Source organism: Sceloporus occidentalis, unplaced genomic scaffold (assembly GCF_023333645.1).
Source record: "Sceloporus occidentalis isolate IW3139 unplaced genomic scaffold, rSceOcc1.0.p SCAF_44, whole genome shotgun sequence".
NCBI lineage: Eukaryota > Metazoa > Chordata > Lepidosauria > Squamata > Phrynosomatidae > Sceloporus > Sceloporus occidentalis.
The window spans coordinates 3147133-3219221 of record NW_028317024.1 but is presented as its reverse complement, the minus strand read 5'-3'; the positions used below and the strand labels follow the sequence as shown (position 1 = coordinate 3219221).

Sequence of the window (72089 nt, the reverse complement as noted above, 5' to 3'; positions counted from 1 at the left end):
CCGATAACACTACTATAATGAACATGATAGAAGTTAAGAAACAAATACAAGATGCGCTAATAACCAAGGCAAACTTTAATTTAATTAAAATGAAGCAAAAGTTCTATTATACAGGCAATAAGGCAGATAAAATGCTCTCCCAACAACTAAAAAAACGTAATTTAAAAACTAGAATTATGAAGATCAAAGAAGGGAATAAATACTTTTACAGTCCAGTAGAGATCGCACGGACATTCGCTTCGTTTTATTCTTCTTTATATAACCTTCCTGATCAAAATCAGAATATGAATATTATTAAGAAATACTTAGAAGATTCTAGACTACCAAAGCTATCTGAGAATCAGGTTGAATTATTAGACACATTATTTAAGGAGATAGAAGTATTTAATGCAATAAAGACATTGAAGACAAATAAAACTCCTGGACCGGACGGGTTCACATCTTTATTTTATAAAAAATTTGTAAAACTACTGGTGCCTCATTTAACTAACACTTTTAATGAAATAAAACTAAATAAATGCTTTCCAAACGATATGTTGGAAGCATCTATCTTACCGATATTAAAACCGGGCAAAGACTCTACTATAACGGCCAACTATAGACCAATATCACTTATTAATACGGATACAAAGATTTACTCGGCTATACTTGCTGAACGTCTGAAAATAGTGATTCCCCATCTGATTCATAGAGATCAGACTGGATTCGTTAAGGGTAGGCAATCTAATGACAATACACGGAAGATTATCAACCTGGTAGAATATGTTACATCTTATAAAATTCCTGCTGTGTTCTTAGCCTTAGATGCAGAAAAGGCGTTTGACAGGGTTAACTGGCAATTTATGTTAGAGGCTCTGCGCGCCTTTGGATTTGGTGAAGGATTTATTAAGTCGGTCATGTCCTTATATACTAAACCAACGGCTAGAGTTATAGGACAGGGCTTTATCTCTCAGCGGTTTGATATCTATAATGGCACCAGGCAAGGCTGTCCTCTAGCGCCCTTGTTATACATCCTTACTATTGAACCCTTAGCGGCAAGGATAAGGATTAATTGTGATATCAAGGGCATTAAAATTGGTGACCTAGAACTCAAACTTAATCTTTATGCTGATGATATTTTGATCTCTTTATATGATCCAATAAATTCTTTAAGAGAACTGATGCAAGAAATTTTTATATATAGTAAATTATCTAATTATAAACTAAATATAAATAAAACTCATGCCACTTTGTCAGATATCTCTGGATTGCTTAGTACTTATCTGAAAGAAGAATATGACTTTGTTTGGGGAATGGAAAGGATAGAATATCTAGGAATTATAATTCCGATAAATCTCTCTAGCATTATTGAAATCAATTATAGTAAACTTCGGGACGATTTAATTAAAAATATTGCTAGTTGGAAGGGACTATACGTATCATGGTTAGGGAGAATGAATATAGTGAGAGCATATATAATCCCAAAATGGCTATATTTATTAAGGATGATTCCGATTCGACTTCCGAAATTATGGATACGAGAATTTCAAAAAAACGTAAAAAGTTTTATTTGGGCAGGGAAAAAACCCAGAATAGCTAAAAAAATTCTATATGCAAGTAAAAGAAATGGGGGCTTTAATGTTCCTAGCTTAGAGAGATACGCTTATGCGAGTATGCTGACCCATTTATTAAAACTACAATATAAAAGCTGTCATAATGAATCATGGTTTCTTATTGAACAGGAACTAATAGGCATTGGTAATTTAGAATGCCTTATCTGGAGATGTAATGACAGATCTTATATTAAGAATAAAAATCTTCCTATTACAATTAAAAGTACTATGGAATTCTGGATTATATTGAAAGGTAAACTAAAGTTAAAGCATAAAATAATACCTACTGCACCTTTAGAAACTTTAATGTATAATATTCCTCAGCTGTCTCTTAAGAATTGGAACAATTATAAAACTAAAAGAATTAGTGATATCTTAAATTTAAGTGATATGAAATCGTTCCAAACACTTGATGGGGAATTTAAATTTGGTACTACAGAAGCGTATAATGTAATCAGAATTAGACATTATATTCAATCAAATCTATTTTTGGGAAAATTACCGATCATAAGCACCCAGATTACTGAATTATTTTCAGGTAAAATAATTAATAAATGCTTAAAGAAGTGCTATATATTAATGGAAGACGTTGAATCCCCAAAGTGTCTTAATATCATGCATATATGGCATCAGGATCTTGCCTTTCATTGTGAAGAGTCTCAATGGATAAACAGCCTAATGGAAATTAGTAAAATTTCTCACTGTCAGAACATGATTGAGATACATTATAAAGTTATGTTCCGCTGGTATATGATTCCGACCAAATTGGCCAAATTTCATGAGAAATACTCACCAATATGCTGGAGATGTAACAAGGAACTAGGTTCCTTTAGACACATCTGGTGGGACTGTTGTGCAATTACTTCTCTTTGGAGGGAATTATTTGAATTAATTTCCTCTATTATGAATATAGATATTAATATGACTCCTGAGAGAGCCTTATTACACATCGGTCTGTCTCATTTAACTTCCACCCAAAGAGCTCTCGCAGTACAATGTTTTTTGGCAATGAAAATAAGCATTGCGAGGAACTGGCTTCAAAAAACCCAAATTCCTATTGAAAACATTATAAATCAAATAAAACATCAATGCCTTATGGAACAGGGATTTTTCTTAGCACAACAGAGAATATATAAATTTAATAAGATATGGAAACCATGGTTGGCTAAATTCCCCATTAATTAATTTAACTTAACGGTAAATTCTTTTTTACATCAAATGTTATAATATTCTTTATATTTCAGGTCATTACTATAAGTAGAATAATTATAGTGAAATGTAATAACAAAAATATATTTGAGCTCCAGTATGAATGTTGATATGAATCGAGGGTAGTGTGTTGAGAATGTAAGTATGAATGGAGGGTATTTGGAATTTAGTAATTTCCAGACCCTGTTTCTATGTTTCTTCTCTTTATTTTTTCATTTTATTTTTATTTTTATTTTTCAAAAAAAACAATAAAAGAAAAGGGAAAAGAAAAAAAAAAAAAAAAAAAAAAAAAAAAAATTTTGTTGGCTGCCTATTCAGTTCAGCCGAAAATTTGAGGGCATTTTTAATTTGGGAAATAAATTTGTTGCTCTGAGCCCCCATTTACTCTTACTCTCTCACACCCTCATTCTCATTTACTGTATTTCTCATGCTCGCTAAAGGTTTCCCTACCTCTGATAACCACTTCCACTTCTGCCGACCACTTCTGCTTCCGAAACGTATTCTTCTGTCTTCTCCCTTCTCTTCCCTCTTCTATCTTCAATTTGCTTTCTTCTATCTTTGTCTGCATCTCAGCAGGAATATCCATCAAAATGGTGGTGCTTGCGGTGATGTGCTCTCCCCTGATTGGATGATTGAAAGAGGATGTCACTGCAAGCAGTTTTTAGTGTAGTTTTGCATTGGTGTCCATATTCCCTACTTTTCCCAGAGTGAATAACAAGTTAGAGGAGTTTGGGGAAAAAAATATTAATTATTAAGTGTGTATTAGGTATCCCTATTATTTAATCAAAAATATTATAACAAAATATGGTGGGAGTTCACCATAAAGTGCTAAGGTACTGGTGATGACATAATTTTGTTTAAGAGAGAATTAGTAAGAGCTTCCCTTCAGGGAATCTTTGAGTGACAGGTTATTTGCAACGTTTGATTTCATGTTAGGTTAGCTTAGATTTTTATTTTGTTAAGATGAAACATGTCATGTTTTCTGGCTGCAGTGTGTTTTCTATCCTAAATTATAAATGTTATAATATATGAATTACCAGGACCTTGTAAGACCCTATTTTCAGATGTGACTTGACTTCAAGAAGTAAACCTTGGTACTGTTGATGAAAACATTACAAGGAAGAAAAAAAGAATAGTTTGTTTTCTCTCAGGGCTATAGAGGAGGCTTAAGTCAGCAGAATAAGCTCAGAATATCTGTCCTTTGGGAGCCTTTCAGAAGGTACTGGCTTTCTAAGCTGCCAGGATAAATTTGTGTAACTTTTTCATGCTCCTGACACATCTATTGACTAAATATTATGGGCAGAAGCTGTTCGGAACCCTGACTTGTGGAACTGATGACTAAAATTGCAAATACTTTACTTTTTTAACCTCAGCACAACAAAATGATTTTAGTACTGCAAAGCACATTTCTGTCTAGCTCTTCAAACTTTGTGTTTTTTCTGTGATGTTAGAGAACCTGTCACTTTCCAAATCCTACATTTTACAGTTCTTTATGTAAGTAAGAGACTTGGACCAAAATGGACCAAAAATTATTATGACAAATTTATTATTTCGTTTTTGGTCCATTCGCTTTTGACAAGGAATTTCGTTGTGGTTGTTGTGAGGTGGGTGGAGGTCATCCCCCTTCCTGCGGCAGCTGGTTAGGCAGGTGTGGGCCCAGTGGCTTCGACAGAGGGGGGCAGAGGGAGCCATGGAATAGGTTTCAGCAACCACTCGGCACCCCTCACTCTCCTCCACGAGGCCTCTGCTTTGGTAGTGGCGTGCAACAGAGGCAGAGGTCTTGCGCTCCCACCGCAGGACTTCTGTAAGGTAAGTGAACTACAAAGGGGGGAGAGGGGGTAGATAATGAGAAAAGGGGAGGAGGGGGTATTTAAATAAAGAGTGTGAATAAAAGAATGATTGTGTGAATGAGTGAGAGTATGAATTAATGTGTGTATGAATTGTGTGAATGAGTGACAGTATGAATTAACGTGTGGATGAATTGTCTGAATGAGTAAGTGTGTCAGGACTCGGGTGATCAGGTCGGGTAGGAGCCCATGCGCAGGGGATACTTGGGGTTCAGTATGTAACCCACAGTGCATGATTATGCAAACAAAGACACCACAAGCAGAATTCCAGGTAATGTAGTGTATTTTATGTATAACAGGACCAGCAAATAAGGGTAATAATACAGTCAAAGCAAGAAACCGGACGTATGGCAAAATAAATACCGGTAATAAGTCTTTTGACAGGGATCCCGCTTGGAAGGGCATGGAAAGGCACACAGCCCACTTGGAAGGACACAATAGCAGGGAGTCCACTTGGAAGGACACAATAGCAGGGAGTCCACTTGGAAGGACACAATAGCAGGGAGTCCACTTGGAAGGACACAAAAGCAGGGAGTCCACTTGGAAGGACACAAAAGCAGGGAGTCCACTTGGAAGGACACAAAAGCAGGGAGTCCACTTGGAAGGACACAAAAGCAGGGAGTCCACTTGGAAGGACACAATAGCAGGGAACCAGGAACAGTACAGGTGCAGAGCCACAGCAGGAAGGTCCATAGACTTCAATACAAAGGCCCTGACTGAAGGGCAGGGCAGGTTCATAAAGGCAGGGTACTCCAGGTAACAAGACCCAGCTGGATGTAGACTAGGGCTCAACCCAGGTAACAAGGCACACCTGAGTTCTGAGTGCTCCAGAGGGCGGAGGGTGGCCACTAGTGGTCGCAGATGTAAACGCCACAGGTATAAAAAAGCCATGGTTCAGGCAGTGAAAAATTGGTTCCTGACAAAGTGTATGAATTAATGTGTGGAAGAATTGTGTGAACGAGTGAGAGAATCAATTTGTGAGAATGTATTAATGAATATGTGTAAATAATTTGTGTGAACACAAATTATTGTGTGAATTAATTATGTGAATGAAAGTGTGAATTAGTTAGTGACTGTAAAAGTGTTTGTATATATCGAAGATGGCACAAGCAGAGTGATTAAGCCTTGGGGACCAAGATGGCACAGGCAGGGTGTTTATGGGACAAAGATGTCGTACGCTGGGCTATTTGTTCACAAATCATTATTTTTGTCTCAAAAATGTATATTTTGACACAATAACAGTTTTGCTCATGTTGTTTCCATTTATGTGACTGTAACATGTTCTTAAACAGTATAACTTGTTTAGGGATGTTTTTGTTATACTAAACTCTAACTTTGCTGTTGTAACTCCTAACAGTCAAAGGTTCAAAGAAGCCACTTTTCTAGTCTTTTAACACATCCGTGGCTATAGGAATAAATTAAAAATGCCTCCACCCGTTACTGAAATAAATACATTTATCACTTTGCCCACATCCAGCTCAGACCTCTGTGTTTACCAATACGGAATATTGTAAGGAACTAAATTTACACATTTAATCCCTAAGTGATGAAGTCAAGATATAGAGGCAGGTAAACTAGTTTAGTAATAAAAGGAAACTGATGATAGTTACTGTGACACTTTAATGTATATCCAGCTGAACACATATAGGTGTATGTGATTTACTTACCTTCAGTGTATATGCATGGAATGTGCGTCAGGCAGCCAGTCAGTGGCAAGAATCAGCACACCACTGAGGAGGGCAGAAGGGCTGCAGCTTTGTTTTGGAAGAATGCATTTCAAAGTACACTGAGAGTACGTTAAAATGCCTTCTTCCTTAAAAAGTGTGTCAGGGTCAGTGCATTTGTCCTATTTTTTAATCAACAGCTTAGTGGTGTTGATCTGTTGACATAGATGCTAAAACTGCATTGTAACGTAGAATTTGAATATTGTTGACACATTTGTAGTATGGTTACTCTTAACAGGATAATTGTTACTTTTAAAGGAAGCTCCTGCCATCATCTCACGTTTAATGCATGTGATAGCTGAATGCCATCTTTAAGTTAACAATTTATTTTCCCCTTGCAATTGCCCAGAGCGATTCATAAGAATCCTTTTTATGCATTTGCACTGTTCACCCCCTAGATGTGTTCGTTGCAGGAGACAGGTTCAATGGAACGCATCCCCAGCACAGTAACGTGTATGCACCGATACTCAATGCCAGGTAGCTGCATGCACTGGCTCATGCAGGATTTCAAGGGATCTAACGAGACCTCCACACACATGCATGCTTAGAAAGTGATTTCAATAAAAGCTCTTTACTGCATGTGATTGGCAGATTTAAGCAGTTGAGACTGATGCAAAAAGCAGATCACAGAGAGGGCAATGCCCCGCAGCATTTTCTAAATGTAAGTGTCAGGATTTTTTCCTTACAAGCGAAGAATGCATATTAAAGTACTTCAAAAAATATTTTGTTACTGCATTCTTTTTTGGTGAGGCCGTATGGAAGGTAATGCGTACAAAGATTACTAGGCATGAGAATAGTTCAACTGAGAACCGAGAATGTCTCAAGTTTTAACTTACATCAGTCGAATGCCATCCACAAGGATAGTCCAGTGCAACGAAAATGTCCTCTGCAGGTAAATAATGCATATTAAAGTACTTAAAAGTGCTTAGTTCAATGCATTCTTCATTGGTGAGGCTATGTGGGACATTAACCTGTTCTTTTAACAGCAGACATAGTAATATTAATGTTGTTACTAGTATCCATCATCTGTGCAACAAGAATGTATAATTGTTAATACTGTGTCATATTTAAAGGTCATTCCAACAAATCAAACATAATACACTGTGTTCCTGCTGCATTTTGTGCATCTTGGGAGTTTGATTCTGAGCATCTTTTCTTTATTTTTGTGATCTTAAAATCAGTCCTAAGTGGGTTATATCTTGGAATTTTAACACACAACATGGACTATATATATATAAAGAGCTCTTCTTGTAGAGAAATCACCTGGGATATTCTATTTGTTTCTATGGCTATTCTAATTCTACCACTTTGCATCAGACGCACCTTTCATTCATAGCAACCACTGTGCATTTTTACCTATATACAATATTCAGAATACAGTAGAACCAAAATCTGATTTTTTTCCCTATCCCTTCCTGACTAGTGACTTCTTTTTCTGGCTAGTACCAATTAACAATATTTTTATTACAGGAATAATAAAACACTTAAGTACTTAAAAACTAAACAGTACTAAAAAAAAATCAGAAATTATGAAATGTTAACATAAAAAAAAAAAAAAAAGTCCCTTTTATGATTAGTTATAGGTTTATTGCATATTAGTTAATTGATCAGTTTTCAGCTGAGTCCTAAAAAATATTGATTTGGTGCATAAAGAGTTTCTGCCATTCTGGATTCTATGTGCTGCATATCAGGTGGACATATAATATGCATTCATACACTCCAATTTATACCTTTCCCACACATTAAATGCAGTGTTGATAATCTACTTATTGTACACACCAGATTAGCCTTCAGTGCTTAGAATTCATAGGTGACAGATGTATGATCAGATGGTTTATACGATGCAATGAATGAGCACCAAAGAAACTTTGAATGTTATAAACCAGCAAACTTTCAGGGCCCCGGTGCGAGAATCCAACCCAATGTACCCCCTTCTCACACCATCTACCCCCTTCTTACACTATCTACCCCCTCTCCCCTTCTCACTATCTACCCTCTCCCTACTCCCCTTCTCACTATCTACCCTACCCCCTTTGTAAGTCACTTACCATGCAGTCCTGTGGTGGGGGCGCGAGGCCCTGCCCCGGTGCGTACGGCTTCACTGCTTAGCGCCGGCATATGAAGTCATGTGCCGGCGCTCAGCGTGAAGCGCCTGCACCTGAGACAGACGCCTCACGCTCCCACCACTGCAGTCGGGGCAGCGATGAGGCAGGCGGCGGCAGAGGAGACAGAAGGGCGCCGAGCATTTGCTGAAAATGACCGCTCGGCACCCCTTGGGCCCCCCTGACTCCAGGGCCCGGTCACAGTCGTGACACTTGCCACCCCGGTAGTTCCGCCACTGATCAAAAATTGTCAGGTCAATTATCAGGAGGTATTCCTGAAGAGGGAACAATGAAGTTTGAAATGCAGCACCGAACCAGGTGTTTTCAATTGAGTAGAGCATCTCAAATCTCTGACTTTGATGTGAATTACAAAGGACAGACCTTCCTGCAAGAAGCACTGAGCTGACCCTACCTTAAGCATAGGGGGATGAGAGCTGCTAAAAGTCATCTCAGCAAGTAAACTATCCATTATGCAGGACAAAATTCTTCTTGCAGGGGAAACTCATGGGGTGGACTCTTCATGATGCACAAATAAATCAGCGATTTAAAATGTAGTATGTACCTCCTGGTTTAGTGAATATGTTAGGTGTACTTTCCAACATAGCTGTTTTCTGCAGAGAGGCCAAAGCTGTTGATAACAAACATTGGGGAATGCTTTGGAAGTACCTAAAGCAACCACAAATCCCATCTAACCATATGTCATGTCAATGTCATCTGCTTAAGCCTAATGCAGTATTGAGTACAGGATATAAGTTTATTTACTTCATTTGCAGTTATGTGTTGTGTTGAATTCTGTGGTTTTTAACCTTTAATCTATGTTTACAGTACAAATCACATTACCACTGCCACCAAGGGAAAGGCATTATTATTACTACCATAAATTAACTTCTTTATTATTTTGTGCTGCGTTAGAACATGCACTTTCTGAAGTATAGCTTGGCCTTCTGGGGGTGGACACTGGTGGATTACATATGTGTTTATTGTATACATTATGTACTATATTCCACAAATATCTCCATAAAACAGTAGTCTACCAGGATCTGCCTCTGGAGACCAATATATACTCTATGTATACTAAATATTAGACTTGCGCATTCGTCTTCGGACGAACATGGAAACGAGCACGAAGAGGCCGTTTTTTTGTTCGTGCCGAAGACGCGCCGAAGAGAATACAGTGCCGGCAAAACGTAGGAGAAGAGGAAGACTCACAACCATCGTCTTCGTTTTTGCCGCACAGCCGCCAAAATTCTCACTTCAGTTCTACTGAATTAATATTTAATAATAATAATTTGATTAATTTAATAATTTTTTTATTTAATTTGTCATCAACTGTGTAGTGCTGTTGAGTTGACAGTGCACTCAGTGCCTCACCTGCACTGGGGTGCCCTTGCCCTGGGCTGGCACTAGTGCCTACTGCCTGTCCTGCTTAAATAAATTAAATAATAGAATTTATAAATAATTTAATAGAATATATTATTAATAATTGAATACATATAAAATTATATATATATTTGTCAGTTATATATACTATAGTTAGTATAGTATTAGTAATAGTACTAGTGTAGAGTGTACTGTAGACATTCAAGACATCTACTAGTGTCTAATCTAAAATCAGTAATATTAATAATTAATAATTGAATACATTATAAAATTATATATTTGTCAGTTATATATACTATAGTTACATTAGTAATAGTATACAAGTGTAAAGTGTACTGTAGACATTCAAGACATCTACTAGTGTCTAATCTAAAATCATTAATATCAATAATTCTATAATTCTTATCTTAATAGTTAATTAAATTAGCTATAAAAAATATAATTAATAATTACTATACTACTAGCTTATAGTTTAGCTAATCTTATTAGTACTGGTGCTGCAGCTCTATAGTTTGTGCTTTGTTTTAGCAACAGCAAGAGACCAAGTCAATTTTTCTTAATTAATAATATTTCATTTTATTTCATTTGTTTTGCTCACCTCAGTCCATCAGTGAAGTGAACTTGTTGGGCTAGTGAGTGCAGCCGCATAAGTGCTGTGTGTTTCAGCAAGCAGTGAAGCTAACTGTTTTGCTGTGACATTTTATTTTATTTCTAATTTCTTTTCAAGAAAAATTGACTGTGACGACAACAACTGTACTAAGCAAAGCTTCAAGCTACTAGCTGTAGTACTAAAATAATTCTAATCTTTAATCTTCTTAATCTTATCTATAATATATTATATAATATAATATAAATTCTAATAAATTCTAATTCATAATCTATAATATAGATAAGTAATTCATAATCTATATTCTATCTATAATCCATAATATAAGTAATTCTAATCTATTAATAATATAATATATATAATTTAACCTCACTTTAGCTTAGTGGGCTTGAGAGCGTCTGCCTAGAGTTAGACTAGAATACTAATATAACTTTAGGTTTAGCATAGTAGTAGGATAGGCTCTTAGGCCCGTGTAAATTCAAAGTCTTTAATTTTTTTAAACACTACACTACACACACAACAATGGATCCTCCTTTTGGGACTAAGGAGGGACAAGCTCCATCTACCACCACCACCACCAGTTCTAAGATGCAGCCTTTGCGTCAGTCTAGTCGGCCAAGTAGGCCAAGCTCTCCCTTATCATTTGGGGAAGCATTGCTTGAAGGATCATCAAGTAAAGTAAAGTAGTAGTGTTGCTAGGCCCACAAGCTCTATGGTTTTTTACGGAAAGCCTAAAGCACCAGAAGCACGTTGAAAGTTAAAGGGTAGCACAACTAGTACTTTTACTAGCCCAGTGAGTAAAAAGAAGTGCCTTTTGCCCCAAGCAGCATCTTCCCCATCCACGAGCAGCATGCAAGGTACCAAGCAGAGCCAAATTAGCAGCAAGACTCAGAGGGGTCCCAAACCAAAGCGATCTCATTCCTTTGTAGGGAAAAATTCAATAAACCCATTAAAATTAAAATTAAATTATTATTTAGACATAATACATCTTTAACCAAAACAGTGCACTGCTAATAATCTTAAAAATAACCGTACATTAACCCTAAGCTATTTTTTAGTTCTTGTCCAACATTTTTCCATTCGCATACCTGCCAACACACCCAACATTTTTGTGGACAGTCCTGCTTTTTTCCAGTCCTGTCCAGTAAAAGTTGGGTTGTTGCAAAGTATGCCATTATAAATAGGTAGCAAATGTTAGGCATGTATTACAAGTGGTCCAAAATCAATTTAAAATAATCCCTATTCTTTTATGAAACATCTATGGATGTGTGACTGTGTATAATAAAAAGGAGGCCAAGTTCCTTGGAGCATTTGTCTAGGTCATTTTGTGTACAGTACACCTCGGTACGTGTGTGCAACTCTATTGGTCGTTTCGGCAGGGGGCTCGCCTGCCATCAACGAATGAGGTGCATTCTGCAGTTCTGCAATTCATTTGTTGATGCCAGACCAGCCCCCTTCCGGCGACCAATAGAGTCGCACACACGTACCTTCACGGCGCGAACGCATCTGCTCCTGCTGCTGCTGCTCCGATGTGTTCTTAACCCCGTATTAACCCCTGCTACGCAGCCGGGAGAAAACGAAGATGAAACGAGCACGAAGAATGGCCACAAATATATGAAGTTTTTTTTTTCTCCGAAGACGAGTACGAAGACGATCACGAAGAGCCCCCTGGTGCCCAAGTCTACTAAATATTCTATCTTATCTAGGCAATAGGGGACCAGTACATTACATATATCCTTAGCTCTTTCCTACTTTATTCCTTCTGTCTCGCACCCTCTAATTTCCCCTTACTTCCCTCTCAATAGTGCATTTTTTTACCTTTCCTGTCCATCTGCCTCAACCTCATTTGCTTTTCATCCTATCTTCTACTCTTCTATATTAATCTCCCTTTTCAATCTCCTCCTATTACTCTTCAGATCTTTCCATCTTTTGCTAGCCTGACATTTTCATTATGTGTTTTGTTTCCTCTTTCTTCTTTTCAAGAGGTCCCATCTGTCTACCTACCTTTCTTAGCACAGGAGAGGGCTGCAACCCTGGTGGCGCACTGGTGGAAACAGGAACCTTGTCTCATCCAGCCCACCCCTTTGTATCTGTACCCCATTGGGGTGCTTGAGATGGCATGATATCCTGATGCCTTGTGAGAGCACATATCTAAGGTTTCTTGGTGCTGAGGTGGACCCGTTCCAACTAGCCATAATCTTCTATTAATGATATCTGTAAATAGTATTACATTAATGAGCATACAAAAAGTGTTACATGCCACTGCCTGAAATAAAGTACATAGAATTGAGCAATAAAAATGTCCCATGACAGAGACATTTCGATACAAAACAGGATTCATATATATGTGTGTGGGGGGGGGGTGTCTTCAATAAAGCTTGCAGGGGCCCCAGCATTGTGAGTTACACAACTGCATAGATCTCAGCTGCTCCCACAAATGGAAGATTACTGTGGGGCATCCACCAATCCCAAGGCTGTATTCTATCGCCCACTGGAGGATAAACTAGCTCGAGACATAAGCTAGCTGGAGACAATATCTCAAAACATAATCTCAGAGCATCAATCTCCACCTCTGCTAAACTAACTGTCACTGTCTCACAATCCACAAACTCTCACCAGTCTGTAACCGCTGCTACTGACAAGTTAAAATGGCATAAACACACTTATATGTCTAATGCTTGTCCCCTCCCCTTGTAACTGGACCTGTCAATCACACCTATAACCATGAATGAGACCACTCCCGGTTTTGTTTTGGCTACTTCTACCTATCAGTTATGTATATGTACCCTCCTACACAGGGTCCTTCCCACTTTACATCATCAAGGAGCTCCAAAACAGCTCGTAATGGTGGCAATGAATCTAACAAATTCAAACACATTTTCGTCAACGAAAACAAATGCACAAGTCTACTACCTATATTTTATGGTTCCTTGAAATTATCGTTTCTATGAATATTTTTATAGAATTTATATTTATATATATAATCTAATTACTGTTTCGACAGAGACCGTTGATTATATAGAAGCCTTATGGTGTTTACTTTCTTTTAACCCTCATAGAAAATGTAAATGTATGACAAAGGACTTAAACGGTTGTATTTAACTATGCTATATTATAATGTAATGAGACATTCTAATCATTGAGCTAGAGAAACAATATTTGACAAAGGGAATTGTTCACTTGCTCAGGATGGCCAGTCATTTCACCGACTGGCATTCATTCTAATTTTATTATACTGTTGAACTGAAAATGGTGATGGCACAGAAGTTAAATTAGGCATAAAGAAGGAATGTTTTGGTGGAATAGAAACACATATTTATGATGGATTTTTTTTCTCTTAGGTTAATCCATTATTCGCTTTTAGTTGATTTTAATTACCATCTCTTAATTTGCAAATGGAATTAGATAATCTTTAAACCAAGTGGGAAGTGTTAAGATATGGAAATAGCCTGTGAATCAAGGTTAAAGTGACAGTAAAAGACGGAATTGGAATTGGAGGATCTAATGTGTTTTTTTAATCTTCTGTTTAAAAAATAGGCCTGGTCTTCTTTTTTCTTATGGACAAAATATATGGGTTTTTTTACTGCAACAGTTGGAACCAGACTTTTAGAGAACCTCTCACTGTTCCAGCTAAATCTTATTTCTACAATTATCCAGGCAGATGGTACGAATAATAATCAATAAAGAAATCGTAGTTTTTAAACCTACAACACATAATATACACTACCATTGTCTGTCCAGTCCACCGAAGAGGAGGCGCCCCCACATAGATCTGTGCTCTACTCTGCTTATAGGTAGTGCCGGCCCTGTAGCCTTTTAAACGTGAACTTGGATTAGTGAACACAATGTGCCATTGGGACACAGGAGTGATAGTTTCTGATAAAGGGCCTCTGTACGCCTATGAAGATATTCCACTATAAATCAGCCTTTTCTAGCAAAACATTTTTTACAACATTAATGCCTGCACTGTATTGCTGATCCATTTGATGTTGTAATGGACCAAGTTTGTTTTTTTCCCCCAAAAACAAGGACATTTCTAAGTGATCTAAAACATTTGAACGGTAGTTTATATTTATTGTTCACTTGCTATTTTCCTAACCATATTTAAGAAAAACTACAACAACCGACAGTAAATAGTAAGTCTATTTAATGCAAATGGTAACTGAGAGGTCCCTTTTGCAAATACATGGAGGGATTCTGCAGAATTGGTCAGTATACCAGAAATTTAGAATCTCTTTAATTAACATGTTTCAACAAATAAACATTGTTTATCACTAAGATCTATGTTTGTAATTTGACCCTCGGGTAGGATGTCGATTCTGCAGTATGGAAATAAATTACACCCAAAAAAATTATACACAAAAAGTAATGCAAAAATCAATGTATATGATAATGAGAAAGCATATAATAGTAGATGTGCCATTGCATAAGATTGTACATACCTTCCAAAATTTACAATGGTGAAAGAGAAACACATTTGTTTTAGGTGGTGTGGTTAGATTCATAGCTTGGGGGGGGTGCTTTATCACTACTTTATATGCGACCTTGTGATTTATGTACTTGAATAAGGCATTTAAAAAAAAAACCAATAATGTGGTTTACACAAATGAATTTATAAATAAATTTTCTATATACGTTTTTGTCACTATTGTGCTGTAGAGCACTCTGATGCACTTGTTCCCGACAAATATTCTAAGCTCTTTGTATCTTAAAGATGGTTTGTTCCTATTGAAAAGGGCCGCATGAATGAAGATTGTGGGAACTGATAACCATGCCTGGGAATTCTTGAGATTTCACCAGTGCTTCTTTGGGCCTCCAGGTTAGTGGTCCTCTTTCTCCAAGCAGGGGACCAGCTTTTGGCCACATTCACTCCCTGCCTACTCTTAGCTAATTTAAGGCTAGAGGCTTGGGTATGCAAAATCCACTGGGCTACCACTGCTGGTGGGAAGATAGACTAGCAAACTTCAGGCTCACCTTGCAGGCTTGCTGGAAAGCTGATAGAGCACTCTCAAAGGAGCTTTCGTGTTTACTGAAAAAAGAATAAAACAGGCACTGTTGCAGTCCTTGTATTTTTAATTGTAATTCCACACTGTGCAAGGCTTATGAGTAACTGCCAGCTCAAGGCACGACAAGTGTAAAGCCTTTGTTCATTTGTTTAACCACCATTCTGTTTCTGTACAGGTTTCTGAGAACACTGTTGCACCCACTGTGGAATAACAGTTAAAGTTATTATATATATATATATATATATATATATATATATATATATATATATATATATAGTGGCAATAAAAGGCAAGTGAACCCTTTGGATTTACCTTATTTCCTACATGAATTGTTCATAAAATAAGGATCTGATTTACATCAAAATCAAAGTATAGACAAACACAATGTGCTTAAGATAACACACAAACAATTATAATCTTTCATGTCCTTATTGAACACACTGTGACAAGCCCTGTAGCATGAGGGCCATAAAATGTCACAGGGGTCTTAAGCACGGTCCTCTAGGGCAATCAGGCTCAGGAACACCAACTTGCAGCAAAACAGTGCTTTATTTTAACTGTTCAAACGCAACACCCCAAAACAAAATCATAAATAGCAACAACCTAGCTCCCAATTGTAACCCTCTTTAACTACACTATGCTGGCCCAGCCTAATAACCCACTAATTTGACCTCCCAGAAAAACCCAGCTAAGCAAGACAGCACACAAAAGGTCCAGGTAGGTGATGCCTCAATTGGCTCGGGGATGGTCTTCTTCAGGGCCTCTCCTTGCTCTGGAAGCACAGGGAAACTTCCTCTTCCCCCAACAGTCTCTCTGAGTTTCAGGCTCCAGGGGTTTTTAATGCCCAGCACCTGTGCCTGATGCAGGTCTCATAGAAATCCTGGACCAGATCCTGCAGAAAAGCTGGCATGGATTTTCCATTGAACGGGGGAACGGAGCATTGCCCCCCCCTGCTCTCCAATTGCTCCACCCCAGGGACCCATATGTATGATCTGCAAAGCACCTGTACCCAAATGCCATGCCATGCCATCTCCCTGGGGTTAACAGCCTCACAACACCCATTAAACATTCACGGTGCTGGTGGAAAAAAGTAAGTGGAAACTTAAATTTAGTAACTGGTTGAACCTTTTTTGTCAGTAGTAACCTCAAAAAAGCACTTCCGGTATCTGTAGGTCAGACCTGGACAATGTTCAGGAGGAATTTTAGACCATTCTTCATTACAGAATTGCATCATTCCTAAGATATGTGGGGGGAACGGCTTTCTTCGGGTTATTCCATGGTATTTATAATGGGTTAAGGTCTGGACTCTGGCTGGGCCACTCCAAAAGGTGGATTTTTTCCCCCCAAAACCGTTCTGTATTACTTTGATGTTTAGGGTAATTTTCCTGCTAAATAACTCAACGTCTACTGAGCATCAGCTGGCAAACAGCCACCCTGGCATTAATCTTTATGATACCTTGATAAACTTGAGAATTAATTGTCCCCTCAATGATGACATGCTATCCAGGCCCTGAGGCAGCAAAGCAGCCCTAAATCATGATGCTTCTTCCACCATACTTTACCATTGGGATGATTGTTTCATGTTAGTATGCAGTGCCCTTTTTACGCCATATGTAGTGCTGCATGTTCTTCTTGAACAACTGAACCTTAGTTTCATCAATCCACAAAATATTTTCCTAGTTATGGAGTATCAAGGTGCTCTTTGGAAAGCTTTAGGTGAACAGTGATGTTAAACTGGAGAGCAGTGGCTTTCTCCTGCCAGGGATACCATGTCTGTTAAATGCTTTCCATGTGGTACCGAGACCACATGATTGAGCTCATTAAGCATTCTGTGGCTGGGCGCCCACTTCTAGGGAGAGTAGCCTCAGTACACTATTTATAAACACTTTGTCTAACTGTGGACTGATGAATATGTAAACTGATTGGGATTACATACCTACAATTCTTGATTGTAGGTCTTCTGAGATTTCTTTTTTGTGAGGCATGGTTCACATCAGCAGATGCTTCTTCAGAATAGCAAACTTAAAATGTTTAGTTGTTGTTTTTTATGTCAAAGTAGAGTAGCTCTAAAAACACACCTCCAATCCCATTTCATTGATTGGACTCGAGGTTTGCTAATTCCTGACTCCTGCATTCTTTTGTTGAAAGATTAGCCTAGAACTTCACATACTTTTCCCAACACTGTGAATGTTTCAATGATGTATTCAACATGGACAAGAACAATACAATAATTTGTGTGTCATTCATGAAACCTAATTGTGGTTGTTCACTATTGCAACTTAGATGAAGATCATATAATATTTTAAGATAAATTTATACATAAATGCTGGTAAATCCAAAGGGTTCATTTACTTTTTCTTGCCACTGCCTCTGTTGAGACTGAATGTCCTTTGATATGCAATAAGCCACTTTTTGATTATTTGAAGATATCCCCATGAGTGTTGCGTTTTGTTTATATTCAAACAAAAAGATTTGTTTGTATATATATATATATATATATATATATATATGAGGCCTGTAATTCAAGCTTTACCAGTTTCATTCACACAGAGACACAATTGCCATTTTCCTATAAAATAAACTCATGACCATTAGAAACTGCTTTTTAAGTATCCAGGATTTCGTAAAATGTAATGCTGTTTGGAGCAGCTGTTTCACGATTCATCCCACTCATACACTAGATTAGCAGTTATAAATAGTGCTTGAAATGGCAATGTTTAGTTATAAATAATAACCACATACATTTCTTACCGGAGACCTTTAAGACTGGATTTGGCATGTATGTCCCCTTCTGTAGCGATTACATATACAGCTGGTATTCACATCAAAGTAGCAAAATGCACAGATCACGTATGCTGATAGAAAAATATAAATCATATACTGAATTATGCCTTATTATAGACCTTTTTTTTGCAGGCAGTTCAATAATATAGCTTGCTGTAGCTGAGACATGTAATTTGTAATTTTCTTGTAATGTTCCATTAAATACAATAAATTTTCACACCAACGGTCCAAAACAGGTTGCTATGTTATATTGTGGAAATTCACGGATAACCCATAGGATTTCTTTCATTGCACTTGGATTTGTTTATTGCACCAGGAACTTCCCTGAGTCATTTAAATTTAGAAATGAAATATTTAATTTTTCCCCCTTAAATAGCCCTATTTTACTAATATCCATTTTGAGTTATCATACATCTCATTCCTCTATTCAAACTTACTTTATTTATATAAATTCATTAAACATGCCATTATATCTGTACAGGCACTGTACTTTGCAACAGGAGCCTAACAGTAGGCTCGATATCGGACACCCACCCCCCCTTTGGATGACCATATGACAGGCCCTGTGAGTGGTACAGGTACTAGGGGGCTGGAGGCAACACCTATTGACAACATCAGTGTATAGTGTCATACCTCTGTCAAAGGGGAAACCAACTGGACCTGAAAACGTAAACAAGCACGACAGGTGTTTGGAACTAAACAGGGTACTAAGAAAATGAGGAAAAGAAAAAATGTCGGTGCGCTAAGCTAGTCACAGGCTCAAATAATACAAATGTATAATACGAGGCCTACCAAACAGGTGTAAGCATGCTGCAAAAACAGTGTATTGGCTGTACAATGTATACAAAAAACAAAATACTGTCTGCGCTTCTCACCCTAATAAAGTTGGCAACAAATATATAAACATAATAACATAATAATAACACTAAGAAAATGATCCAGCTAATGGAAGAAGACAGAGGGGGGCCATACCTGATACCATTGAAATAAGCAGAACAAAGTGACTTATCTAATAGGCCAGGAATTATTTTATATTTTCCTGAAAACAAGTAGATTTGTTTATAATTGTGATGTCTGTATGTGTGTCTGGTTATGTTAGTTTGAGTGTCTGAGGGTATATAAGAGTAGCAAATTTGCTGTTGCATGAACATAAACAGCCTTTGTTTTTAACCTTATATAACTGACTAAAGAAGAGCACAGTTGTTTAAATGTACAATATTTAAGACAAAATATATATTTTATATATATATATTTATAATATATTCACAGCAATTGTTAAAACAGTATGTTGTGCTTTGCAGATGATATTGTGTAAAATACAGTAGTTGAATATATGGTTTGATTAAAAAAAAATACCGTATTGGCTCGATTATAGGCCATACCCGATTATAGGCTGAACCCTTAAAGTTTGGTGCTATTTTAAAGAAAAATGTATTTTAAAATTAAAAATACACATTAGTGGAATGGTTAAACAGTATTTTACCTAATAAACATGAATACATGTATTTTAACATTTTTGGTATCTATTATGCAGTTAGTCAGCATATGTTATATACAAACAGAAAACCAATAGCCATTTTAAGGTCCCCCCCTTAATTCATAATGCACCTTACTTATAGATGTGCCCCTCTGCCCCCCCGATATCCCACTCTGCCCCCTGATATGCCGCTCCCCCCCCCTCCAGACTTACCAATGCACTCCCTGACTCTCCGCAGACACTCACTGCTGCCGGGACGTCCGCCGGGGCTTCTGTGGTGGAGCACCGGAAGGTTATGTCATGCCGCTGCTCTGTTATTGAAGCTCCGGCGGAAGTGCCTGCAGCAGAGATTCTCTACCCACATCGCGCAGACGTCCATCAGCTGCCGAAGAGGAGGATTCAGGTCCCCTGCAGCACTACGGGGATCTGGATCCTAACCCTGTTGCTTGCCCGCAGCAGGGCTAAATGAAAAAGAAACACCCACACGGTGCTCAGAACCAGATGTCCCGGGCGCCAGGCGATACGAATTGCACATCCCTGCGTTATAACCCGATTATACGCCACACCCCCACTTTAAAGACTTAAAGTGTGGGGGGGTGGCCTATATTCAGGCCAATACGGTATATACATGAGCTCTAAAAATCCAAAAAACTTTTACTGAAATACACAGTATTACTTGTTACACATGGTTGCCAATCTCTGTTGTATAAATTACCACCCGCAGTATCTAATCGAGACATTAAAGCAATAAATGACCACCTAGAGAAAGTAATTAAGATATTGCAAGCCACTTTCAAATTCGATGATCTGCATGTTTTTTGATGAATTGTGATATTCTCATTATATACAGCAGGGGATACTTTAGCCTCTATATTGTACTAAATATGGCCAGAGTTTCTAAAATCTGTAACATTCTACATGGCTTTACCAAATCACAGAGCAGCTCGCTGCCATTGCTATTACTTTACATCACACGGCAATCGGATATATATATATATATATATAGATATATATAGATATATATAGATATAGATATATAGATATATATATATATATTGTGAAATAAATGCAAGTCCCTTCAAAGTTACTGTGTACTGTTCGACAAATTGTAGAGTGGCCAAATGAAAATAAGGATATCGTGCGTTATCATTTTTTCTATTTCCATTTGAAGCTCAGTCACCATGGTTCATATTTCTGATAACAGATTTTTCTTGAACTTGTTTGACTCATATTTGGCAAAGTGTACAAAGAAGCAAATTGGCCACATGAAATCAATCTGTGTCTGCTTTAGGGATTAAAACTGCTTTCTCTATCCAGATGTATCGAGGCATGGTGATTCTTATCCACTGTTCATAAAACTTAACACTATGTGGAAAATCAAGACCATCATAAGAACCGAGAATTCAGCATTCCCGTATACTGATTTAATTTCTTTATTGCGTGGGTAATTCATGATAACAACAATTACAGCAAGAGATTGAGAAAGTGAAATAAAGGAGTACAATGTTCTGCAACCAATATATTAGGTAAAAACGTAGTTTGGTAATGGGTTAATTTTTACACAAATATGGAGAAATCTGAAGGCCTTTCAGATAATGACCTTCTAGTCATGAGGTTGTAAGGGACATTAACCATATATATAACAACATAAACTATTCCTAGATAAATAAAACACAAACACCATGCTTGGATGAAACAGACCGTGGCTTTTATTTAGTTTATCAAACATACAAACTTCAAATGTAGCGAACTGATTTGCAACCATTGTAACAACATAATAAGCCCCATAATTGCTCCATCGATTCTTCAGCTTATCAGCTTCGCCACTGCTCACCAGACTCAGAGGTCAGTGCAGTATCGGCTCCGCTGAAAGCCAGGTAAGTGAAACCAGTCCGTCAAAAACAGCCTATTTATAGGTGATTTTCCCGCCCATTGCGCCGCGCAAAGCACCCGCGAGGCAGGCACGCGGCCGCACGCGACACTTAAAAAACGCGGCAAAGCGCTAGCGCATGCGCAAACGCAACCAACATTATATAAGCTTCACATTTTTTTTTTTTTTTTATTGAACTACCTGACCCTTCAATGACCCCACAGCCTATACTTAGCTATTATAACAGTGACCTTTATTTGCCCCCACAACCTCATGCCGCCCTGCCCTATGGTTGCAGGCCTTATCATTATTTGTGTTCAGCGTAGTTCAGCATGACTGATAGGGCAAAGCAGAAGAATGACACATATTTTTAGAGTAATACCACTCGATTCTCCAGTTTATGGTAAGATCTCTGACAACAAAAACAGAACATCCACTGATTTCCCATGGCTTTGGAAGATTTTTCATCAAGTGATGTAGATAGCCCAGATCCTGGTTATCTGCAGTTACACCTCCTTTTTGTCTAGTATCATTCGGCCTGGGATAATTAAAATCCTCTCAAGCAGTAAGAGAAGTGACTACCTTATATTCTATTATCTTCTCGGTGTGACACCAGTCTACATTTACTGAAACTAAAAACACCCATGGTGAATAAGGGTCTTAAAGTACTCCCACAGCTAGCTAAATTGCATAAAAAACACCTATGAGTGACACCAATAGCCTACAGAAAAATTGGTGAATGGTAAATTCTATGGAATTTCATAGCTAAAGACAGGTCCGAACTGGCAGAACCAGATTTAATCCCCAGTCTGTTTCTGGGTTTGGGTTAATTATAAAATGTTCTTCTTTATCTTTAATTATGTTCCTTTTTATTTAAATGTTGTGGTAACTTGTACCCTTAACTGGCAACATCCCGGGTTTCGTCCAGAGTCTCTGGGTAAAGAGCTGCCTTTCCCTGGGGTTAACTTCAATCTAGCTACTATTCCCAACATAATCAAATAGTAATGTTGCTTGCTTAACATCATGGGAGTTGCAGTCAAGAAAGGATAATGTTGTGTAGTGTAGTTCTGTGATACACAGCAATTTTGAGGTGTTACAATAAAACAGGATAGTAAAAAAGGCCATTCTCGCGATGTTTAGCCAACCAAATGGATGGCTGAGAATCATGAGATATGCATTCCACAGCAAATGCAGTACCACTCCATAATGCTATTAAAGCTAAGATTTGGCACTCCACCTGTTGAGTGCTCACTTACCCATGACACTTAACATACCAGTCTGGCTGAGAATCATGGGAAATGTAGTCTCAACACCTGGAGTATTAACTAGCTGCAATACATGTTTGAAATAAACTACCTTGTGCCAGCAGCATGCAAACTGTGTCTGCCCAGGCTGGGACTCTATGCCTGTGAAGGAGCTGCTGCCAGAGTGAAGTGGAGGAGACCAAACCATTCTGACAGCAGGGAGTGTACAGAATTAAAAGCAGTTTTGCTGTCCTCCCCTGACTACTCTCTATGTCTAGTTAACCTATTCTAAACAGCCTACTGTTTCCCCCTCCCCTGCTACCGTTCCAGAGAGCCCTTTGAATTTCCAGGGTGGTGGACAAGTGCCCCCTCTTGCCCCCTTTCCAGTTGCCCATATATTCTTATTAATACTCCTATATGTACTTTAAATGTATAAAAGCATTTTCCAAAATAATTTCCAGCTTTAAAGAAATGATTGATATTTTAGTACCCATATTGACCATGCATCTATTTCTGAATGTGGTAATGTGTTTATTGGCTGATTTCCTTTTAGTAAATGGGGCCAGTCGTGTCAAATGGAGAATCATTGATTTGATTTTAAGAATTGGGTCATAATTGTCATACTTGACAGAAATCAATAAGCATTTTTTTAATGCAAAAAAAATGTTAAACTCACTGCTTGCTCCATATTTGTGTTTCTTTCCTTTATATTTAACTTTCTCAATAGATACTAAAAGCCACAATGATTTGGGCGTTTTGAAATACATGATGCAGAAATAGGGGAAGTGTAGCTATTACAACTTTTAAAATAACTAAATTTGCATAGTAAAACTAGCTATGGCTTGTGTTTTTGTTGTCAACCAGTAAAATTGATTTGGAGATATTTAGTGTAAAAGTTCCTTTCCCCTCGCTTACCTTTACAAAGGATGCTTGAAACAATAAATCACTATTACAAAGGGGAGCATTAACATAATCAAGAGGAATAATCAAGTAATCATGAAATAAAGAAGTTAGTATAGGGAATCTAAACGAGAAGCTATCAGAGATTACTTTGTCATGTAAGAGAATATACATGTTTTTGAGCTTGGTAGATAAAATAGCCTAGCTTGGTTCAAAAATGTCAGGATTAAGAAAAAAAAAATAATTTTCTTAAATATATAATACACGTCTTACACGTGTAGTTAGCAAATTACTGAGTTGTTTTGGTGATATATTAATGAATAAATGAGTTAATGCATACTGTTTTAAATAGCAACTATTGACAAATATATCACCTAGTTCCTAATCCTTTAATTAACAAATTATTTATCATCAATTAGGGTCCCCCTGTGTTTGAGAAGCTGGAGTTTATCTATAGCATAAGTGCCTATGAATGTAATTTTCTCGGATTGATTAGCTTGTGGTTTGTGTTGCACTACTAAGCCATTCCTTATTTTCTCCATATAACTGTGTAATACGCTTTAGTGAACCATTGATGATTTTTTTTTCTACCAATTAAAAAGGACTTTCTTGCCTACCAAAAAAATTTATGGAAAAATCCTAAACTCTATACACAACACACCTATGCCAAATTCAGATTTTCTGAACATATTTGCAATGCTAGCAATTTCATATGAGTGTTTTCGTTAATATCTAGAACACAACCAAAAATATTGTAGTTTTGCTATTTGCAAAATGATCTAGTTACTGAAAAAAACCAGACAGTAAATATGGTATTACAACAAGGGTTAAAACAAAGGTCATGGAAGAGATATTCCATTTAAGAAAAGAATTGTAAACATTGTGCTGAGTAAGGGATTTCAAAAAAGTGAATTGTCATCGATACACGCATTCCCTTGGAGATTCAGTCAATACAGTACCTATCTTTCTGTATCTGTGCAATATTTTTTACATCAGATATTAAAATAGACATCATAATAAACAGATGTGTGCATTATTTTTATTTTTTGTGAATCAAAGTTTTTATTAAGTTTTGGTGTAGTTTTTTTCAACAGAGGAGGGAACAAAAACAGGGGCGGGACAAATACACAAGAGGGAGCCCTGACACAGCAGGGCAAGGTGTGGTATACAGGACACAAAAACAAAAGCAAATGAGAAGTAATAACAATACAGTAGACGATGCAAATGAATAACAAGATTGAAAGAAAAAAAAATATACATAGACCCGTACAGAAAACAAAAACAATAAATAAATACATGGCATGGCAAACCCCAAAACACCTTCCAGGACCCAGCGGCTACTTTAGATGTGTGCATTATTTTTATTGATCAATTTATATAGTGCAGCTTCAGGCAGCTCTGTACTGTACAGAACATACAAAAGTTAGACTTCCAAAAACAAAAGGTGAGGGGGTATGTACTAGACAAAAAAGATGGGGACATATTTTTCATTTAATTTTTGGACAACAAATTTAGTTTTCTGTCCAAGTGTAGTTTAATTTGTGACAAAATGACTTCTCATCCTTGATCGACTGTATGTACACTGCATCTGGACCTGGTGCGTTGGTAAGTATGGATTTAGACATACAGCAACCATATGCATATGGTAGAAAAGTACAAAAACTTGGCAAACTTACAAGAAAATACCCAGATTGTACGTTTCTGTTCCAGTATTTGACATGTAGGTGTGTGGGGTTTTTTGTCATTCTGTCGAAATATTTCAATATAAAGCATGACATTACAAAAAAAAAAAAACCTTGCATCATTGCACAGTCGCAGTCTGCTGAAATGGTAATTGAAATTCATTTTAGTTTTCTATATAAAGCTATAGAAATAATATAGTGAGCGCTGAATCCTAGTAGGAGGTACATTAACAACCATGAAATCAAGAATATAGAATATAGTCGCCGTTGCATTTACAGTGTGAAATTGAATTGTGCTGTGGGGGTCATGCATGAAGAAAAGAGTAATTACTTTATAGGGTACATTTAAAACGTCCTATTACATGTATACAGGGTATAGAAAGATTAAATATAACATGTACTTTGACGAAGGGAAGTAGAACAGAAATCCATTATTTCATTGTACGTTTTGCAAGCTTTCTCAAGTTGTTTAAAAAGAAATTCTACCCTTCTAATTCCGTGTTATATCCGTGAAAATGACATTGATAAAGACTACAAATTACTTAAGTAAAATAAACACACACACACATTTTATATATCTATTTTTAATAATATTTTTGTATGAGCTTATGCCCTATATGTGACAATATCAACTAATGTTTACTAAACAACATATAAAAGGTATAGCAACTAATGGAATGGTCTTCATTGGACCCATTGTTTCTAGGGTAAAACTTGGAAAAGAGAGTGTGCTCTAGCATGTCACACCATGTCAACTATTTTTAAAGGCTAGTATTCCATTTCCGAATACAACTATTTCAAATATTTGACAGTACATATATTTTCTGTGGAAATCACTAATATAGAAGAAAACATAATACCTATATTATTTTATTGTTGATGTTGTTGTATCACATTGACAACAGTTAGGGCTACAATCATGCCCAGTGTCTAGGACAGCTCACAGGCGAGGCAAAAGAGATGAGGAGCCCAGTCATTTTCTAAAACAAGGACCTGATTACTATTATGTTTTGTTGTTATTCAACAACCCTTTTTGATAATATATATATATATATATATATATATATATATATATAATATATAATTTTTTTGTAATAATAACCTAAAACCAAACTAGCCTTTTATTTGCATTCTCCTTATTGTCAAACCTATATATATATTAGATTTTTTTCTTCTCCTCTGCCTGTCAGCGAACTATCTTTTTTATACAAAGCAAATATAGTATATTAAAACATGTCTTACCTTAAAATAACTAAATATATAAAATAATGTTGGATTTTTCACCAGAGCTAGCCAGAATACTTATTGAGCACATACTTTCTGCAATATGCAACAAATATTTTAGTAAGCAAAATAGTTTGTGCCAACCTATTTAAAATACCGGTACATACAGTATATGTTTAACAGGTACATATTAATTAATTTTAATTTTGGTTAAAAATGTTACAATATGTATTTTAAATAAGGGTCGCATGTGTTTTAGCCAAGGTCGCTTAATAAATCACAATAAATATGGTATGGGTTTATAACCATGTGAATCTTTTTTGTTTCAGTTCTACAGCAGCATTCAGGTACAGCTGTTTTTTCCGAATGCAGTGGTTATATCAATGAAGACACCCAATGTATCAGGAAATGGCATTACTGGCAGGTAAAGCAGAGTCTGACTTCACAGCATTCAGATTCAAAAACCTGGAGAACTTATGTGAAGTGCGGACCAGGAAAGGGGTGTTCTACAAAACAGCTAAGCTCCTTCATCCAGGTGAGGAGAGATGTTACAGAGGGCAGGTGGAGGACAGAGTGCGGCATGTAATTATTAATGTAGGTGGTATCAAGTATAGGATTCCATGGACTACCTTGGAAGATTGTCCATTGACACGTCTTGGAAAACTAAAAGCTTGCAATAACTATGATGAAATAATGGATGTCTGTGATGATTATGATATAAACTGCAATGAGTTCTTCTTTGATCGGAATCCATGTGCCTTCAGGACTATTATGACTTTCTTGGCAGCTGGGAAGCTGAGGATACTTCGGGAGATGTGTGCTTTGTCCTTTCAGGAAGAGCTTGTATATTGGGGTATAGAAGAAGAACAATTGGAATGGTGCTGTCTGAGGAAACTGCAACAAAAGGAAGAAGAACTAGCTGAAGCCAAAATGTACGAAGGCGAATTTGACATGTCAAAGGAGAATTCGCAAACTGCCTTGCAGGACAGTGGCCGGTTGGCCCAGTGTATGAAACATCTCAGGGACATGGTAGAGAACCCTCACTCAGGAATCCCTGGGAAGATTTTTGCCTGCTTGTCGGTCTCATTTGTGGCTATAACAGCAGTCAGCCTCTGTGTCAGTACCATGCCTGACTTGAGAGAAGAGGAGGATCGGGTAAGCGTTCATATGGTGCTTCATCTGTAGTACCTTAGAGAATGTAGTGGTAGTTTAAAAGTGTCCCTGATCATAGCCGTGCTCATCCCTGCCTCATATTAAGAGAAGTAGAGGGGAAGCCCCAAGCAACCAACCCTGGGATGTCCCCATCATATTCACCATAGACACACAGGCTATGTCCTAATGACATATTTTCCACTTTTACAAGGGAGGCATCTAAAACATATAAACATGTGTATCAGTCTTAAGGTGTCAGCAGTAGTAGAGCTGTGACAATGCTTCTTCGTTAATCAGGTGCTGTTATCCCAAGGGCATTTTTGGCTACTTGACCACTAATTAATCATCCTTTTGCTAAGTTGACACTTTGGAATAATAAAACTATAAACGGTGGGATATAAGTAAATGTTTTGTCGTGTAGGTAAAAGCCTCATTGATTGCAAATGCTTAATTTTACAATATGTTATCTGGCTCTCAAGAAAGGCCAAAGGTTTGGTAGGAATGAAAAGGACACAAGAAAAATATTGCCAATTAGGCTGTCCTTTGCTTTATAATTGACTGAATCTCAGCTCATCAAATATTAGGCTGCACAGAGGAGATTGCTTATTACATAATATTTCCTTAATTTAACAGTGAAATGTTGAAAGATTTATAAAGGGTGTTCCATCTGGCCATGTTCAGAAAAGTTGTTCTTAATACATTTATCAAATAATGGAAACAAGCATTATTGATGATAGATTTAGCCTTTTTGTGTCTTTGTTTACGACTATAAGTACACGGAATGTCGATATAATATAAAATGATGTGGTGCAGACTGCAGGTCACAATCTGATATTATCAGTCTGGCCTTTAAAGTATAGAGTTGATGGCCATTCAGCAAAGGTTAGGATTTCTCAGTGAAGCGAAAAACCTTTCTACTTACCAAGGTTAATATCTATATCACTCAATAAGAAAAGCATCACCACCTGCTGCTACTGCTGGACCTTTAATGTGTAATATTTTTGACTAATATTAATATATTTATTTTCTGGAAGAAAGTGACATTTGAACAACATCAGCTGTAGCTTAATCAAAACAGTGGTTTACTGAACTGCAGTATATTGAATACCAGAAAGTTTGAGTCTTTACAGTAGGAAAAATGGACAGATTAGATTGGTCAAATGGTTCTTATTTGCCATTAAATTCCATATTTCTATGTTTACACATTCATGCAGTTAATTCGTAGCTCATGAGGACCTGGCTACAGAGACTAAGTTTGGGTCAGTTCATCTCAAGTTCATGGTTTGGCCCAAGCTCAGCTCATGATGAACTGCAGCTGGCTCACCCTCCCATACCAACATATACAGTACACAGAGTGGCAGAAGGTTCATTATAATGCATTTGTGACATGTGAAATGTTAACATTTATGGCGAAGACATTAAAATATGACTTGCTGCACTTATTAGGTTAATGTCAGAAGCTTGGTCCTAGACCCTGCTTCCCCCTAGTGAGGTATCTTCATATTGAATTCCTATTCTATAGAAGGTACCACCTTACACACATTTATAAGAAAGTAGATTTTTTGATGATTTTGGATGAGGTTGGTGAGGAAATGGATGCACAAATTATGCCAAAATGACTATAGTGGAATACACTGTATTACCTACTTTTCATAAACATATTATGTTAGTTTAAATCAGTTATATTAGTTTTATGTAGCAGTTTGAAAACATTACAATTTGAAAACAAAATGTGCACCTTTAATATGTGCAGTATAGCTGTTAAAATCCTATGTATATTAGGTGTATCCAAACTCAGGACAGATATAGAAATATATTTTAGGATTTTATTTCTCCTTTGCACTAGCTGTGTACAATTTATAGCAGGTAAAATTGTGAAACAATTGGTTCTTCTTTTTCTATTTTTCTCCTTGTGTACTAACACATACTAATTCCTTGTGTATATCTGCTGAATTCCATTAGCGGCTGATCACAATTACTTTACCTAAGGTAATAGTTATGTTTTTAGTGAGCACATAATAATTACAAAACAATTGTGACATCATCAGAACATGGCGACCTTGGTGGCTTCCATGCATATGAGCCTTGAATGCAGTTACTTTTCTATTTTTAAATTTGGTTTATGATAGACAATTCAGATAAAGTGCTTAGCACAATTCCTGCTGTTTTGTAATTTTTCATCATGTATGTAGAATCCTATCTGGAGAATCTGTGTGAATACATGTATGTTAATGACATGCATGGCAACATTTCCTTTATAAAACACTGGGAATTGCCTTTTGTCTTTTAGAAGCATTCCACCACATTGTCCGTATGCAGTAACCATAAGGTCCAGCGTAGTCAGTATTTTCCATTTATTGGTTTTCCTTGACCTCCCGCTAACATTTAACTAAAATCCAGGCCAGTGACATAACGCAAAAACTTGGGGCATCTCTACAAGCTGTGTTGAGAGGCCCCCTAGGACCCATGGGCCCTCGGTCTGTCTTAGTCCTCTGGTTTACACCTAGAACACATACTATTGCAGAATTCCGTGACACTTTTATACTTCTGAACCTAGAACCATGAAATTTGCCTTCCCTAACTAGGCTAGTTTTCGGTAACTGTTCTGCTTTATATTTTTTCTCAGGTGCAAAAAAAAGGATATTTAAAGAATAGATGAATGTAGAATTATGTCAGAAAGATATATTCTGACATTCTGTGTTCAGCTTTAGAGTTCTTCTCTGCACATTTTCATTTATATGATACTGATGCTAACAGATGAGACTGTTTCAGTTAATGGAACAACTGCAACACAAACTTGTTTATGCTCATAATATTTTGTAGCATTGGTCTCCATATCTAATGCCATACCGTGTCTTCTATGCTTCAAGGAATCCTCAAATAAGTGTTGTTATATTGTCTTTCGTTTAGGTAGCAAATTTGAACAGCTCTTCGTCGTAGATCATCACTAAAACTATTGAAGTGGAAATGAATAATAATATAACACGTTACCATGTGTAGTGTAACATAATCTACTCTGTGGACCTCTGAGGCGTAAGTTCTAGAACTGAAGCCTCCCTTTTACATGTCATGGAGATCCCTCTATAAGAGGATGGGAATTGTATTCCATTGTCTAGTATTCTAATTGGACAGTATCTGGTGCCATAATAGAGAAATTCATCCTTAGTTCTTCCAGATTTCAGTTACTTGGCACCACGTGTAGCTCCATTGTTAATGTAGTAAAGTCAGTGCCTAACTTGCTAACAAAGCAAACTGACTTAATAACAATGCTAGTGAAATTACCATGCAAAAATCTCCAAATGACTAACCCTTGATGATGGGCCCAACTTCAATTATAAAATTACAATCAAAAGGTTTATTGTTACTACCAAACTAGAAAACATGTCCAAATATGTGCCAGCTGTTGAGGAGAACACACATGGGCTGCACACGGACATTAAAAATGGGAAAGCTGAAATGGGAATAAAAACAAGTGATGAATAAGCCAAAGATTGATAAATTATCTTGGTACCTACCTGGCATTGCTACTTCAGGCTTATGCAATTAAAAAGGCACTATGCAGTTTAGATCGACATGATGAACCATTGAATGGAAATACCAGAGACCAAGCAAACTGGAAATATTATGAATGTTATTTTATCTTGGTATTAGTGTAGAGTTAAATCTGATGCTACATTATATTCATAGATATGATATTTGCCTTCCAGATTTCCCTGTCCACAAAGTTTTCCACTAGACACTCACAGGCATACAAAAGGCCATTCTTAAATCTTTACCTCCCTTGATCTTCTTTGATATTATTTTCATGGTTGTCTGGGCTGCCATACCCAGATGTCATGTTGAGATACCATGGCGCATGACCATGATACTGTTAATAATTATGCCCCTTACCTCTAGAAAATACTTTGAAATTCATGCTGGAAGGTGTTTCAATAACAGGGTTTGTTAAATATTCTCATGCCTTATACTTTAATGTGCTACCCATTGTTCTACTAGACCCTATAACTTATTCCAAATCAAATATTCCAAGATAGTTATTGACAGTGATACATAAATGTTTAGAGGAAGCCTTCATTTAAGGAAGTATTAATGAGAAACTATATCCAACCATTTGTCAGTAACTATTTTTTCTTTTAATACATTCATATAAATGTTAAGGTAACCACCAAAATGAAAGTGAAGAGGAAAAAGTAAAAACCAATACTACAAGTATACATAGAAATACCACCAAGGCATTCTATTCCTTGATCCACAACATCTATTTGGTGGAGGAAAAAAATCCCTGATGTTGTTGATTTAATGATAAGCCATTTAATGTGATCGGATGATCAAAAAGGAAATTAAGTATTCTATACTCTCCAGCTGTGCATCCTAAAAGACCACCAAGTCAGGATCTGACCTATTTCTCTAATTGTCTTTTACATTTGATCCCATCTTCATTTCAGTCATTATATAAACATGCATTAACTGGATCAATGCTCAGTTGCCATATGCTTCCAGACTACTCAAACAGCTGGTCTTATCCTATGTAATCAATTTTCCTAAAGGTCTTCTCTAGCAATCTACTGAATATATATATATATATATATATATATATATATATATATATCCTGAAAAACATCTTAAAGGGCTAGAGAAGGGCTTTATGCGGTTTGATAACCGCACACACTTTTACCTTTGTAAGTCAAGTACCTTTAATTGGTTCTGTTTCAAGCATCCTATTTTTTTATAAAAAGGTCTTCCGAACATGGGGTAAAGTAAGTAAGCTGAAGCTTTTTTAGTGTATCACCATACAAAATGATACCACTAAATCCATCTATGGTGTAATCAGACTGGTTGTGATAATATGAGGTGGTGAACATAGCAAATGGCTATCTTGAATCTAAGGAAAAACAGGAGAAAAAAACAGGCAGACTATATGGATTGAAAGGTTCTAATCTGCTGTTTCATTCTATGTTTCTGGGAGAAGTTCTTAACTACTGCTTTGTGTGTGTAAATTAAAAAAAAAAATACAACACATTTGTGTTACATTGTTTTCAGTGATCTGAGACACATAAAGACATTTATCTGAAATTCACTCTAACCCTGACTCTCACTATTAATCTCCCAGTATCCTCTTTCAGATTATGCATTCAAGTATATTGTATATATCCAAATAGCACCCCCCTAGAGGACAAAAATCACAAAGTAACCATAGCTAAAATAGTTTTGGCTGTTTTGTTAACAAACATATAGACCAAAAACTACGCTTTTTTTTTTGTACAGAAGGACAGGATTGTTTTTTAGCAAAACAAGGTTTTTAAAACATTCCTTAGGAGATGAAGATTTAAACGTGAATCTTCTTATAGCCTATTTTATAAAATGTGCCTGGGGGTATTCATTGGCTTCATTTGTGATTCCCAATTTGGTTAATGAGCATGATGATATTTTCCTAAAAAACTAATTAGTGTAAGAATTGTGTTTAGAATAACCTCTGTGGAAAACCCTGCTCTTTCTTATTGTCAAATATATAATTTATGTGTCCTCATCAGTATCAGTATGCCCAGGGGCATACCTAGAGTATTTGGCACCCTATCACTGTATGTGGCACCCCCCCCCCCACACACACACACACTTTAAAACTGCATAGCTTCTATCTTTATACTGGCGTAGACACTGAAGGTAGTACAGCATTACTGTTATCATTATATACTGAGGCAGACATTGACGGTGGTACAGCATAACACCTATCACTATATACTGAGGCAGACATTGACGGTGGTACAGCATAACACCTATCACTATATACTGAGGCAGACATTGACGGTGGTACAGCATAACACCTATCACTACGTACTGAGGCAGACATTGACGGTGGTACAGCATAACACCTACCACTATATACTGAGGCAGACAATGACGGTGGTACAGCATAACACCTATCACTATATACTGAGGCAGACATTGACGGTGGTACAGCATAACACCTATCACTATATACTGAGGCAGACATTGACGGTGGTACAGCATAACACCTATCACTATATACTGAGGCAGACATTGACGGTGGTACAGCATAACACCTACCACTATATACTGAGGCAGACATTGACGGTTGTACCGCATAACACCTACCACTATATACTGAGGCAGACAATGACGGTGGTACAGCATAACACCTATCACTATATACAGAGGCAGACATCGACGGTGGTACAGTGTAATCCCTATCACTATACATTGAGCCAGACATTAACAATAGTGCAGCATAACTCCTATCACTATATACTAAGCCAAACATTGATGTGGTGTAGGCCTACCACTTCACTTGTCTGGCTTAGTAGTAGGGATGCACCAAAACGAATTCTGGACTGAAACTGAAAATGCAGCATTTACCTGTCCGAAACCGAATATGACCCCCCACCATAAAAAAAGGTAAGTAAAACACCAAAATAGGACAAAAAAGTTAAATAACAATATTAATATATATATATATATATATATATATATGATTGTTAACAGCAATCACACTCCTATCATGCCCAGGCATACCCAGATTCCAGCATGTACTAGCTGACTTGGCATGATAGGAGTATGATTGCTAACATTAATGCATTCTCACAAACTCATTAATTATATCCCTCATTCAGACAATTCATCCATTCTCTCACTCATTCTCACAATGCATTCACACATTCATTTATTCTCTCACTCCTTCTCACTGTTTATTTATTCCAATATACTTTCTACCCCCCATCTCACTATCTACCCCCCTCCCTTCTCACTTTAACTGAATGCTTTCCTACCTTTCTTTTCTCCTTTAAGCAGTCAGCTCCTTTTCCTCTTCTTCGCTCTTCCTCTTGTTCTTCTGTTTTCTTTTGTCTTCTTCTGGTTCAGAGGGCATGGACGGCGGTGGGTGCGGCTTCAGTGTTGTGCGCCGGGATCTGACAACAAATCCCGGCGCACAGCAGCAGTTGCCTCGCATGTTGCAAGGGAGCGGTATCGGAGGTCTTTAACAGACCTCCGGCTCCCTTGAGTGATTTTAAGCTGGTTAAAGGGAGATCCTTGATCTCCCCAACCGAGCCTGCTCCTCCAGCGGCGGACATTACTGTCCGTCTCTGGAGGGGTGCCCGGTGCCGGCAAGTTGGCACCCCAATGATGAGCGGCACTCGGTGCAGACCGCCCCCCCCCCCGCTAGGTACGCTACTGAGTATGCCCATCCATGGATGTATAGCTATATTTTATAATATATTTATTTATAAGATATAACTTACCTTTGAATAATAGCACCCAAAGAGAATGCTCCTTCCACCAAATCTACCCCCCCCTTAGAGCAAATATTATAAAACAAAACACTGCCAATATAATAACAGCAACATTTATAGTATCACAATAATGGATAATTGCTGTTTTAGGTTTGAAATCTTCACACGCTTTGTACATTGTGCAGGACACAACCCTCATGTGAACTACCCCAGCTTAGTTGCATCTGGTCCATAAACCCAGGTGGTGTCATGTTTATGCAGTTAGAGGCCTGTGAAGGCACATCTTCTCCAGGTGGCTCACAGACCTCAAATTAATAAGTAATATTAAAAAAGGTCTGTTTCGGTAGCTGCTAGACTTATTACACTTTGACGACCTCTATCTTTATACTCTACAGGTTGTTAAAGGAGCCATGGGGCAACCTCCATGAGTCCCTAAAGTAAGTCTAGGCTCCACATTAAACATGGCCCTGTGAGGGAACACCTAAGTACCAAGTGAAGGATGTCATGGAGTATTATATATAACAGGTGTCTGTGCCCACTTTTAGCATGCTGCAAAGATGTAACTGACATGGGCACGAGGAGATGAATGTAACCATGCATCGCCCCCCTCCAATTCAAACATCTTTAAGCTTAAAAGTCTTCATTGTGTTGGTTCAGTGGAGAAACCGTGTGTATGTTCTTAAAAAATGCAATATCATCTGAGCTGAGGTCAGTACAGGTAAGGGAATTTCTTTCATTAATGGCATGCATCTATTTATGGAGCTTATACGCTTCATATTAAATTAGAGAAAGGCACTTTGCAATCAGATTATCCATGTTGTAGTGTCTAGCTCTGAATCTATTATCAACAAGAGGCCAGTACTATGGTATATTTAAAATTTCTCACCATGCCTGTCATAAATAGCCTTGGCAATATTTTGTTATATAGCTACTAAAGTTAGTAAAGCACTTTACTCTGTTTTACAGATTTTTTATTTATTTAAATAGGAATGCAGTTAACCCCTTGATAACCAGGGGAGGGTGTACACACCTCTTTTGGTTCTCCAAGGCTTAGGGGTTTATATACCAGAGAGAGAGAGAGTTGGTACAACACTTGTTGTGGTTTCCAATCCCTCATTTCACTATTCATTATGAAAGACTAATAGAGTCTCTCTGGCAAGAAGGGTCAGCTGGCCCTGTATCATATAAAATTCACTAGGCAAGGAGACTCAAGAATTCTCACCGATTTAACCATACATTATACAGAGCCAGCCAAACTCTTCCTTCAATTGAAGCCCACTAAGGTTGGTCCTTCATAATGTATAGTGAATTAATTTAGATGCAACTGTAACTCTCCTGCAAACGCTGTCCATTTTTGGTCTGAAAAGCCCAAACACAACTTCCTTATATAACATGTCTCTGTGGTGCTATTTAATAAACAGTCAGAACTGTTTTTTTAATCTAAACAATGTTGCATAAGATATATACAGCGTATAAGAGTTTAGCTTTATGATCAGGATGGTAAACTTGCCATACTCAAACCCATGAAGGAAATGATACACTTTGTACATTACTGATTATATCAAAACAAATAAAAGTCCAACATAATTAAAGGAACGCTCTGAGAACACTTATAATTGACCTCGGAACGTAAAAATTCATGCATTTCCGAAATGTCTGCAGACTGCCCCATAGGGGGTGATGTGCACAGAATATCAGATACAGATATCTTAATCTCAAATTAGACTCCCCTTTGGGATTTAATGAAGCAGTTGTGTTTATATTTTAAGTGTAACTCATATATTTAGTTAATATTCTGTTTTATTATCGTTCGGTTTCAAAGTATGTATTCAAAATGGGTTTAACTTTTTGGGTGTTCATGTATTCAGTTTTGAAGTTTTTATTATGTATAGCAAAATTTGATTGCCCTTGGTGAATATCTCTAATCCAGTTGATTTTGAAATTAGGTTTATAGGTGCTGTTTAACAAAACATTAAGTGCACCCTCTAGATTGTTATTATTATTATCATCATCATATTCGGCAGCACTGGACAATGGACATGGAGGGTATTCTGTAGAATCCCCCATATGCATTCACCCTTTAGGGTTTAAGGCCAGATTCACAAGATGAATTCACATCATTTTACTGTGATACAGAATTTTCACCGTCTTAAGAAACATCTTGTTAATTCCAGTATGAATGCACCAAGCAGTGTTTTGTTTATATAACTTCGTAAAGATTTCCAAGAAGGAATCTCATAGATGTTTTTTTCTCTCTGGGGATTCTCCTATGTGTTGATGACATTGCATAGTTTTGATACAAAGGTATATTAAATCCCAGCGTGCATCTGCAATAAAGCATTTACATTATGCTTGAAAATCTTTTTGTAAGATTTTGTTAAAGTCATATAGTCCATGCATTTCATTCCCAAAGCCATTGAATATTTTAGCAGACAGTCTGTTTGAGTACCATGCATTTATTTTTCCCATTGGGCTGCATTCCGAACAAAGTATTGTAATTTCCAAACAATATGGCAATATTCTTCGTTCACAGAATGTGTGCATTGTCCTGTCCATAATGTGTAAATTGCATAATTAAGTCGGGAAAATGCTAACCACCAGGAGTGAGGATGGAAAGAAGTTATAAAAGACATTTATGTGCTCAGTAAAGCAAACAGGCACATTCTGTCTATGAAATCTTTGGTTTTAAGCTCATCTGCATTTACTGTTCCGATAAGTACCGTAAAATACACGGTAAACATCAAACTAAGAGAGATGTGAAACAGATAATGCGTTTACACATAGCCTTTTAGTGCTTTACCATCTGAGGTTTGAGTACATCAGTATGGTGCAATGAGGTCTCTATATTGAGTGCAAACATCATTCTGCTAATTGTCGGGACAAAGTCCTCTCATTTAACGTCGTTGATTGATTTATAAATGTTCAGATATACATTTTGCCCATATTGTAAATACTAAATGACGTAACCTTTTTTTAAAGCACTTTACACAAAAACAATTCGTTTTCGTAAGTTATATAATTAAATAAACCTTAGTAGAAAAAATACCAATTTGTTTTCATGAGGATAATGTCACCTCTTAACGTTAAATTCTGTTTCTCCCAGGTAAGCACATCTATGGAAAATATTAACCCCTTAAGGACAATGGGCGGTCCCTAAACGCATTGAAAACAATGCATTTTGAGCCCGTACATGTAAGGAGTTAAAATTTGTCATGTTCCATTACCTTACTAAAGTGAAGCCTTACCTGAAAGAAATATCTAGGCATTCTAGCTATCATTAGGTTTTATATGTACATTTGCAATTTGCTAAATCACATTTTAGATGACATTTCTTCCCAAACACAGTAATATCAATTCTGAACATGTGTTTTAAGCTCTTATGTTGCAGTGACAAAATAATAACATCAATAACAGAGAGGCAAATGATATTGTTTAAAGGAGTAATTGCAGCTCTTTATTCTTATGCTGACAGGTTGGGGAGTGGGGGGACCATATTTTCTGCATTACTGGGAGCTGATTTCCCTATTGGGCTCTCTGGTGGGCCACTGCTCAATGGTCCATTTGGGGAAGTCAGTGATATCCTTTGTAAGTGGCCCATTTTCACTACAGGTATCTTCTGAAGTAGTGGACCAGGATATGACATTATGTTAGACCAACCCAGTTGATTGGTGTTGGACACGCACTGTAGGTTTTGTCCTGTATCTAGGTACAGTGTTTTCTCTATTTTTGTTCAAATCCTGGATCATATTTCAGATAACAAACAAGACAGTTGTATAGCCGGTTCAGATAACTTTTTAGGAACCCAGCTGTTTTATCTTTTGTGCTCCTGCTGTACCGAGAGGTTTGATCCATTCTAATGTATCTTTCTTAGCTCTGTTCTCCCCGGTTGATGTGACACTCTGCAGTTAATCTCTGGACTGGTTCCAGGCATACATTGCTAATTCAGCACATGAAAGAATCTAGGGATTCAGGCTCTAGGGTTTCAGACCAAAACTTAACTGAAGAGTTTATATTAGAAAAGACATTCACTTCCAGAATCATAGTTTTCATGTGAGTTATATAATTAGCTATTAAACTTGGTGACAGGAAAAAAGATGCATCGTATAAACTTTTACGGCTCATCTAGCAAGACAAGTGCTTTTATCTGGATATAACCACAGTGTACAAAGGCTTCAACTGAAGTCCTCAAGAAGCTGCAGGCCTTACAACCACAGGAAAGCAGAGGAAAGAAGCACTGGGGATCTTAATAATTAAACTATGTGAAAATAAGAAATACAACAAGCTCTAGACACTAGATATCTTTTATTTATTTTTTTAATCCTTTCATTGCCAGATAGTTTGGTAATTCATTGCTTCCATTGATTTGTATGTATTTGGCACAATATATGATTGCATGCAGCTTGAGATGAATGGAATTTTGCCATGGGCTTAACATTTCGTGTTTGGCTCTGCGGGTAGCAAACCCACAGTAACATAGGAAGCCGCCAGGTCATTTGGCAGGGGCACCATGACAGCCAAGGAAGCACTGATGGGATTGCGTGGATTAATGGTGTGAAATGTGGGTTGAGCGGGAAGGGTATTATCTGGGAACAGATTGCAAATCAGGGGTCACAATCTGCAGGTCCTTTCTGACCTGCAGATTGTGACACAGAAGATTCCCGCTCACCCCCTTTCCCACAGGTAGGCGCAGGGAGACTACCTCCATGTTCTGGAGGTAGTCTCCCTTTGAAGATGGATCTTCAAGGTAGGGGTTACTATGCATGGTTTATGAGGCCGCATGCATCTGTAATGGGAGAAAGAGATGACAGAGAGTGAGTCTAACAAGGTGATGCTGCAAGTCTACTCTGGGAATGAGCCTGCGTGGTAGTGTTGAGGCTTATAGTATGGATCGATTTTTAATTTTGACAGGGTAAACCAATGCAAAAGAGAGAATTGTAGAGAGATCTGTGCTACCGGATAGCAGTTGATACAGGCAATCATTTGATGTTCCATATCTTCTTAATGTCACAGGATGTGTTGTCTATAGCCACAGATCACTAGATAATGTTAGTTTCTGTGCTTTACAGAGATTTTTTATGCAACTTTGATAACTATGAATAGCTATTTATCTACACACACACAAGCTCTAACACTACATGTAAGGATACACACTCATGCTAATACCATCCATTAACACACACAACATCATACACACACTAATACCACACTCTTATAAACATGCACATACTCTCCAACAACATATACTAACACACGCCCACTAACCACCACTGTACAGTATAAAATGTATACAATACACACACTGACTAACATTTTACATAAATACTAACTCTAACACAACAGTACTCACACACACACATTTAGTAATATACTGACATACCTACACACACAGTATCATACTTACACACATATACTAACATGCACACACATAGTTACACAGACTAACATCCTTACACACACACATAGTAACATACACATACAGCCTTATACTTTCACACACTTTCGCATACTTATTTACACTTTCAAAGACAACCTACCTTTGTAGGGTCAGGGAGGTAGGCCAGTGCCAGCTCTTCTTCTCTCTCGAAGTCCTCACACGCTAGAGCAAGGAAATGGTCACAGCAAATACTGATTTAATTAGAAATTCCTTCTGTGCTCGCATTTTGCATTTTGTTAACTTACAAAAATAAACTATTAGCATGCTCTAGAAGAAATACGCAAAATTATCAAGGATCCACAGCCAATGCTAGCAGAGGATGAGGTGTTAAAATACATTTTCCCTGAACCCCCATCTTGTCCTTCAGACAACCAGCTAATCTTAAGCAAAAGCTGGTGAGTAGCAAACTACATACTGAAACAACACACACACAGATAATGGAAGCAAACCATGCAACAAAGCCAGATGCAAACTCTGCCAACACATCTGTACCAGCAACACAGCCACCCACAACAACAAGACATACAACATTAAAGGATCATACTCATGCACTTCACAAAATGTTCTGTACATGATTCAATGCACCAAATGTACAATAGGGTGTTAGGTCGGTGAAACCTGCCAGCGACTGAATGAAAGGATGAATCTGCACAGATACTCCATCAACCATCATGATGAAGAAAACTATTGCACTCCAGTTGGGCACCACTTTACCCAAACAGGTCACTCCATACATGACCTTAAAATCAAAACACTGAGAGGTAATTTCAAAAACACCCAAGAAAGAAAGACATTTGAAGCCAAAATGATAAATTTTTATGATTGCAAAAACAGAGGACTTAATGTGGATTTGGGCTTCTTAGCACATTATCAAAGCTTCCTATAACCTGTGCCTTTTTTTTTTTTACATGCTTACCCCTGCTGCCCCCCCCCTAGCCTTACCTGTGTAGTCTATGCCACTATTTTCTATTTAGGACCCTCTTAAAAGTTTTGTCTGCAAATTCTCTACCTTGTTGTTTTAACCCCTGTTTTTACCCTGTATCAGAACATGTACTGGTCAGTTTTAAACTGTGTTTTTCACTTGCTTGGTCAGAAATGCTTTTGACTTGATAAAGGGAGGACTCCTGAAAGCTCGTCTATTATTTTTAGTCCAATAAAACAGGTATTACAAGATTCTGCAACATCCTTTTATTTTGCATTCTTATACACTGGACTAATACAGCTACTCCAAACTACATGACTATTTTCGAAAGCACTCTTACATCACAGCATTTTTTTTGTACAGTACTATATATATAATGATCTGTCATGATCCCGGCCGGAGTACGGTCCGGGGGGAGTCACCGCGTCGCGCTCTGTGCGGAGTGCGTCGCCCAAGTACCCGCGGCGTCACAGCCCTGTCCGAGACGCGTCGCCCGGGTGCTTGTGGCGTCGCGCTCCGGTGCGGAGTGCATCTCCCGAGTACCCCCGAGTGGCGGGTACTCGGTACTTACCCCTCCCGGGACGATCCAGCCACACAGCGTCCTCATACGCGGCGGTTCACAAGAATGAACCGCCGCACAGTGATAGACACCCACGGTGTCACAGGACACGCCCCCCTGCCGAACTCTTACCTCTCTGGAGGAGAAGCAACGTCCATTGGACGTCATCAGGGTTGGGGGCGGGATCTGGAAGGGCGGCAGGTTTAAAACCAGAGCACTGATGCCGGTTCAGTGCTCAGTTGTTTTTACAACTAGCTGTAGTACTTACCTGGCGCATATCTGTTTCTTCATGTTGATTCCTGTTACTGACCTTGGCTTGATTCCTGACCACATTAACCTCTCAACTCCTGACCCTGATTGTTTGACCATTCTCTGCCTGCTGCCTGTTACCGACCTTGGCTTGATTCCTGACCACGTTAACCTCTCAACTCCTGACCCGGATTGTTTGACCATTCTCTGCCTGCTGCCTGTTACCGACCTTGGCTTGATTCCTGACCACGTTAACCTCTCAGCTCCTGACCCGGCTTGCTTGACCATTCTCTGCCTGCTACCTGGTACCGACCTCGGCTTGATTCCTGACCACGTTAACTTCTCTGTTCCTGACCTGGATTATCTGACCATTGAGAGACTGATCCATTTGTATCCTGCATCCTGGTTTCCACACCTATGCAAACGTAACATGATCACAATTTGTTTAGGTGACAGTGGATGCTAATTTCATGTGTGATTATTCTATCTAACAAGTATTGAAATAAAGGTTGTGCATTATTTAGCACATTTTCAGTGTAAAATCACTTGCCTGGGGAAATCATTTGGACTTAAAGCTGCAATTTCCCATGTTTTATTTATCAACAGGATCACATTGTGTCTCAAAGCTTAGTTAGTTGTAATACTCCTTAGACATTTAGAAACAAAAAGTTGTTGCTATGTTTTGCAGCAGTTACTAGCATGTCAACAGGAGAACATTGACTCCTATCATGCTAAGCCAGTTATTGGAAAGCCGATGGGTATTGGTATTATTATATTCAGTGGTATGTCCTTAGAAAGGAAACATTGATAGGAGAAATGGAAAGCCTAGATAGGCTGCATCTTTCTTTAAATTGTATGTTTTCAATGTACCATCGTCACAAGAAGCATTTTGTAAAGAGATGTAGTTTTATGTATAAAAGTTGTTTTCCAGAACAACAGGTTACAAAAAAAGGATATGCATACTTAATGAAACTAAAGGAAGGAGACGCTGATTTCATTTGTTAATTTAATAATATGTCTAATGATTTACATGCTTGCCATGTTCTTCTGCCTCCTGCATTAACATAGAAACTCTCCAACTGCAATATAATCCTAATAATAGGATTCCCTTCCCTGCTGGTCCAGAATCATCTTTGGTTCTACACACACAAACCACATCAGACTTTGCATACATTTTGCAACTAATGATATGTAATGAATAGCAATCAAGCAATACATCATATTTTCCTTGCCATGTGTTATTTTTTTAATCACAGAATTGCACATGCAATTGAGTTTATATTGTACAAACAGAATAACACCCAAGGAGAATCATTCCCTCTATTAGCAAAATATAAACAAAACATAAGCAAGCAAAATATATACACAAGTCCTAATTATTAAGATCAGTTTGAAGTTAAATATTTCTATAAAAAATATTTCTATATAGATTACATTGGGTGGTTCAGCAGCACTATATGGTTAAATAAGCTTGCGAGCCGGGCTCTCTCCACCTAATGTATCGGTTTGTCTTAATCTGTCAGTTCTGGTCTTGTCATACCCCTTGAATATATGTATTGTAATAATCGCTGTGTAAATTGTTGGCGATATATAAATAAAAGATAATAATAATAATATTAATAATAATAATAAATTACACCTGTAAGAGGTTCGTTTGAAAATGAAAGTCCTCTGGTTTTCTTATTTATTTGCATTGTATATGTGACAGAAAAACATGGGGTGGCTATATGCTGATTAAGTAATTTGTGACATGTATTAAATATATATATGATTTAAAAAAGGGTAATAACAGATTATTCCAAGAATCAGAAGTTTGGTTACTATGGTGATAGCTCTGTGTTTAGGAGAGCAGGGTCTATGTGGGAATCCTACGTACACTGGTAGTTCTAGATAAATAAATGTGTCCTTTGACACTTCTTTTCAATGTTAGAAGTTTTCCTTTGGGCCTTTCTTACAACCATACTGTCATTGAGCTGTTGTCCTACGATGAGCTTTCAGAAAGACTCATCTGGTTATTGTGTAATGAGTCCTGTCCATAATTAAACATTATTTTAATGTGTATCTGTGCACACGTGTTTCTCAAAAAGAGAATATTAAAGGGGACACTTGCTTGTTATGAAAATCAAATAGAAGATGTACCAATTATGAGCATCCCAGTGCACACAGTGACCTTCATATAGAGAAAAACTGCGGTGTTCTTCTATTCAAAGGTGCGAAGTGCAGCTGCAAATATGTGAAAACATCTACATTGATGCCATGAAAGATTAATTATCAACAGGAATGTGTGTGAATGCATAAACAAAACACTTTATTCACAAAACCTATACAAAAGTGAGTGGCTGCAACCATAGGAACCATAGCTGAGATGAGAGATAACATGGGTTGACCAACAATGCCTGTCCCCATGGAGATGTGGTGCAAAGAAAGCCTTTGCCACGAAAAACTCGAAATCCAGTATAGATTTTGCCAAAATACATGCTCCAGGCAGTGGATACTATAAGCCATATATAAGGTATAACTAAATCAGTTCTGGAGCTAAATGTGAATCAGTCACCTGATAATTGTTTTTCCAAAATAGGCTTGATAAACCTATATTTTAAAAAAAGAACATGTATAATCAACATTTACATTATGAATACAATTAGCAATGTGCTGAATAGCATTTTCAGACCTTTAATGTAGTTGGCTCGTGGCATAATGTTTACTTAAATAGCATATAAATTGTCCACTAAAAATGCTGAATCTCAATGTCCTTTTCCATACAATTTTGATCATAATGCTTATGCCTCAGCACATTGCAAACATCAGATCACTGTTATTGTTTTATGCTACAACGCTACATCATGGTATGCCAAATACTCTATTTGCACTTATTAATAAGCATAAATCCCACTTACTCGGCTTTTAAAAAAAAAAGCTTTTTTACTAGCATTATCACATACTAGCCACCGGCTAAGGATCATGAGTATGGCAGTCAACACCAATTGCGATTACATCGGTTCTGCATCACTAGTTATAAGAATGAGTGGTATTACTTGCTAGGGGTATAGATTTTCTACTATTTCAACAGAGATTATTCTTTACCTGGTGCTAGGGGAGCGTTCTAGGAAAACTAAGTGAAAGGAAACTAGATAAATGCACAAATTAGAAAACCAATTTATCAATGAAATGTTTTATTTAGTGTCTGCCGGATAAAACTGATCCTTTTGTTCCTCTTCTTATTTCCTACATTAACTAAATCTGCAGCAGTATTACTTAGCTGTATCTATGATAGATTCTGTTACTTTACCTGGGTATGGTTGTCTACATCTGTCGTGATTCCATACAACCTCTTTTCTATGGTCAAGCTATCATATTCTCTCACTTGCTTAGGTAATCCATGATTAATTGTTGGCGACTAATGTATACATGTTCTTGATCTCTATATTAGAAATGTTGGTAAAAAGCAGATGCTATTAGAGCTCTCATGCCAAGTTATGGTAATTTAAGTTGGTTTAAATTCTCATAGCTATTATAATTGTTTAAACCTGATCAAGAACGTAAAACTGGAAAAAGAAAAAGAGCTGGATCTCACCTGGTTGATTCTGAGAGTCAAGGTCCAAACATCGCTGTGTAGCCGCATTTTCATGTACAGATACAGTGAGATGCAATTACAGGTTATTGAGATTCAACACAAAATGGAATACAACTGCATACACTGTATGGTTTAAGCCTGTGAAATATTGATTTCCTCTGTCAATTCTAATTTTATAAGCAAAATAACCTATATATATAAATATGTTTGTATGTTTTCTCTTCTGTATTTTAAAGGGTTCTTTAATGGCGCAACAATTACAATTCATAAGAGAAAAGTTACTGTAATTACTAAACAAAATAACTGTAATAAAATGTATATAGGGCCAAAACAACAGATATGTAATAAAATATATTCTGGCCAATACAAACTTCAAATAATTGGAACACATTTTGTGCGTCAAAAATAGGCAGAGTCACTTAGATGCAAACAAAGGTGAAACATTTAATACAAACAAAAATAGACGAATATAAAAAGTAGGTAACAAAAATACAAAACAAGTCTTACAAAACCTTGGAGAGGAATTTAGTTCATGACATCTGTCCTATGCATTCCTGAGGATGGAGGGAGGGAGGGAGTGTTGGGACGTGAAGAGTCCGTGGATGGCAAGTACATCTTCTCTCGACCTCTCTTCCCATGCCTCTCCATGTCTTACAAAAGCCTAGCTTATATGTGCCTTGGATAGTGATGTCAGTCTATTGGTCTTCACCTAATTGGGTAAACATGCTCACTAAGATCTTTACACGTCGAAATCCTATTTTAGGTAGTCACTGTACGTATATTGTAATGCCCTTTTAGAGTTACAACTATACCATGCATTAGCAAGTTACTATCCTATCTATAGAACGCCTGTTCAGCAAATCCTTCATTCCATATCTTAAGGTCAAGGAAACCTTGAAGCCTATCATTGAAACATATTAATATATCTTAATAATCATTTATTTATGAACAATGATTACATATCTTTGACTATTGCCTATACCAATAATTATATATGGTCCATTTCATATTACTAGGGTTAAAAGAGATGTTAAATGTGTTAGAATCTTTTACAATAACACAATGAACAACATTTTTTCATGCATTTTTCTGTTTGGAAATCAATGCTTTTCTTAGTGGATTTAGAAAATGAGACTTCTTTCTCATATTACTTCTGCCTTGGCTGCCTCTAGTGAAAGCAGGGAACATGTGTAATTATACTAGAGCTTTGAATTGCTACCAACAAGAGTTCCACTCATGAGCAGCAGCTGATCACATGTGTGAAGAACATAATGAACTCGTGTATCTGAACTCCGATCAATTTCAGTGGAAGCTCATCTATTGATACCAGGGGGATGCTTCAGTACATGTGTAGGAAGGATATTTAAGTATGCTTCCTTCTTTCAACAGAGTCAACCAGGGTGACAAGGAAGTGGGAAAGATACATCATTTTCTAACTAACAGTAACAAAAGAATACATGCAAAAATAGACTTGAATATGCATTTTACATGCAAGTAATACCTCTTTGAGGAAGTGTCAATGTGAGTACCTTTGTAGCAGACATTGAATATAGATTCATTAGGTTAATAGAAGTATCTTTTCATTTATCAGCTGATTTATGCATGTATAACATCAAGAGCTATTAGTACAAAACTATAGTATATTAGCAGAGTTTAATCAGATTCATTTTTGGAAACAAGATTTAATGTTGGTTCTTATGTGTAAGGTTGGATAAGTATAACATTTTAACATTTAATTTCAGAAAATTAAACTGGTTGCCAAATAAAAAACAAGCTCTCGCTTTAGTGAATAAATATTGCTAGTCTATTGCTCCTAGATCTGGGCCCTAAATTCAGAAGTTAAAGAACCCCACAAACTATAAAATACAAAGTATTTCATAGGAGTATAACGTTTACTGCTTGGTTTAAAAGCATTTACCTTATAAATTGAGGACATATTCCCCACACTGTATTTTAAAGAAGAACAGATATAGGTACAGAGAAACCCTAAATTAATCACAAGACAACATCTGGCAGGGATCTGGCAAGTAGAAACATAAAATTGGGCAGCCTAATAAAAATGATAGTTAAAAAGAAAGTGTCAAAGCAAAGAATAAATCCACACAAATGCATACAGAAAATACAATAGTGCATAAGGGATAACAAGTTGTTCGTTATAAAGTATTAAAGGCAGTAGAGATCTTCCAACATATATCGGTTCTATAATCAAATTGTAGCATTTAAAATACTGTGTCTCTGTTAGATTAGCTAATGAAGCTAATTATCTTGCTTCCAGCTATGACATAATAGAAACATAAAAAAATGAGACATAAATAACAAAAGTATAAATGTGTTTGTAATAATACTAATAATAATGATAACATTAAAAATAACAGCCTTAATAAATAATATCTCATGTTTCATGTATCTCATTTTCGGAGTCCGCTCCTCCTTCCTCATCACTCCCTTTCCCTTTTTTGGGGAAAGTGATGGACATGCTTTACATATGTACACCTGTATCAAAAAGAGATGTTTATTTTTGCCTTACTTCTTCCATAATGTGTTATTATCACGCATTATAAATATCTTTCTCTCCCTCTAATATAAGCTATACAGTAAGTGAGTCATTAAAAAGCATATTGTTATCTTTATCCTGTGTACCTTCACTATGGTTTCCCAGGTTTCATTATTTGAGTTTGTTTTTAAATTACAGAAAGATATTACCGTCTCCATCTCATCCAGAGATAGACATTATTAGCTGATCTTGTTATTATGCTCGAGGGATTCTCTTTCTGATTTTAGAGCCACCGCGGTATCATAATGTTATTTGCTCCCCTAAGTGCCTATTGTAAATATTGCAGCGTGCACCGTAATACTCAAAGAAGCTAGGTCAAACATTATGACAGCTATGGATTAATAAAGGCTAATTGGACTGCATTAATGTCTCGGGGAATGTAAATACAGCCTTTGGTTTATCTTCTTCGGTGGTTTTAAGCAACCATCTTCAATTTGTAAAGCGAAAGTGCTATTTATAAATCCACATGGCAGATCAAAATGATCTATGTTAGAAACGAAAGTGGCAAGGTTTAAATATTCATTGAATTATATCATCTATGGTACTGTGTATAAGGCATGCAAATGGCAATTGGATAAAGGCTATTCTTTAAAGAAAACACCACGTGAAATCAGTTTTAAAATTATATGATTGGGAATGTCGGCCCTTTCCGGCTTATATGGGCAGCATAGCAGGCAGAAAATTCAGACTAGCAAATGGAAATATCTCACTTAGGCCTACCATAGTTTATCAAGATGTCTTACTAAAAAGGGGACATTTATGGAAAATATCTTTTTCACATTAACATAATTTCTTTCCTATATGATGCATTTTTACGTAATCTGGTCACCGTAAACTAATAGCATAAAGAGTAAATCTAATATAGGAAACAATTATGAGAAAGTTCTTATAAGGCCTGCGGTGACAATAAAATAAGTTTACTATTCGCAGCAATGTTTAGTATAAATGTTTTCATTTCATATAATTCCCTATCTATTACTTAGAAAAAGAGCGACCATGTAATTTGTTTTACATATCTGCTGATTTGTATTCAATCAGTTTCCACAATCTCCTCATATCCTGCAAAATCGTTCCTTGGGAAACACTCTGCAGAACCATTTGGCCCATCCACTTTGATGTTGAGGTAAGTTAGCCTGTTCTACAGGTTAATATGCGATTGACACGGCTAAATCAACCCTGGAGAAGGCACCTGTGGCATGTAAATGTATGCCCCCTATGCCTATCCATTGGGCATCATATCATATACAAATGTGTAGTATCCACCTGTTTCTCAGTAAAACACTTTCTGTGATTGAAAATAAGGCATGAATGAGGTAAAAACTGGTATAAACGTTGGTGTTAGTAACTTGACAAAAACATGTCCAGCCCAGCCGACATAGTGATATCAGTGGCGTACCTAGCGGGGGGCGGTCCGCACCGGGTGCCGCTCATCAGGGGGGTGCCAACTTGCCGGCACCGTGCACCACTCCAGAGACGGACAGTTATGTCCGCCGCTGGAGGAGCAGGCTCGGTTGGGGAGATCAAGGATCTCATTTTAACTGGCTTAAAATCACTCAAGCGAGCCGGCTCGGTGCCCACTGCCGTGCATGCCCTCTGAACCAGAAGAAGACAGAAGAAGAAGAGCGAAGAGGAGGAAAGGTAGGAGGGGGGAGGGGGTAGAGAGTGAGAAGGGAGGGGGTAAAGAGTGAGAAGGGAGGGGGTAGAGAGTGAGAAGGGAGGGGGTAGAGAGTGAGAAGGGAGGGGGTAGAAAGTATATTGGAATAAATAAACTGTGAGAATGAGTGAGAATAAATGAATGTGTGGATGCATTGTGAGAATGAGTGAGAGAATGGATGAATTGTCTGAATGAAGGATAAAATTAATGAGTTTGTGAGAATGCATTAAATGTTAGCAATCATACTCCTATCATGCCAAGTCAGCTAGTACATGCAGGAATCTGGGTATGCCTGGGCATGATAGGAGTGTGATTGCTGTTAACAATCATATATATATATATAAATATTTATTTTTTTTGTCCTATTTTGGTGTGTTACTTACTTTAAATAAAAGTGTGATATTTTTTTTATTTTTTTTTGAGGAGGTCATATTCGGTATCGGCCAGGTAAATGCTGCATTTTCAGTTTCACTCCAGAATTCGTTTCGGTGCATCCCTACTACTAAGCCAGACAATGAAGTGGTAGGCCTACACCACATCAATGTTTGGCTTAGTATATAGTGATAAGAGATATGCTGCACTATTGTCAATGTCTGGCTCAATGTATAGTGATAGGGATTACGCTGTACCACCGTCAATGTCTGCCTCTGTATATAGTGATAGGTGTTATGCTGTACCACCGCCATTGTCTGCCTCAGTATATAGTGGTAGGTGTTATGCTGTACCACCGTCAATGTCTGCCTCAGTATATAGTGATAGGTGTTATGCTGTACCACCGTCAATGTCTGCCTCAGTATATAGTGACAGGTGTTATGCTGTACCACCGTCATTGTCTGCCTCAGTATATAGTGATAGGTGTTATGCTGTACCACCGTCAATGTCTGCCTTAGTATATAGTGATAGGTGTTATGCTGTAACACCGTCAATGTCTGCCTCAGTATATAATAATAACAGTAATGCTGTACCACCTTCAGGTTCTGCGCCAGTATATAACGATAGAAGCTATGCAGTTTTAAAGTGTGTGTGTGGGGGGTGCCACATACAGGATCTGCCCCAGGTGCCAAATACTCTAGGTACGCTCCTGAATGATATTATTGTTTTTAGTTATTGTCCTCTTTTTTTTAGTTTAAAATGTTTTAATAATGAATGATGACCAGTACTGTAAGGAGTCACAAAAGATACACCTGTACCTAAGTGTGCAACACTACCCCTTTCCTTACTAGTGGAGAAAAAGAAAAGCCTATGACTTCCTTTTCTAACTTCCTGCACTAAAGAAGTTGGATGATGACATAGTAACTTGGTGCTCTAGCTCTCTGTTCATGTAGTCCAGCAGGGAGCAGGAGAAAAGTAAAGTACAGACTAGTACATATATCTCTTAAACCCTTTAAGGATAGAGGACTTAATACTACGATTGGTGGTAACATGGAGACCCAGGCAGACAAGCAGCAGCCAATAGAGGACACTTCTGTGAATGTAATTGGTCGAGAAGCATGTCTGTTCACTATATTGAAAGGCTATATGCCTTTCAATTATGGTGGCGCCCGACGGCTCAAAAAAGTACTTAGGAGGTGATCAACGATTTTTCACCATATTTTATATGTTTTTTTATAGTGAATTATATGATCAAAATAACGATATCTAAAGAAAGCCCTTCTTATCCTGAAAAAAAACAATATATAACTTGTGTGGGTTCAGTAACTGAGAGAGAAGAAAATTTCAGCTAAGCACGAGCACCGCAGGTACAAAAAATAAAATCGACCATTGTCACAAAGATTTTTACCTGATTGGTCACCCTACTACAGAGTGATCAGCAGTCTTTGTACAGTTGCTCATTTTTTTTTAACCCTAAAGGGCTAAACCTCACCCCCACCCCCTTTTCATTGCAGATCCATAGATTTAGGGTAAAATGGTACACTGTTTATGTCGTGGGAGGAAAAAAATCTTTACATGACAATCCAGTAGGAAGAAATACTGCTAATTATTAATTTTTTGTTGAATATTTTTATGCTTCAAGGTTTTTATTAGACAAAGCATAAAGGCGAGTAATATTACCATACGTTACAAATACTGCTTGCATTTTCTCCAATACTTTTTTTGTGTTTGGTACAGCTTCATCATTTTATACAGGTTAACAGCTATACAATTACAGCAACCTTAAAATTCCACAGATGAAAGAGCATTCTAATTTAATGGCTACAATGCAGCGGTAACAGTAAGATGAGGCTGTCCTGAGTCACTATCACTTCTTTACTAAAAGCATAATGCACAATCTTTGGAAACCATATAGCAGAAAATGCAATTTCATAATTGACCATGCAAATTGCTTTGTTTAGCTTATGGCTTGTACTTTTGGTCAATGGGACACTGAACACAACTTGTTTTATGGCAGCAATGCAATATGATCTATGAAAACTGAAGCATAGGTTTTACCCAAGTAGCTTTGGTAGAATTACCTCTTTTCCTTTATATAAGTCGTAAGTTTAAACTTTTTTTTATATATTCAAAATAGCCTAAATTTTTTTCATGCCTGCTTTGGCACACTATATTTTTACATACAGGACCAAATTTAAAACTATTGGCTTGAAGCCAATATAGGCTTGAAGCCTAGTATTGTTGATGCAGGGATCTCCTTGAGCCATGGCTTGTAGTGATGTCCGGATCATGAACGAATCGTTCATTTGATCCGATTCTTTTTAGTGATCCGGATGAATCGCTTCAGTAGACTGAACGATTCATTTGTAGCGGTTCAGTCTGTGAATCATGCAGCTGTAACCGGATCCTAGAGCTGTGAGTCATCTGCAGAGCACTCAGACACAGACTCTGGGGTCAGGTTACAGCTCATTAATTCACACAGGAACGATGACTCATAGAGTCAGAGAGTCGTTCAAAGATTCGAATGATCCGAAGATTCGAATGATCCGAAGAGTCTAATGATTCGAATCTTACAGGGATCCGGATCTTACAAGGATCCGAATCTTACAGAGATTCAAATCATTCAGAGAATATTACTGATACCATACTTTTATAAATAAATACATTAATAATGTTCACACTGCCCCCAGGATTTAGATTCCCTTTACTTTGCCCCCCTTTACCAATAACTGCACCTACAGTTAACTTTATTAAATTAATTAAATTAACCCTCAGTCATTAACCCTTAAAAATTAAATAAAAATTAACCCTTATACCCCATCAACCATAACTGCCCCTGAAATTAACCGTTAAGATCCCATTAACCATAACGGCCCCTGAAATTAACCCTAAAGACCCCATTAACCATAACGGCCCCTGAAATTAACCCTAAATACTCCATTAACCATAACTGCCCCTAAATTAATTGCATGTACTCCAGATAAATTACCTAATAAATTGGTATGGTTGATGGGGTCTTTAGTGTTAATTTAGGGGCAGTTATGGTTAATGGGGTGTTTAGGGTTAATTTAGGGGCAGTTAGGGTTAATGGGGTGTTTAGGGTTAATTTGGGGGCAGTTATGCTTAATGGGGTGTTTAGGGTTTATTTAGGGGCAGTTATGCTTAATGGGGTCTTTAGTGTTAATTCAGGGGCAGTTATGCTTAATGAGGTGTTTAGGGTTAATTTGGGGGAAGTTATGCTTAATGGGGTGTTTAGGGTTAATTTGGGGGCAGTTATGCTTAATGGGGTGTTTAGGGTTAATTTGGGGGCAGTTATGCTTAATGGGGTGTTGAGGGTTAATTTTAGGGGCAGTCATGGTTGATGGGGTGTTTAGGGTTAATTTAATGGTGAGGGTTAATTTAATTAATTTAATAAAGTTAGCTTAAGGTGCAGTTGCAGGTAAAGGGGAATGTAAATCCTGGGGGCAGTGATTATTAATGTATTTAATATCTGACTGATTCGAATCCCAATGAAGGCAGAGAGTCGTTCAAAGATCCGGATCTTACAATGATCCGGATCTTACAGTGATCCCTGTAAGATCCGAATCTTTGAACGACTCTCTGCCTTCGTTGACATCACTGTAGTAGGCAGGGGGGAGGATTCATTGAGTAATGAAAGGGGCGGGGCCAATCGTTAGTGTGCCTGCACCGAGTTACTGGAAAACAGTAACTCCTGTGAGTCACACTGAGTGATCCGAAGATTCGGATCATGAATCGGATCATTTCAGTGAACGAGTCGAAATGATCCGATTCACTTTAATGATCCGAACTTCCCATCACTAATGGCTTGTTAAGGGATCGCTGAAAACTAGTTTCAAATTTCCTGCCAAGTATATTTAACCTCCTAGAGGAAGGTGCTGCATGTTAGACAGAAATTAATGGTAATAATCCTATTTTTGCTTCTCCCACATGAAATTGGAAGTCTGCACCAAAACAACTAAACTCCAAGCAAACTAGAAAAATGAAAACATAGCTAGCCTGCAATTAATTTTCAAGCTTGTTTGTTAGGTTTTATTATTGACTGAATAGTTTTACTGCTTTTATGTATTTTACGCATAAAACCGAATAAAATAGAAAGAACTTAGAAAAGAAATCTCAAAATTGTCCAAAACCACAACCTTCATCAAAATCATAATTTAGTTTGTACGTTACATGGACAGTTACTGAGTGATAGGTTTAAGTCGCAGGTTTTCTGAGGCTCATGCGCATATATATATATAGAATATAGTACGGTATAAGCATATAGGTGAATTGTAATTTGAGAAAACAGTGTTGACTCAAAGAAATAGGACTCTGGGTGGAATGTGTGACAGATACCACCCACACATATCTTGTTTGCAGCTCTCAGACTGTGAAGAACCTCTCTAATCAAGCCAAGGAAGGATGACAAATTACTCAGCTAGTTCCACTCTAGATACACACATCTTTGTGACTTACCGGTAGTATTTTTGTACTGATTTACCGAATCCCTTGGCGCAATCACGTCTGACATGTGTCATTCTCTGCTTCACTATTCCCAGCAGTTTTGCTGATTTCAGAGCAGTTTTGCATATGCCTGTCATATGCCAACATTTATAAGTCTTCATTTCATCAGCTGTGAGCCCAAAAATCCAGGAAAATGCTATTCAACAATTACCTCTCCCCAAGCATTGCACTGGATACTTTAAGGAAAGGCATGCAGTCATTCACACTGAATGACGTCCAGAACCGATTGTAACATGCCTCCTACATTCATGGTACCATAGACATTAAAAACAGTATCGCAGTAGTACCATTCGTAATACCATGGATATTAGTATCTCATTAGTCACATTCGTAATACTACATACATTTAAAACGGCATCTCAGTAGTAACATTTATGATCCATGTTCCTGTATACTCAACGCAGAAGCCTTTTTTACTTAGTGCTCTCCTGGAGGCTCATTAGATCTAGATTGCAATTAGCAAATTAAAAATAGTTTTTCAAGAAATTAAAATGACAAGATTGTTATTTTAGTTTAAGACTTATCATAGGGGATTGATTTGTATTTTTTATAGGCCTGATAACATCTGTTAAAATGTATTTTGTATATACGTCCCAAACTGATTACATGATCTGACAGTTTTTACTACGGTAGATTTTGGGCCTAGCTGGGTCTGGAATTGCAGGCATCAGAATACATTTCTGAGCTGGAATGTAACCGTTATAATGGTGGAACCTGTTAATGTACCTATTTTTGACAACTTCTGCATGTGTAATCACGTCAGAAAATTCACATCCACACCAACAGAATATTATGATAAATTATTATTAATATACACCTAGGTAACCTAGCAATGCAACTACAGTCATGTGATTGTCATGATAAGTTGGACCTGTCATCCATAAAACCCTTTTTATTAACCGAGTATATTTATATAATGCATATACAGTATAATAACCAATAAGCAATGTTTTTTTCACATTGTAAATTTTTTATAATAATAACATTCAGCCTATCTGATGTTATTTAAGTGGTTGCTAGCCTGCTAGTAACATGCAGTCCCATAGCTGCTGTATGTTTTACATTCTGGGTACTAAAATGAAGAATTGTTTACTTTCTGCATGTATGATATGTGATCATTTCAGTCAAGAGTTTTCAAAAGCTGATATTCTTTTAACATGTAAAATTAGAGTAGCCTCTAGCACAACAGCACCCCCAGGAAAATTGGTAGAGGTTAATACAGGGGGGGAATGTAAACATACGTGGGATAGGCATAAAACGTTCCTGAATTTAAGATAATAAAAAAAGTCTTTATATCATGCTTCTATGGTATATGTTCTTTAAAACGAACATTAAAAATACATGGGTTAGCTTAATGTTATGATTTTTGGCTACGTTTTGGGTAAGAAGGTAGAGAGTGTAATTCAGAAACACGCTCCATTTGAAACCTTTGCTTACCAGATCAGGAAGTAAATGTATTTAGCAGAGATCTAATAAAGTAGGGATCGACTAATTCCATGAATTTAGTCATACCTGGAACATGCACAGTGCTCTGGGGTTCAAGGCGCTTTTCAAACACGATCTGCCACTTTCCCAAATCCAGGACTTCCAGCACTCCAAATGGCCAGGGGGACACATTTGTTTTAGGGGGTGTAGTTAGAGGTTCACCAATGGGGCAGGGAGCTCCTTGTTAAGCAGGAAATCGTGAAAGGTATTTGGATCCCAAAGAGGTACTTTATCTCCTAAGGCGAATGCAAATCTTACATTTTACAGATAATTTATAATTTTAAATGAACAATATATGTATTAAAAAGCCACCTCATGAGGGCATACATCTTAACTTGCTCTTCTCTGGATCTGCATGATTATTGCTTCCCATTAAGTTATTGCCCCCTTTTGTTTACTGGAGTAGGAGGACTTAACATTGTGTTTTTTGTTATATATTTCAGGGTGAATGTTCCCAGAAGTGCTATGACATCTTCGTATTGGAGACAGTGTGCGTGGCATGGTTTTCCCTGGAGTTCATTTTGCGCTTCATCCAGGCCCCAAGTAAATGTGTATTCATGAGAACTCCACTGAACATAATAGACATGATGGCCATCTTGCCTTACTACATCACTCTTATAGTGGATGCCATTTCCGGAGGAAAAAAGACAGGAGTGGCTGGAAACAAATACCTGGAGAAAGTAGGGTTGGTACTCCGTGTACTGCGAGCTTTGCGCATTTTGTATGTCATGAGACTTGCTAGACATTCCCTAGGTCTGCAAACGTTAGGCCTCACTGTCCGAAGATGCACTAGAGAGTTTGGACTCCTGCTTTTGTTTTTATGCGTTGCAATGGCTCTGTTTTCACCTCTTGTTTATCTAGCAGAGAACGAACTTGGAGCCAAGCAGGAGTTTACGAGCATCCCTGGGAGTTATTGGTGGGCAGTTATTTCCATGACCACTGTTGGCTATGGAGACATGGTTCCTCGAAGCATCCCAGGACAGGTGGTCGCATTGAGCAGCATATTAAGTGGCATCTTGCTAATGGCCTTTCCGGTTACATCTATCTTTCATACTTTTTCCCGTTCATACACAGAGTTAAAGGAGCAGCAGCAGAGAGCAAGTAGACAGTTATATAGACTGGGGGACAGGGAGCAAAGCGCTGCGATGGAATCGTAGTAATGCTGACTCAACGGTTATTAGGTGAATGGATCCCAGGGACTTGAGTATTCCATTTTTTACTCTCTGATGTCGGAACACTGCAACTACCAGAAAATAATAGCCATTTTTAAAGTTTTGTTCCAAATAAAATAGCAAAACATTAATTGAGCTCTCTAACATGTTAAGGAAAGAAGCCCAGCAGATTTGTAATTTTATCTTTTCCTCTGAAGGCGTCATCACAAAAAACACCAAACTTTTCAGAAGTTCCTATAGTAACACACTAGCATCTGCCTTTGTGTCACATAAAAAGTTAGTGATCTCGGCAATAATTACACAATGAAAGAATTGTTTTGGACAGGGTTTGTAATTGAGCTGTATGAATGATGTTTGTACTTCTACATTTATTCACAAAAATGTTAAATATAGAAGGAGTAGAAGGAACTGCACCTTTAAACCCAGACAATTTCTATGGTGAGGGGTCAAGATTGTGTTTAATTTGCTTGTTAAACTCAAAATGTCCTGTTATCTTACTTGCTCTTTAACACTTGGTTGTATGCTGAGCTTCAAAAATAAGGGGTGGGTATAGTTTTCCTAATTGCTTAGAGCTACTTGTACGTACGCCAGTTTGTCCTATTAAGGGATGGTTAGTTGCATCAACATTCTATAATGAGGACTGATTTTGTTGCAGCATAGTATATCATTTTAAAATGACAAAGGATAAAAAATAAATATTTACTATAAATAAACTATATATATGATCCAGTTGGATCCATTTTTGTTATATATATTGGATGTTGATTTTTGAAGGAGCCAGACTTAATTTAAGATAATTATATTTGTATGTGGGACATTTGGAGACTGGTTTATATTTTCACATGTGGCAGAGATGTTGTTCAAATACTGTAAATTTTCACTGAAATGCATAAAAGTAAAGTGGGGAAATTGGTTTCTTTTCGTTAGATTTTTTTCCACTTTCAAATTTAATTGCAGGCTTCCCAGCCTGTCTCATGTTCAAGAAATGGGATTTCTGGACGTGAAGGCACAGCATGGTGCATGACATCATATTCCGGCGCTCAGCATGACATGCCGGCACTGCGACAGAGCTAAAGGCCTCGCGGAAGACTGAGGGGCGCCGAGCGGTTGCTGAAAACCTCACGAGCAACCACTCGGCGCCCCTCTGCTCCGCGTAAAAAAAAAAAAAAAAAAAAAAATGGCATTTCAATTGAGGCTGCCAGGGACCCGGGACTTAAAGTCCCATTGTGGGACTGTCCTTAGCAATCTGGGACATGTGGTCACCCTAATTTGTAGGGGTGCCACTCATAATTTGTTGTATATTATGATTGTGAGGGAGCAGAAGACAACCCTTTACACACTGTTTTACTGCAAAAAGCACTGCAAGGTTCACCTTCTACACAACTGGAAAACTCAACTCAATAAACACAAAAGGACGAGTCCTTAGCTGCATGGAGATGTAGTGCTTCTTGCTGTAAAGAGGCGGGGGCCTTTTTTTCTCCTTATATTACACCAACTTTAGGCCACCAATTTACTCTGGCTTTACTTTTAACATTCCAGTTATTATATGCACTTAAATACATATGATAGCTGAGAGGCCCCTTTAAATTATCATGGGGTTCCCCTTGCAAATGCTTGGGGGACTCTGCAGAATCGACATTCAGAAGAGAAGAGGAGCTGTAGCTTCCACCCAACCGTGATTTATTTGTTTTTAATTCTTAAAGCATGCATATTACTCATAACAAACTTTAACATGCATTCTTTTTGATGATGCTGTCATGGTGCCATGGACATTATAGTGTCCCTTTATCTTACAGGTGAAACAAGTATTTGAGGGTGGCCTGTAGTAGGTACAACACAATTTGTCAGCCATCAGATAGATGATCTACTTGCCCTAGAGTACAAAAATAACTTGGTATTCACAGCATTTGCTTGATTTATGTCATTCATTACTGGCCACTTTCATGTCACTGGAGCAAATCTATTTTAATTATTTATTTCCCTGGATAAATTGTTGAGTCATTAACATTGAAAGTACAAAAAAAGGCACAGGGAAAGCATTTTTTCCATTAAAACATCTTCTAATATAAGGTAAATTGAAAATACTTGATTCCATGGCAATGTACATCACTATGATTCCTCAATTACAATGTCATTGAGCACATGTAATACAACCTGGGCCCATGTGGAAACTGCGCAGTTGCTGAAGATCAGTCACGTATAACGAAGAACAATGTTATATATATATATATATATATATATATATACACACACACACACACACACACACACACATGATTCTTGTTTTTTCAAAGCTCTGTAAAATGTTTAAATCTGCACTTTGGGTCTACAAACTATTTCTTATCTAAAATATTGTTAACAGATATTGAATGCATTGTGAGGCCCCTATCTCCTGAAATTGAAGTTTAGCTGATACATATTGAAAATGGATGATTCTATTAAATGAATCTCTAAACTATTGTATCGATTTAGAATGATAAAAATACAATCATTTTTAACATTATTCTTAATAAAATTAACTATGTAGAACATTGAACCGCATTTCATCTAGCTTTGGTGCCAGTTCGCGTTACTGACTATTGCATTATTTGAATAGATGTTCACGTGGCCATGTTTTAACTTTTTCTATCTCTAGCGCACCTTGGTACATGTTTACTTAAAACCGTTTATATTATAGCGTAATACAATGAGGATATAGACCCTTAGGCAGATGGCAACAAAGACATAGCATTTTAAAATGTATATCTTAGAGTCTGATTCTGACCTGTAGGCTCAGTTGAGTTTGGAATATCCCAAAGCAGTACCTAAATATGGTGTTTTGAAGAAGCAGAGGGAATAATTCCTGCATTATAGGTCAATACATTTTTGAAGCTCAAAGGTAATGTATTGAATAAATATTTGACATAAAGATACGAGTGACACTTTGTTTCATAGATGCATCAATTTGTGCTTTGTTAAGACTAAAGTAAATGTTTTTAAACTACACATACCTAAAAGTGATCCTTGGTAGTCATTCTTTCATGTATAGCTCAGTGTGGGGTCGAGTATATGTAAGATTACAGGGATATATAAGAAGACAGGTGCATCACGTGCTAAAATTAACAAATCCACAAACAAAACATTAATAATTTTTAGTATGTTCAGCAAATAAACTTTGTGTTTATTTTTCTATTTCCTTTTGAAAGTTTAATCACATAAAAGCACCACTAAAACATGTAATAGATTCTGTGGCAACAACCAATCAATGGCAGCTTTTGTGTTATATGACGATGAATGTTCCTGTCTACAGAATTGGTGGTACAGCACCTTTAAACAACCGAAGATATCTTTGGTGAAACAAAATGACACGGCTATTTCACACCGTCTTGTATGTGTTCCATCACCCATGATATTGTCTAGATAGCGTATAAAATTGGATTACAGCTGAAAATATTTTTACAGATTAATTATCACTTGGCCGTAAAAGACACAAGAGTTATCTAGCATGGACATTTCTGATTACAATCTTTCCCTGTATCATATTTGCTTAATCTTTATAATGTTCCGTTCCCTTGCAGTCTAATTAAAGGGAGATTAGAATTTATAAAAGTGAATCACCATGTGAGGAGCCGAACTGACTTCCATTTCTAGAAAAGCAAATATTTGGTTAATATCTCATAACTCAATAATAATTGTGTTTCCTTCTAAAGACAAACCATGCTCACTTCTAATAAGACGCGTATCATGTAAACACCAAAAATGGACAGTTTGGGGAGGATATAACAATTTACCTTAGTTTGAACCTGGTAATAGTTTATATTTGGTCCTATAAAAATGTCATTTCTATTAAGTCATTTCACAGAATTTGTCAGCCTTTCCTTATCAGGATCTCTTCTATCTTACTTAAACTGCAAAGCAAGTAAAGAGGTTAAGTCTCACATACACACGGATGGACAATCTTTTCTATAAAACAGCAGGGGAGACTCTTGTCTCTTGGATTTGATTTTCCTATTTCTTTGCTTCTGCACATTTTCAATTCTTCTGTCAAGGAATAAAAAAATGCTATATATTCTATATAAATATATAGCTATATATATATATATATATATATATATATATATATATATATATATATATACACACACACACAACAAAGCTCTTATAGTTAAATAATTCTATCTTTATAAATAAATTTATTGGGTTTTGTTTTGCGAATGCCTGACATATTAGAGAATTTCACAATTTCACACTTTGAACGTATTTATCATTTTCAGGTCTGTTGCCATGTCCCTCACATTCTGACTTTTTTTGCATGCTACCTGAACTGCATGGATATAAAGCTCTTGCACTTGGAAGTTCTTGCCAAAATGGAAAGGAGCAGCGACAAGTGACAGCTTCAGTGTAGACAAGAACATTAATGAGGTGAAATATTTCAAGTGTTATTTGGTCCCTTTCTCACTGATGGGACATTTTTAGAGGAAAACTCATGTTTTAGTGCCACAGTTCCTATATAAAACTTAAACAATAACTGTGTTATTACATCTCTCCATCTACTCTTGATTTCAGGAGACATACAACATTGTGCATAGAACCTCAGCTGAACACGGCTACAGCTTAAAACCTTCACTGAATCTTAATTAGGAAGAGGATCTTGGGGGCCTTGATATAAAACTAGATATATTTCGAGTTTAGGAACTTCTGAAGAATATTTAACGTGTTAGAAGAGCAAGCTATAACGCTTAGGACATCATTCATTTATCATGGTGGCGTTGTTATTTTACATTTATTTCTGTTCTTTGCACGCTGAATGTAAGTTAAATTCCTTGGTGCAGCCATATCCTCTGAAGATTAAGTGCCAATGGGATTTGGATATATCATCGGATTCTGCCATATTATTAAATTTGCCATCTTCCAGAAGGGTAAGTAGAATAGACAAACATAGGTATGGCAATTCATTCACTGTGTACTCTTATTTGGAAAGAGGCAGCGCCTGGAGGAGCACAAGGAATGCTTTCTAAAAGTACTGGTTTGCCTGCAGCCAGAAAGCTTTCAAAACATAGTCCTAGATTATTCAATTTTCTCAATTTTTTCTTTGGGACACTGTGGCTTTAGTTATTAAAAAAGGTTACCCAGGAGAACATATTGATATTTCTAGCATTTTCAAGAAAATTCTAGAAAGTATTCACAACATATTTATACAAAAAAAAAGACACACAAAAAATACCTTTTTATTTATATACTGCCATATGGCCTTTTTAATACAAGGTGAAACATATTCTTAAGTATTTAAAACCAGTAGTTTAATTGTGCATGTTATTTAATTTCAAATAGTGTCAAATATAATATATATATATATATATAATTGTACATTATATATAGAGAGATTTTCATATTTATGAGTATTAAAATATCACATATAATTATACAATTAAAGAAAATCCAAAATCAAACTTTATACGCACAGATCTTTTCATATAAAAAAAAATAAGTGAAGGTAAATTAATAATGTAAAAATAATTTTATGTATAAGTGGCAAAAATTTTATTGTTTCAATTTTAGATCCAATTTGTGCTGATGAAAATTTAAGGTATAAAAATAAATAGATCATAGGTATTGACTAGAAAAAATGTAATTTCTTATTCAATAAAAAACTTCTGCATAATATTCTGCCTCCCTATGTGCTTCTCAACTGAAACGCTGTTGGTATTTATTTATTTTTATATATATATATATATATATATACCGTCCGTGCTCCTTTTCAGCCTGCGTCTGATATCATCGACTGCATATAATAGACTCTGCGCGCTTTGCCTGCGCGGGAACGTTAGTTGAAGAGCAGAGCACCGTTGTAGAGTTAGCGGGCAAATGAGCAGAAAAGCAGTAATAAAAATGCTCTTTATAGATAAATGCTACAGTATTATTTGCAAAATAATGCCCATCATTCTTTTTTTTTTTTTTATCTCTCCAAGTGATTAGCATCAATTGTTGGAATGAGTGGATAACGTTATATAACAAAACAAGAAATTAAAGCCAGGTATTTTCAATAAACAAGCTATATAACTTTATATTAAAAACTTTTTATTAAAAACCAATCATTCATGTGAGATATTACTGTAAACTTTGAGGTAATGTCTGCTTAATATATATTATATATATATATCACTTCCTATACATATGTAAAAAAGAAAGAAGACAGGAGATGATGAATTAATCCTTGTGTGACCAAGGACAAGAGAGCATACTTCATGAGCCAGGAATAAATCTGAACTTAGCCTTGACAGTTCAAGCTATCTGGAAGGATGAATCCTGAATTATGAAGATAATTATAATCATACATGAGTGACAGCCTGTAAAATCAATGAGAAGGACAAAGACCAACTGAGGGTTGCAGGTGTGACACAGTAGGGTGTTATGGATGATCCCACAAATCCACATATACTGCCATCAGATCATGGGAAAGTTTGAATTGTTTTAAGTTAACGTAGACACAGATAAAGAATTCCTTTGCATGGAAACAGGCCATTATAGTGAGCATTCTATGCATATTACATCCTCAGCACCTGCCTTGTTGCATTACATAAATTATATATAAGTTTATCTCACCCATATCCAAACAGAAGTTGCACCCAATTAAATAAATCTCCCATGTACATACTGCTGCATGAAGAATAACAATTTAGTTTCAGTGCCCCTCAGGTGCTTGGTACCGTAGGCAAATGCCTGGCTTGGCTAACATTCCAAATTAAAGCTGAAAATAAAGAACAAAATGTTTATTAACCACCTGCCTATTATATTGAAGAAACATAATCTGCCATAAAGTGACATCTTAGTGTGATATATAACACCGGATATGCCTGGTATTTTTATTTATTTTGGCACTTACAGGGTTAAACATGAATGACGCTCATCACTGATTCTAATAAAGATTTTTTTTAAATGCTGTATGCTGTGGGTTGTGCCCCAATAGCAGACAGAAAAAGAAAAACTGTTAAACAAAATATATTTTGTTTAGCAGTTTTATTTATTGAAAGTTGAAATCCCAAAGTATTTTACTAGGGGCATTTTAGCACTTTTTATTTAACCATTTTAGCACTAGTCTGTCCTAAACATTGCATTTTAAACGAACCCATTCTATTCTGAGTACGTGAAACGGTGACCTAAACTGTCACTGAAAAGTGATCAGGTAATTATGTATTCATTTTTTATTAATAATTTGGGTTTTTTTATTACCTTATATGATCTCTCTCACTTTCTAGGGCAGTGTCATTCAGTGGCTGCCATAATGAGCAAAGCATTGACTGATATTTAGTCCCCAGAAGCTTGTGGGTACTGTGGAGACAAATGTGAACCTCTGCAATGCCGCAATCGTGTCATACACAATTGTGTCATTGAAAGAGTTAACACTGCACGATCCCTCTTAATGGAGGTTGTATTTACTTAATTGTTAGACCTGCTAAAGAACAGATGATTGTCATGTCCGGATCTGTAAAACCACAGAATTCAAAGGGGGTACTTTTTTCACATGACTGTAATTGTAATGACGCAAATATTTTTATTTTAACTCTTACAGCAAATGGTTGGCACTGAAAAAATGATACTGCAAGCACAACTTTCCCTAAAACAATATATTGTATTCCATATTAAACTAGCTGCGGTTGTCTGTTTTGAGTGCAAGATATGCAGAAGAAAAAGAAAACATCTCATTTAGAGAGAAATAAATCAACTACAGATCACATTTTCACGGTTATGTTTCTTTTAATCTTCCACCAGACAATTTGATTTATATATCAATTTCTACTCAAATGAATGAGATGTTGGCCAATGTGTGAACAATTCTCTGCGGTTCTCTGTAATAACCTTTGGCAAGTCAATAAATCTGGTTGGAAGCAGAATGCAGATAAAAATGTGCATTGAAGAGATGATGTGGGATTATCTAAAATAAAAATAAAAGTTCTCATGTCATAAAAGCTCCTGTGTATTGATACTCAAGTATGCAGAGACCATTTCAGAACAAAAATGGAGGAATTATGGTACATGATGCTAAATTTGGAACAATTATTAATAGAGATTGTTTTTAATATTTCCCATTGCCAGAGTCATTGCAGTAGAACTGCTCCGGTTTTGCCTTGATAAATATAACGTTAATGTCCCCTATATGTGTTTTGGGTTATAAGCTAGTGGCAATCTATTATAGTCATGATGTTATAAAGCAGCTCCCCTTAGTAGCTTTATTTCAAACATCAAATCAGATTTAAATGTAGTAAGAATAATAATGTTTTATGGCAGGTGCGAGTAAGGAAAAGGCACTGGATCCCAACATCACATAGAAGACCACTTCCTCATGGTTCATGATTGACTTCTCAAATAAGAGCTTTTTTTGTAAAATTTTTTTCCTTTACATCCAAATAGGATAGCCATAGGATGTGGTTTAAATTTGTGTACAATGCATTGTGAGTTTTACAACAGATAGACTGATTTTTATTATTACTACAAATTAGCTCAAAATTACCATAAAGTGAGTTAAGTTAAAAAAAAAGCATACGCTGGTTTTCTGCTCTACCGATTAAGGTCAAAGATCTTTTACTGTATTGATTACTGGTACAAATCCTCATGCAGCATTAGAGGTTCTTCCAAATGTGGAGAGGAGGCTGTAGAATAGACATCCCTTTCTTTGGATTTGCCCTTTAAGATTAAAAAACCATTAACTGTGACCACTACCAGGGTGTGTATATAAAAAAAAAGTAAAGTTTCTGAGAATTACGATGTTCCAATGTAGAACATTCCAATCTGTTCAATTTTAATTTCAACAGGCAGAAACATATTACAGGATTAACAATGGAATCTCATAAATATTTGATTTTCATAAAACATGCATACAACTGACTCATTTTTTTCTGGTACCAGCTTTATTCAGTTTATATTTCACATGCTGTGAATTTTTATGTGTAAAGAGAAATACAAACAGATTTCCCACAAGTTAAATGCACAGTTTACGTGCGGCTATATAAATATCATGTAGGCTAAATAAAAAAAAATTAAATGTACCACACCTTCATTTACATAATTTCCAGACAAAGACCTTTTGGCCAAAACTCTACGATAAAAAAAAAAAAAAAGAGAGCCAATAGAACATCCCTACAGGCTTTTTAACCATATATTACATTGCCTACATTAAAGAGCTATACAAAACGAAATGTTATGTTTCCAATGAAGTTATATAGTGATATTAGCTAGGCAGGTTCAGCATTATCACTTGGCACAGTTTTAATGTAAATAATCAATAAGCAGCAGAATTTGTAGCTGAAGAATAAAATGCTGAGTTCATTTAGCATTAGGTTCCGAAATGTTATGCATGTCATGAAATATTGTTCTTAATTGTAGACCAAACATAAGTATTTGCAGATATGGATAAGGATAGTGAAGAATATAGTAATGTAACTGTGGTCATTACCAAACTGGAAATCCTGATATACTAGTGGTTTCCTTCTTCTGTTGGCTTGCAGGAACCAAGCAGGAATTTGTCTGTGTTCTAAGACGCAGATCTCAGCTTCCAGAAGGTGAACTTTCACACTAAATATTTTTAGAACAATTACACTGTTTGGCAAAGAAAAAGCACAAGCTATAGACACTTTTAAATGACTTAAATTAGGTATGGGAATAGCTGAGACAACAAGAGTTTCCCAGGTCAGCAAATTAACACCATCACACAAGGCATTGAATAGCGGAATGGATTTACATCTCTACATTAGAATGATGCATTTTCAGCAAATTTACTACAAACCTCCTTTTATGCATACAATTCATGTGAAATAAACATATCCCAGTATTTTTTCCATTTCATAAACTGTGTTTTAAAAAAAAAAAAAAAAGATACAGAATGTTGAAGTCATTTATAAATTAAGCCTGAAAAACAAAACACTTATCTTTAAAATGGAGCCGGTTCAAATATGAGAAACACAAATGAATTTAATAACAAAAGGTTTTATTTCTGATGTGTTTTGGCAGCATAAATTTGTACATTTGTTTTTGGGGAAAACACTTACATGGATAGTTGCCAAACATGGTATTACAGTCTTAAAAGCTTTAAAATAACTATAACAGTATAATAAATCCTTTGGCTGGAGGTTTCTAATTTTAGTATCCTTAAAGTACAGTACAATTGCCCATAGACCAAGCGTCTAGCCTTCCACAAGATACACTTGGGTTCCATTAGGACTAGAATTATATTAAACATGTATTTTTATGGGTTTGTTTTTTTTTTAATCAGTACAGCACTGGTTACCTGAAACACAAACAATACGGAATATTTGCCTAGCAGCATCAGACAATCACAGGTCAGAAGTAGACATGATAGATTATTTGATGTTCAATGTGCCAATGTAAAGGTGCTGTTCCACCTACTCAGCTGTAACTAAATAAAGCACTAGAAACAGTTCTCCCAGTACTGAGCAATATCCAAACCCTTCCCTGAAATAATTATTTATGTAGAATTGGCCTCATATAGGATATTTGCTGGGAACACTTAATTGTCACGTGACATAAAAACAGGCACTGATAGGTTGTTGCCACACAAACAGAAAATGCTTCTTAATAGTTTCTTAACATAATAGTATGCTTAACATAATAAACCGTGCTCTTTTTCATTAGGTGGAACAGTACCTTTAATGCCTACAAATAGACATTTTTAAATAAACACACAGGAAGATGGTCAACTGATTACTTTGATAGCAAAGCTTTCTGATTGCATCAACCTATTAATGTTTATTTGATAAATCAGTGGTGTTTGCAGGACAGTGGTTTCACCGCGCACTATAAAGGGAAAACCCTGGCTAATTTCCCTGCAAGGGCTGAGATGGCCCTGCATAGTGCATAGTTCAATCTGCGAGGTGACTTTCAAGAAATCTCAGTGATTTAAATATGCTTTATACTGAGGTACCACACCTGTTACAGGAGCAGGAGCTCATTGGGGTTGGCCCTTCACAATGTAAAGTGTAGTCCATGAGATGGAACTTGCAGTTCTCTTGTAAATTCGCTCTTTAGGGAATGAACCCGAGTGAGAACAGAACGCAGTGAATGTATTACAAGATAAAGGAATGATGAGTGTGAGACACGGAAGCAACTTTAATATTACAACATAACATTTCATCACTTTCAACTGTTTGGAAAGTCATTTTGGCTAGAGAATAAAATGTATCATTCAACATTCTACAGCTTGAACACTCTTAACAATACAAATTGTTTCGTGATTAAAACTAAATATTAAGCAACACTGGACTAATCTTGTTTTATAAATTGTTTGGAATGTTTTAGAACAAAACACCCAGGATGGAACACCCAGGATATTTATGAAATACTTATTTTCCTACTAAATAAAACAAATTCCTCCTAGTGACTGGATATTAATACTGGAGCCATCAGGATCTATTCGGAACCCTTTACTATTTTACCCATCACACACACTTGCTTTTTCAATTTATTGGAATTTTGGGCGTCTTTTACATGCCCAATACACACGTACTTTAGCCATCTTTATACAGCCAGTCCTTAAATCCACTTAGCAGCTTGGCTGGAAACTTTTTCAAGAAACTGACCTGAACTAAGAGTAAAGACTGCCTGTAAACTCATTTCAATATATTTTTATATCCTTCTGCTTCTCTCAAATCCAAGTCCCTAGGTCTACATTCTTTGACAAACTTCCTCAGATTTCCTCGTTTCCCGTATAAGCTCCCTGGATTGGAACATTCTTTACATAGGTACAAACCACCAAAATACATAAAAGGTCAGAACTCTGTTCAATAGAATTCAACCCCCGCAATTTTCCAACTAAAATGCCCTGCAAAAGGTCAAAGATTATTGGACCTTGCTCAATATTTTCTTATTACCTTGCAAAACAACAACAACTACATCACCATATTATTTAAAAAAAAATGGTAAAATGAATACACCCAAAGTAGCTTAATTAAATCTTAATTTTATCATGTATTTCTTTACTGTCCCAATAGGTGTAGTCTTCAATAATAAAAAGGATTTCAAGTGTACAATTCTTAACAAAAAAAAAGTTCTCCGTGGGTTTTTGTCAAGCAATAAAACACACAATACAGAAGTAACACTCAAACCTTCAAAGGAGAATACACAACTTTTATATTATCAACTGACCCCAAGGCTATTCTGCTGAATATTTTCCACATTAAAAATGTGAATACCCAGAGCACATTATGAGCCATAGATTCAAAATAACAATCCAAAAGTGGTTTTATATTACTTTTATAAAGAAAATCTTCCTCGTACACCATCACAAGATAAATACACGTCATCTAAACTCTACACACATTAGGCAAAGCAAAAAATAATCAAAATTAGTAGATTCCTCAGAAGAGTATTTAGCTCTGTGTTACATAAGGAACCAGAACATTTTGGAATGTTAATTACATAGAACACATAAAACAAGTCTTACGTACAGAAATAAACCTACAACCCATCAGAGGTACTTTAATATTTGCTCAAAACAGAATTGAGAGATAAAGTATAAACAAGACTGACCTATACGAATGTAACGGCTGAATGTCATGGCACTATATCTGAACTGTAATAACACTATCACAAATTTCCTGATTCTCATATGATCGCCAGCGAGAGCAAAGAAAGACACAACACTTTATTAAAAGCAAATGTATACTTCATAAAAAAAAAAAAAAAAGGTTAGAAACCCAATAAAGCAGCGTGTAGGCCAGCAGCGCTGCCACCTTCTCTCCTTCCATTTTTCTCAGCTTCCATATTAATTCTGCTGACTATAAAAAGTAAGGGGTTCACTACAGATTTAAAACACATTACTTTTACCTCACAAAACACTCTACCTGTCACAGGGAGTCTCAGCGAATTACACGCAGCGCTGGTGCAGAGTACAATGTTGAAGCTTCTTCTTGTTCAACATAAGCAGATACTTTGGTGGCTAAGTCATGACATCTGTTTATCCAAGGCTTTTGGCCGATGTATCCCAGAATCAGTTTTTGTTTCAACTCTGTGGTAACCCGGAACGTAGAGTTAAGCCACCATAGCTAATCATTTCTTCAATTTCTTTGGGTTATTCATGTAAACGGTGCCATGTCGGCTGTCAAAAATCTTATCTGTGACCATTACATCAATGATGGTGCAATTTTATTAATGATGTTCATCTCACAATGATCTATTAAGAAATCTGAAGACCAACGCAGCATTAATCAATACCATTAAGCCTCCAGGTCCTCTGACCCATCACTGTAAAAGGACCCTGGATTAGGGTGGCTACCAGATTGCGTGTGCCTGTGCTACCGAGTCAATCAAATTTATCAATTCTCTGACTGACTTGCCTGAGCTTCTTAAAATACAGCCAGTCTGCCATAGATAAGGACCAAGGTTACCACAGGTCTAAAAAGGCAGCTTTCGTTGATGGGAATTCAAAGTTGCATTTCTAGTCCTTCTATAAAAATCTTAAGTAAAACATAGTTTAAATTAAACAAGGGCTTTTTTTTCTTTTCTTTCTATACTGTGAGAATAGCATTTTTATACACATCTGTTCAGATTCAGTGAGCCTAACAATTACTAGAAAGTCAGCAATAATGCCATTAAAATATGTTCATACACTAATCATATGATTACAAAAAAGATTATTATTTGTATAAAGAAAGCCATACACAAACAGGCAACAAGATAGTAGTGTTGGGCTGTCCAAAAGGGGCAGCCCCCACATGCCTGAAAACCCCCAAGCTTCAACTATATACAACTCAGTGATTTAATATGATCTAATGTCCCGTCTATGGTTCTGCATACAAAGGCCCTTTGGTACATTAAACAAAATATTTTTGAATAGGTAGCAAAGGACAACATGCAAACAATTTTCATGCGGATTAACCCCCCCCCCCCCCGCCCAATCACAATACAGTAATGGCAGCCTCCTGTCTGCTAATAATTAAAGAAAATTGTTCTGTTTTTTTTTTTTTTACTTTTCTAAATGTAGTCTTCAATGGGCGGACAGAAGCTAATTGAACAGTTCTATCTGTAACATATACGCAACCCAATATATAGACGTGCGCAGATACATCAGCCATGTGTGCTTATGGCAAAAAAACAGGCAACAAGTACAATTTGAACGACAATTGTTTTAAATATCGCACAAACACCCGTCTCACATTTGCAGAAGTGGTGCGGTTTCCCAAACTTGCTATATTCTATAATTATGTGCCACACACTGATTGTAACAGCTTGTATTGAGAAACGGTAACTAATAGCATCTTTACAGAACGTGCAAGAGAATGCAATGTAAGCCATTTGCAGCAGTAAATCACTTGCACTAGATACAAATTTGTCTTAATAGTAAATATGGGGTGGCCTAACAAACCAAATTAGAAGATGAACAAAACCTCAGGAAGACTTAAAAAGTAAAATAACAATTCACACGGTATTTAGTTTGCAAGACACTGAACTTTTAGACCATTAAACAAAAAAAAATAAAAAATACAAAAAAAAATGGCTGACTTCCCTAGCAGCCTGTACCGGAGAAGAGCTCCGTTCTTTTCTGAAGTCTTTAATCG

The 72089-nt window shown here is 36.8% G+C and overlaps 1 protein-coding gene across 1 annotated transcript; it reads left to right on the top strand.

Moving 5' to 3' along the window:
• Positions 1-27044: 27044 nt before the first annotated feature.
• Positions 27045-57528, top strand: LOC149289597 (voltage-gated potassium channel regulatory subunit KCNG2-like). The gene is made up of 2 exons (XM_089490414.1): positions 27045-27803; positions 56815-57528. The coding sequence occupies exons 1-2, from the start codon at positions 27045-27047 to the stop codon at positions 57526-57528; spliced, it is 1473 nt and encodes a 490-aa protein (XP_089346540.1).
• The last annotated feature ends 14561 nt before the right edge of the window (positions 57529-72089 follow it).

Excerpts from the sequence above, each read along its gene's own strand:
- LOC149289597 (XM_089490414.1), top strand. The coding sequence starts at position 27,045 with ATGTATCAGGAAATGGCATTACTGGCAGGTAAAGCAGAGTCTGACTTC. Across the intron at positions 27,804-56,814 it reads TGAGAGAAGAGGAGGATCGG|GGTGAATGTTCCCAGAAGTG; the intron begins GTAAGCGTTCAT and ends TATATATTTCAG.